We start from the raw sequence: 57,369 nt of genomic DNA on the forward strand, positions 1-57,369 counted from the left end.
TGGGGTTGGACAGACAGACAGACCATCACCCACCAGACCCCCTGCAGCATGCAAAACCCCGTAATTTTAGTGCTGTCGGGGGTAGCTGGGTGCCGACTGGTCCCCAAGAGGGGCTCAGCCCCCAGGAGAGCCCCGTGCCCGGGGGGGGTCACGAAGGGCCCTGCTCGCCGGGGAAGGAGCCCTCGCCTCCCGAAAGGAAGCAGCTCCTGCCAGGAATTCGAGGCATTACTCAGCCCAGCGGCCGCGGATCAGCTGTTTTGGCTGTGCAGAGCCTGTTTTTCATTAACAGCAGAGGTTTTAGCACCGTAAAGCTGCCTCCTCCCTCCCGCCTGCGGCTCCGGGATGGCCCCCGAGAGCCCGAGCCCTACCTGGGGGGACGGGATGCCGACGGCAGGTCGAGGGAAGCCGGCGGTGGTTTGGCCCTAATGAGCCTTGGCCATGAGAGCTCCCCGTGGCTCCGCGCCTGGATCCGGCCCTTTTCCCTTGCAGCCATGCATTTCGGGCGGCTGTTCGGAGGCATCGCGGTGCTTGGGGAGCTGCCAGTGCCGGGTGTGCCGATGCCACGGTACGCACGTGCTGCAAACCCACCCGCGCTGGCAGCCCTGCGCCCTGGCCCGAGTGGTTCATTTTGGGTTGAAAACAAGAGATTTGGACCCACTGCAATGGCTGGTGGGGGCGAAGGTGGCAATAAGGGGGTGAAGAGGAGTTTGAGGAGTGTTGCAAAAAGCTCTCCAGCCTCACACTTCTCCAGACAAACTGCACTTGGGAAGGGTCTGGAATCCACTCAGGTTTATTAAAAAGCATCTTTTGGGCTCTGGGAAACCAAATAAATGCATTACACCCACTCCAGTGTCCCTCTCGGTATCACGAGAAGGGACACAGCAGGACTGAGCACAACCAGCATCGTGCCGGCATCTCCCGGCGAAAAGCCACTAACTGGTGAGCACAGCCCCTTCCCACACCAACACTAAACCCAGCCTTTCCCACCTCCCTTGCAGCTGGACAAGGTGCTCCTGCCTCCATCCTGGCAGCCTCGGCTTCCCTCCCGGGGACATTTCCCATCCTGACACCTTCACCCTTTTCCCACTCCTCTTCCCCCGCACCCATCGCAACATCTGAGAACATCCCCATCCGAGAACAGAACCGAGCAGCCCCCGGCGATGGGGCGAACCAGCTCCAGCTGTTTGCGTGTGGTTGGAGACTCCAATTTTTGATGCATTTGCTGCTTTTTTCCAAGAAAACTAATGGTCCTTTCAGCAGGTGAACCGTTTCCCTGCTCGGGCATGGAGCAAACACCTCATCCCACTCCAGGAATCATCGGCCGTGCCACAGAAGCAAGGAGGGGATCGAGCAGAGCTGGAAAGTGGGGTGCTCATGCAGGCATGCAAAGCTGGTCAAAAATAGGGTCCCACAGCAGTTTTGGGGGGCTGTGGCTCACGCTTAGAGGAGTAGATGCTGCAGTATAGGCCAGATCACCGTCCTCCCCGGCCGATAGCACCGCGTGTGCCCGGCCGCCAGATCATGCACCTACGCCAAGAGCATTGTATCATCGCCGGGACAGCACAAACAACCTTCAGCCGCCACCAGAAAAACACAGGCTGATGCATCTTGGCATGCACTGCTGCGCCTCCGCCCATCTTCCCGCCTGACAGCCCTCCAGCCCGGGGGACCGCCGGCAAAAACGGCCCCACGGCCCCTTCGAAACCCCGTGGAGCAACACACTGTCGCAACAGGGTGGGCGGAAACGGTACCCGGCGAGGCTGAAGAGCGCGAAACCACAACAGAGAAGGTGTAAGGGCGCTTGTGGCCCTGGAGAGCGGGCGATGCTCGGGGGGGCCCCTCGCCTGGACCCCGAGTTTGGGTCATCTTCCATGTCCTTGTACGGGGAGGGTGCAGGATGGGGGCCAGGATGCTGAGTGCCTCCAAGTCATGGAGAGAGTCAGCAGCCCCCAAGCAATGGGATGCACCAAGGATCCACAGAGATCTTGGAAAAAGCTTAAATTTAGGGGCTGAGATGAGCCAGGCAAGTCCCAGCTCAACAAGGAGACCCAGGTGTGAGCCAGGACCCATCCGTCCCCAAACCTGCTCCTGGCCATGGGGAAGGGGCTCCACACCGCTCCCCCCAGCCCGGCGATGCCACCGGGGCCAGTCTGCTGCTTCCAACCCCCCCTCGGCACTTGTAATTAAATATAATCCAGTGGAATTTCATCCCGCGGCCACTGCTGTCGCATCTGGAGGCTGGTGTGGTCTGGTCTTAGCCGTGCTTCATTTCCAAACAACCACAAGAGTTTTCCATCCTCTTTTGATTAGCGTGCAGTTCCCACCCCAGAGCCCTCTGCCAGTTTGCCCCGAGCAGAGCCAGCAGCCCCACGCTCAGCTGGGGACCTCGGCCACAATGTCCCCAGGGGTCCCCAAGCGTCCCTGATCTGTTAAAATTCACGATGACCCCCCCCAGTATGGCTGTGCCATTGGCTGGGGAGGGAGCCCGGCTCCCAGCAGCTCTGCCAGGGAGGGTGGTGGCACGGCGATGGGGACCTGCCTCCTGCCAGCAAGCGATCCTGCTTCCCAGAAAAGAACCCAGGATCAGAAACAGCAGCTGATGAAAAGGGAGCTGCTCCACGGCCTCGCAAGCCAAGGGCTGCACGGCCAAGCTGGAGGCCGCGCCGGGCTCTTGTACGCAGCCAAAATATCGGGGCTTTGCTCGGCCCCATGCTGGTGGCACCGCTCCATAGCCCAGTGGCTGTTCCCAAGGGTGGGGGAGCCCCTGGGTGCCCCCGTCACCCTTCCCTGGGGAGCACCCAGCTGCAGAGGGGACGCTGTCCCCCTGCCCATGCTCCCTGATGGGTGGGATAAACCCCTCCAGGAGCTACGGGCTCCCAGGTCCCAGCCACCCAACAGGTCCCTTCTGCAGTCCCCATGTCCCCAAGCCCTCCCCGGGCCCCATCCCCGTTCATGGCATTGCAGCAGCGGCAGCCCAGCCACATCTGGGGCCGATTTTCCATGCAAAGCCGCATTCGCCTCTAGGACGCAGGAAGCCGCGCCGGGAAACCCCGCGGGAGCGAAGGAAACAACCCGAGGGCTGGCTCAGGATGTGGTCGCTTGACCAGGAGAAAAGTGGAGCTGGAGGGGCAGCGGGGGAGCGCTGCTGGATGGGGGCAGAGGCAGGAGAAAAACCTTTCCCCGCCGCTCGCCCAGACCCCGCCAAGAACAGTCTCGTAGCGGCCCTGGGGATGGGATTACGCCGAGCTGGAAGCATGTCCTTCTGCGAGCCCAGGCGCTCCATGACCTCACCACCACGTGCATCCGACAAGGAAGGAAAAGAGGAAACTTATCTCTTTTTTTTTTTTTTTTAAGAATAACCTTCGCCCAAGCTTTTTGTGGGGGAGAGAGTGTGACCCACAGCCAGCGCCACTCACCCTTTCCACGACAGCAAGCATCACCCCGGGGTGACAGCAAACCCTCCCAGCCCACGCGCTGCTCTGGCTCTGCCCCCGCATCCCCAGGCCACGGGGACAGACATGGGATCATCGCTCCCGGCCATGCTGGAGCTGCGATCCACCTCCCCAAACCCACCTCTGCCTTGTCCCAGGGGCACAGCCACCCCAGGCACTGGATGCGGTCAGCACCGTGCACCCATGGGTGCTGCATCCCCCCCACCCACCCATTGCACACCCTTGATGCACGTAGAGGTGAGCTTGAGCGGCTTTGCAACGCGGCGGGGCCAGCGTTAGGAAACGAGGCCAGGGGAAGTTGTGCCCAGGCTAATAAACACATCGAAACCGTTTGTGGTTTCCGCGTGGGTTGCGTCCTCCCTCTCCCACCCCCACGGTGATGTCCCCCAGGGAACATGGAAGGCAGAGCCGGCAGCTGAATTCCACCCCAGGGCTGGTGCTGGAGCCACCAGCAGGTGCAGGAAGGGAAATGCCAATTAAAAAAGAAGAAAAATATTAATTCCTCCCGGTGAAAATGGCACAGCGCTGGGATGGAGCCCACCTCCATCCCCAGGGCTGCCAAAATTACACCTGGCTGCAGCAGGGACCTGGGCAGGATTCGGAGCAGGGACCTCTCAGTTACCCCAAACTGCTGGAAACGCTCCGGAAAAGTGGGACATGAGCTGGGATCTGCTCCCTGGGAAAAGCCCAAATGATTTGGAGCTGCTAATTCCTCCTGCCCAGCGCCAGGTCTCTTGGCTGGGGTCCTGGGGTGGTTTGGCTTCACGTCAGCCCTTCCCCTCGCAGCTGAGGTTCAATGTCACCGTGAGGTAGCAGCACCTTTGCTTCAGCGGGGGGGGGAAAGGAGCCAAATCCCAGGAAAGCAGCTGGAGCCACGGCTGCCCCACAGCCCTCCCAGTATGGAAAAATGAAACTGGAGCCACTCATGGGCTGAAATCCCTTTTTCTTCTTGCAGAGGGGGGAAGGTTTACAGCAAGGGGAGCTGAGCAGCACATGGGGTGCTTCCCTGCACCCCCAGCCCCTGTCCCGGGGGGGGGATTTCACTTCACCCACCCCCCCAGGCCAAACATCCCAGGGTGCAGATGGAGCCTGAGCATCAACCCCCTCCTGAAACACCCCATGAGCCACCGTGGCACCAGCCATGTGGTGACAACGGGCGATCCCGGGGACTCAGCGGGAGGGAGCACGTGCCCCATCCCCACCTCAGGGCCCCCCCAGTGCCACCACGCTGCCCTGGCCCCAAACTCCCCTCCAGACCCCAGCCCGGGCGCTGCGAGGACAAACACAGCTCCAGGTGCGCCTGCCCTGTGCAGCACCCACAGCCACCCCCAGGGCCAGAGGATCCCCCACACCACCACCATTTCAAGGCAGGAGGCATTGGCAGCAGGATCACCTCCAGGCTGCGGATTTAAGAAGAAATAAAGCTTTATCCCTACTTACAACAGCGCGAACAAGCTGCCAGCTCCTCTTTGCACAGCGCCCAGCACCGGGAGCAAGCAGGACCTGAGCTGCTATTGCAATAGAGAAAAGACGGATTAGGATGGGGACAGGTTGGGATGAGAGCCCAACAGCCTCCTTCCATCCCTCCAAAACCCTTTCCTTGAGCCAGGGAGGCAGATTTATCCTCCCTGATATCAGGGCCAACACTCAGCAGCTGGTTGCTGTCAGCTCCCAGGGCTCACCTGGCCCAGGGCAGCCGTGCAGGATGCGGCCAAGCATCAGCCAAGCAGGTTTTTTTTCCCCTTGGAAAGGGAAAAGCAGATCCAGGTTTGCTGCGGGGCTGAGCAGGGGGGATTTCCTGAGGCGAAGCCCAGGAGCAGGGCAGGGGGATGAACTCAGCCTCCCCGGTGGCACCGCGGCTTCCACCGCCTTCCCGTGGGCTGGGAGACGGGGCTGTGCATGCAGCAGGATTGCTGCTGTCACGGGACAGGATACGTCCCCTGGAGGGGCTGGGGCGGGGAGCTGGGTTTGGGGGTGTCCGGGCAGATGTTTCGCATGCCAGAGTCACAACTCACCCCCCACACACATCCCCAGGGTGCTGCTTTTGGGTTGTTTTCACCCCCGATCTTCACACATTCCAGCCGGGTTCGGGTGCTGAGTCACGCTTGGCTGGCGGAGGAGCGAGGGACCTGCCGGGGGACAAGGGACCTTCCCACCGCCTGCCCCCCTCGCGAGGACAGACTCGTCAAAACCGCTCCAGGGAGGAGAAGCACCCAGCACCCTCAGCTCTTGGGTGTCCTCGTCTCCAGGGCACCCTCGTTAATGGGGCACCCATATAACTGGGGCACCCACATCACTGGGGCACCCACATTGCTGGGGCACCCTCATTAATGGGGCAGCCACGTTAATGGGAGACCCTCACCTCTAGGGTGTCCTCGTCTCCAGGGCACCCTAATTAATGGGGCACCCACATCACTGGGGCACCCACATCGCTGGGGCACCCTCATTAATGGGGCAGCCACACTAATGGGAGACCCTCACCTCTAGGGTGTCCTCGTCTCCAGGGCACCCTAATTCATGGGGCACCCTCATTAATGGGGCAGCCACGTTAATGGGAGACCCTCACCTCTAGGGTGTCCTCATCTCCAGGGCACCCTCATTAATGGGGCACCCTCGTTAATGGGGCAGCCACGTTAATGGGAGACCCTCACCTCTAGGGTGTCCTCATCTTCAGGGCACCCTAATTCATGGGGCACCCTCATTAATGGGGCAGCCTCGCCCCCCTGGCACCCTTAGTAATGGGGCACCCACATTAATAGGGCATCAGCATATCTGGGACACCCTCATTAATGGGGTACCCACCACCTCAGGGCACCCTTATTAACGGGACAGCCACATTAATGGGGCACCCTCACCTCTGGGGTGCCCTCATCTCCAAGACACCCTTACTAATGGGGCACCCTCATCTCTGGGGCACCCTGACCTCCGGGGCACCCTCATCTCCAGGGCACCCTTGCCTCCATGGCACCCTTAGTAATGTGGCACCCACATTAATGGGTGGCAGCATCTCTGGGACACCGTCACCTCAAGGGCACCCTCATCTCGGGGGCAGCGGCATCTCTGGGACACCCTTATTAACTGAGCACCCATCTTAAATGGGCAACCTCACCTCCCGGGCACCAGTATTAACCGGGCACCCTCATTACGTGACACCCTCCCCTCCAGGGCACCCACCCCTTCCATGGCATCCCCCTCACTCCCACCCATGCCCTGTTTCAGCAGCCCCAGGGGTGCTGCATCCCTGTGGAGCATCCCTTGGGCATCGGGGCTGGGCACCCCCGCGGGTACCCCGAAGGCAGCCGGAGGGTGCAGGGGCTGGGGAGCACCCACCACCTCTCTGCCCCCCCAGCATGTGAGCAGCTCCGGGCCTGGCTTTGTGCTTGCAGAGCAGGAAACCAGCTGTGGTTTGGAAAAAAAGAGGAAAATTTGAGTTTTCCTCCTCCGTAGGAATGAGACTGGGGGAAGGAGAAGTAGCTCTGGGTCCTGGGCGGCCCCGGCGAGCCGCTGCTTTACTTTCCTCCCTGTGTGTTTGGGGGAGGATTTTATTTAGCTGATATAAATGATATTTGGGGCACTTTTCATTCCGGTTTCCTCCTGGCAACAGTCTGAGATGAGTCAGAAATCAAAAATAAAGAAAAATAATTTTTTTTTAAAAAAAAAAAAGGAAGCAAAGGCGAAACTCCCACCCCTCTTGTAAATAAAAACAGTGCAGCTTTTGTACCGGAGCTGCCGGATGGAGCTGGGGTCAGCACAGGCACCCCGAGTGCTGAGCGGTGCTCCGGGGCCAGATCCTGTGGGATTTTGGTGTGCTGGCATCAGCCGGCCAAGGCCAGGTTATGCTGGGATGTATTCCCCACTCCGTGCTGCTCCGTGCCCCAGCACTGCCAGGCATCAAGCATCGCTCTTCGGGCAGAAAAACCCTGCGCTGGCCTTCAGCGCCAAGCAGGATTTTGGCAGGGTGCTGGGCTTACTCAGGCTGGAAAGGAGCCGGCCCTTCCCCGGAGCAGGGGAGGAGATTTAACCCTTCCAGCCACCTCCATCTCTGCGCTGGCCGGGGACCGGAGGTGACGCTGGCATCCCCCCTCCCAGCGCAATGGAACCAGCTGCTTTCCGGGCCCCCAAAATTGGGGGCCGGGCAGGTGGTCCATGTGGGCATTTGAAAATAGCCAGCATGGTTTGGCCAGACACACTGCCCGGCGCTGCTGTGGTGTTTCTCGTCCTCACCACGGCCGCAAATCCCCGCTGTCCTTCCAAGGGGTTTTGCCAAATATGACCCCAAAACGGCGGCGGGGACAAGGGCAGCTGCAGAGCCCCCCCAGTGCCTCCTCCACGGCTGGTTCCCACCCCAGCATCTGGGTAGCGCCTCTTGCCAGCTCTTAATTAACGAACGTTATCAAAACACCTTCTGGTTTGAGCGGTGCTGGCCCCGTGGGTCGTGCGGCACCATCAAGTAATGCTGTTTACAGCCGAAAAAACCCCACAACAGCCTTTGGCGCCGGGTTTTGGCAGGAGCAATGGGCTTACTCAGGCTGGAAAGGAGCCGGCTCTTCCCGGGAGCAGAGCTTTAACCCCTCCAGCGAGCCAGGCTCCATCTCAAATGCATCTTCCCGAGCCCCTTCCTCTTGGCATGGGGTCACCCCGGGTGCTGGTGGGTGCGGAGCCCCGCGCTGTGCACCCCAGTGAGTCCCCCGGGACCTGTAATCCCCATTTCTGCTCTTCTGCAAAGCGGCCACCACCTGCGTGCCGGGGCTGGGTGTATCTTGGTCCTCCCCGGGGCAGCGAGATGCTGCTCAAAAATTAAAAACAAAAGGGGAAAAGTTATAAATAACCAAAATAAACAGCCAAAAATACCTAGCTGCAAGGGCCACGGCGAGGACGGTGCCATATGGAGCGTGCCTTATGGGGTCGGAGCCGCCGCGGAGCTGGGCTTTCCTCTCCCTCTGCCCCAGACTGCCCATAGCCCCGGGACTTTGCAGTCTGCTCTTGATGTCTGGGTTTGCACCACCCTGAAAGCCAGAAGCATGCTGCTTTGTTATTTTATTTTATTTTATTTTATTTAAATGCAAGCTGACATTTTCAAGCAATTGCCTGATTTCAGCATCTGGAGCCAGAAGATCCCTTTGTATGGGCCGGGGTGTCTACGAGCCTGAACCGTCCCGGCTGCCGCCCCACGTTCAGCCCTTCGCCGTGGCCTCCTCTGAAGGACCCGATGAGCATCCTGCACCGCTGCTCCGGCCCTCACCTGGAGGCAGCTGAGCCCCAGCTCCTCCGTTGACTTCTCCATCTGCCAGACCCTGAGATGGCTCAGGGACTCTCGGCTCCCTCACGTCCCACAGACCAGCCTTGGCCAAGGTGTCTCCAGCCAGGCTAGCAAAGACTGGGGAGGTCTAAATCTGCAGGCACCAGCTCAGACCCACCACATCCCTCCAGGACCATCTACGTCCCGTATGAGCATGACGCAGTTTGCTCTGTGACCCCAGGAAGCTGCTGGAGGCATCTCAGGAGGCATCAGTCATCTCCCAGCTTCATGGACCTTGGCCCTTATCTCATGCCTGTCCCCTACAAGCTGCTTTGGAGGCTGAACTAAGCACTGGGAGATGCTCAGGTGGCAAAATCACCCTCAGGGGACGCAGAGCCGCTTGGCAGCTCCTCTCCCCAGCCCCGCTGGCTTCTCCAGCCCTTGCTGATGAGGGACCTGGGGACTCATAGGGATGAGTTATTTTCAAAACCATCGATGAATCACCTGGGGTTGCTACTCCCTTACCTTTGCCATATCCATTGGTGGCACGGCCATGGAACACCTTCCAAACCGGGAGAAAAAGGCTCTGGCTTTTGGCTGAATTCACGCTGAAGATGCCGCCTGGGGCTTGCAGGTAGGAAGAGACCAGAGGCATGCCAAAAAAAAAAAGAAAGAGTGAGCATCCAAGCCTTCGGGGATTTGGATACTCTTCTCCGCAAGCTTTCGCGGAGCAATTTTAGGACCTGATCAACCCTGTTCCAGCTGGCAAACAGTCTTGGACGCTCATGGCATTCAGGCACACGTCCCTCCTGGTGTCCAGCAGAAGCTGCACTGGGCTGAATAAGATGGGTTAGCCAATGGTTTCTCCTCCCCAGCCAGCTTCCCATGGGAGCCAAACAATAGGGAAGGTCAAACACTTTCCATTCCAATTATTTATAGATGGAATGACATTTTCTGGCAGACAACAGTTGCCTTTTGGCAGAAAAACCAGCCATTTGTGTCCCAGCAAGCCCTGACTATGTCCGTCTGGAAACAGCGCTGGGGGACTTGGGGCTCTCGTGGGACGGGGGAGCATGGACAAGTGTGGGAGATGCCGCCTGATGGCAGGAGCAGGAGTTGGGATTTTGCTTAAAACACCTCATAGTGCTCCTAATCCTGCTCCAGTTCCCCCTTTTCCAGCTCTGTGCCCATCTGCAACCACCTTTTACGCAGCTCCCACCTCCCAGGGTAGGAAGGACCCAAGACACTACACTGAGGATGTATCCGACAATGTGTGAGGAGAAACCCACCCCACCCAATGTCCTGGGAACCTCCTGCCATGGGCTTTTCCCCGCCCAGCTCACGCCGCGTCTCCCACTGCCCCACGCAGATAGCATCTGGTCGCCCTTTCACAATTTCCTCCGGAGCTTCTCCATCAAGCAAGACACCACAAACCCGTGCTCGGCGGCATGCTCCTCGCCTGGCCCCTGCCAGGGACCTCCCAGTTGGCTCCCAAACCAATCCCACCACCCACGAGGTCTCTTTGAGCGTTGACTCAGCAGCACATCACCTCAGGAAGGGAACCGCTCATCACAACCCACTGCTGCGTTGCCTGCTCGCAGCCTTTTTTGGCTGTGCCCTCTGCACCCTGACCAGCTCAGCATCATGTGCTGCCATCACCCATGTGTCACCTCATTCACCGCCTTCATCACCCTCCCTGGAAAGATGCTGGTGAAAATGTGTTTTCCCTGGAAACACCTTCGGTTGTGCCTCTTGACCCCGCCGTCCTCCTCCCCTTCGTGGCCTCAGGCTCGATGTCTAAAGACAAATCTCACAGCCAGGCTACATTGGTCAATGGTGATGGGTTTGGGTCCCCGACCGGCTCCAGCTGCTCCGTCCAGGCAAGAAACTCTGCTCATTTTCTTTGAGGGAAGAGATGGGGCTCCCGGGCTCTTTGCCGAGCTCCTTTTGCTGCTGTGCCGAGACCCAGCTGGGTCCCACAGCTTCCCAGGATGAGGGATTTGGTGGCTGAGCTCTGCTCACCCCTGAATTTGTGGGGTTTTAAGGGTGGAGGAAAGTTCCAAGGGCCAGATCCTGCTGCTAGAGAGGGTGCTGCTCTGGGAAGCTTTTGGGTTTAAGTCGACCCCTGGTTTGGGCAGCGATGATGAGGAGGGAAGGGGTGGGAAGCAGGATGGAGGGGCAGCACCGGGGCAATGGAGACACCAGCTCTTCCCACGGGGGAATTCATCCCAAATGCCAAAACCGGAGTGGAATAAACCCCTTCCCAAGCTCTCCTTGGGCTCACTGGGGTCCCCGGGCTGCACAGGCTTCCCCGCGCTCCGTGCATCAGGGACCCAATCCCCATCTCGGAGAGGGACGCGTCCACGGGCAGCGCTGACTTTGGCGGTCCGACCTCCCCGACCCACCTCCCCGCCCTCTCCCACCCCAGCCGCATCTCCCAGCCGGTGCTCACCCCAAAACCCATCCTTCCCCCGGCACCCAGGGCATGGGAAACACCGAGAAGCACCTCCAAAGCCTCCAGGGATTTGCAACAGCTCGGCCGCCCCCAAACGCGCCATAACCTGCTCGTTCGTGTGCCCTCGTCACCGCTAAGCAAAGCCTTTCGGCCCCCGTCACCTCTGGAAATCCCTGGGCCACGGCCGGGCTGCGCTGCCGGGATGAGAGATGTTGGGGAGCAAAGCAGGACGCGTCCCACGCATAGAGGGGTGGCCCTGGGAACACTGGTTTTCCCTCTTCATCCCAAAAGTAAGATGCATTTGCAGGTTTGGGGCCAAAGCCATGGGGCCGGCTGCTTCTCTGGAGGTAAAAAAGCTTTTTACGTAGCCATATGCGCCTTCAGGGCTCCTGCCCTGTCCGTGGGCTGGGATGATGGCTCAGGATTTGGGGGGGACCCAAGTGATGCTTGCATCCCTGATTCTCCGCAGCACCTGCAGCTCCCCCATTCCTCTTTTCCATTTCAGCCTCTTCAATGAAAAAAAAAACCCTCAAGATGTGAAGGTCAGCGGTCTCCAGCCAGGTCCCTGCAGCTCAGCCAGGAGCCACCGGCTGTGGGCATCCTCGGCTGAGCCGGGCATGGGTGCCTGCCGCCCTCGTAACCCCCGGTGCATCACCTGCTCGCCAGCAGCTTCTCCATCGTCCTCCAGAAATGAGAGAAAAAAAAAAAATCAGCAGCAGCAGGTTAAAAAGCAGAGGAGGATGGTGCTGCTTCTAGGGTGCTGCTTCTGAAAACCCTGCAAGGATGTTGCTGGAGGGATTTTTTGGAAAGCCGACGGACTAGAAAAGCGCCAGAGACCTCCTCCTGCTCCACCGAAGAGACAGAATTCAGCGGCACGCTGGCAAATCCGGGATAACGCAGAGCAACGAGGGCCAGGACGCCCCACAGCCGCGGAGCTCGGGGCGCTGGGCTTGGGGCTGGGACCCCAAGGGGCCTTTCCCTTTGGGTGACCCCAGGGATATTCCCGGGATAGCGAGGGGTTTGGTGGTGGTGCTGAGCACCCACCCGGGACTCCCCCTGCTCGGTGGAGAGGGGTCTGAAACCACGGGCAGGGACAAGGCAGCGGGGTGACCGTGGACAGGGACACGGCGAGCGGGATGCAGGGTGACAGCGGGGTGTCACCGAGCATCTCTCCATCTGTCCCCCCGCGTCACCCCAAAACAGTTTCCGAGCCTGGCTGCTGTGATGGTTGGGACGTCGGCTTGTCACCGTCACCACCAAAGAGACCCCAGGGAGGACAGAAGGATTTGTGGATTTGGGCATCGCTGAGAGGGACATCCTGGCCTTGGGGCTGTGCCATGCCATTCCTCCAGCCCGGGGAAGAACAATCCACCAGTTTCCCAGTCCCCAAGGGGTTAAACCATCCCCATGCGTCCCCCAAGTGACAGGGAGCAGCTGGTCCCCAGCAATTAGGTGGCAGGTCCGGGTACACCGCGGTCTGCCCCGCGCTTCGCCTCGGTGACGTGGGGATGGATCCCGGCTGGCCGGTGGTTTGTGCCGCTGGCCGGCACCCAGCAGCCGGGGCCACAGCTGCTTTCCGGCACCGTGGCCCCGGTGGCACCTGACCGGGAGAGATGTGTCACCGGTAATTCCAGGAATCGGCGGCCCTGTGGACCCCGCTCCGCCTGGGTACCCCCAAATCTGCACCGAGCCCCCGTGGGGCCCGTAGGGCCTGATCCTGCATCCCCAGTGGGGACAGGGTGGGTGGCCGATGGCTGGTGCGGGGCATCAGCCTGTGGCCCCAGGGTCCCCTTGGCAGGGGTGGGTGTCCCCCCCCACCCAGGAGCCTTCCAGGGCAGAAAAGGGGGTGCAGGATGGGGCCATTTTCCTCCCCAGAACAGCTGGATTTTGGGGGTCAACTCACGGATTTAGCACATTTTAACACCCGGGGTTTCCTAAACCTGAAATGGCAGAAGGCTTCGGCGTCACCCCGGGCCGGAGGGGTGGGAGAAGCCCCCGAGCCCCTCCCTGGCTCTTCCCAAGGGGGTTGGTGGCCCCTGGAGACTTCCCAAGCCTGGGGAAGGGTGAGGGGGGGGGCACGACAGGGCTGGGGGCTGCGTAGGGAGGTGTCGCCTCTGGTGGAAACAAAAAAAAAAAATTAAAAATGTTTTTCTAATCGTATTTCTGCAGCTGGCACCATTCCCAGCTTACCCAGTGGGGTGACTGGGAGGAGCTGGGAAGGGGCGGGGCGAGCACCCTGTCCCTGCGGAGGGGTGGACAGGGGTGGGCCACGGTCCTCCCCGTGCCGTGGGTGCTGCCGGCGGGGGGGGGGAATCAAGCCCACCCCGCACCCATGGGTGCCATAAAGAGCCGGGGAAGGAGCCGAATTCCTCCAGCCTGACGTAGCCCCTGCGCCGCGGCCGAGCCCGGAGAGGCAGCTGGATGCGGCTGGGGAAACTGAGGCACGGCCGAGCTGGCGTCAGGGCTGGGGAAGCGGTGGCGGGGTGCCTTGGTTCAGCCCCTGGGACGTGGTTTGGGTGCTGGGGGAGCTTGGGGTGGCTGGGGACACCCCAGGGTGCACGATTCGGGGCTGAGCCAGCATAATGAGCGCTGATGGGGTTTGTTGTCCTCGTCGCAGGGACTTTGCTTCCTCCTCGCAGCTCGTCACGCCTTCCAGGCCCCGGCGCTGGCCATCGGCACTGGGAAGGACCCAGGGATCCGGGAGCGCCGGGAGGTGCGGGAGCCAGCGGAGCTGGGGGTCCTGTGGCACCCGCTCCCCCCGCTGCACCCCGGTGTGGCCCAGCGCTGGCTGGGGGGGGGGGGGTACTGGGTGAACTGGGGAGCAGCGCAGGGACAAGCACGCTCCAGCCAGCACCCACGATCCTAAATGGATCCCAAACGCCATTTAAATCCCCCCCCCCCCCGAGCAGGACAGGGCCTTCGGGGGGGGGGGGCTTTTTGGCCCATATCCCAAGAGGCACCCCCCCCTTTGCTCCCCAAAGCGCTCCCCAAGCCCCCCCCCCTCCAGGCAGGGTGCCTGGTCCCTAAGGAGGAGGGGACAGGGGGACAATGTCAGGGACCGCCCCCCCCCCCCCCCCCCCGCCAATTCCCTTCCACAGCAGTAGATGTACTGGGGGGGGGGCTGGCTTACTGGGGGGCTGTCACCCCAAATCCCCACGGGGACCGTGATGCCGCAGAGCAGGCGGCTGCTTGTGCCCCCCCCCCCCCCCCTTGAGAAGTGTCACCCAAATGTCCCCAGCGCCAGGGACCCCAGTGGGGGCGGTGGTGCCAGCAGGACCTGGGGTGGCACCGGGCACATCTGGGACCCTGCACCTCTGGGGGCCTATATATGGGGCGGGGCGGCACATCTGGGGGGGGGGGGCACATGGAGGGGGCACATCTGGGGACAGGGGTGCTGTAGGGACCTACTGCCCCCTCGTGGCCGCAGGTGGGAACTGCACCCCCCCAAGTGGGGAAACTGAGGCACGGCCCCAACCCCTGCACCCCCTCCCTGCTCCCTGGGGCCATTCCCAGCCCCCCCTCAGCCTTGAACCCCTCGGTCCTGCTCGTACCTGTCCAGCGATGGTCCCCGAGCACCCCCAAAGGGGTGTCACTGCCTGCTCCGTGCCCTGGGGTGCAGGATGCCGGGGTCCCTCCGCTGTGGGGCCAGTTTGGCCCAAAAATCTGGAAAGCAAATGGAGAGGGGGAGAGGGTCAGCCGGGGTGTGACAGCCTGCGGGGCTGGGGGGGGCACAGATGGGACCCTGGGCACCCGGCGATGCCTCTGGGGACACTGTGGCCGCAGCCCAGCCCACCCATCACCCCTCCCCGGCTGCACCAGGACCAGCCCGGAGAAGCCAAAAGGCTCAAAATGCACCCAAAACCCACCTCGCTGCGCCGGGGGAAGGAGGGCCAGCGCCTAACCCCGGTCGCAGGGACACGACCCCCGCCAGCGTCAACCACGCCATGGCCACCCAGTGTCCCCCCGGCCAGAGCGGGGGGGACAAACTGGGTCCAGAGCTCTCCCCACAGCTCTTTGGGGTGCTAAGGGACCCCACAAAGGGGACCCTGCGGGATGGAGCGGGAATGGCGACCCAGGGGCAGGAGGGACACCCTGGGGACAGCGACCCTGCTGCCGCCAGCCGTAACCCAGGTCACGGACACGCACATGGGCTCCGGCCTCTTCCTTGGCACAAAGCACCCTGGACGGGCTTTCCCAGCAGTTTCAGGGCGAGCCCGGGGTTACCCGCCGGGCACGGCACAGAGGTCTGCGGGAGACAGGGTTGGGTGCTGCCGTGCCAGGCTGTCACCAAGGCTCAGCCCCGGGGCAGGGGGGGGCCAGGCTGGCCTTGGGGTGAGTGCCACCCTGCCCGCTCCCCGGGCTGCAGTCCCACCTGGGTGCCCCCGATGCGAGCAAGCCCTGCGGCAGGGTGGGCAGCCCCGGGGTGAGCGGGGAGGGTGGTGGCGGCTGTGCCACCCCCTTCCCCGTGTGTGTGTGTGCGCGTCCCCCCCCCCGCCTCGCCTTGAAGCAGACGCCATGGGGCAAAGAGCAGGCGGGTGCGGTGCCGACGTCAAGCCCTTGCCCCCGCCCGTGCCACCCTCCGCTGCGCACTTCCAGCCTGGGCAGCCGAGCCAGCGGCAGCGGGATTGGGGTGAGTGGGCCCACCCCGGGTGCCCCCCAGGACAGGGGGACAGGGACCCCGTCTAGTGACACAGTGTGGGGGGGGGGGGGTTGGCTCCAGCCACTGGGTGAACCCCATGGGGCTGGGATGGGGCAGGATGGCTGGGGATGGGGGGGCAGGGGGGGTCCTGCTGGGGAGCAAGGGGATGCCACCCTCCTGGGGGGGTGGGTGGCATGGGAGGGGCCCCAGGTGGTTGGGGACACGCTGCGGGGGACACAGGGACCGTGCTCAGCCCAGGACCCTGTAGCAGGATCAAGCTGCCCCCGGCAAGATGGGAGACCCCTTCGGCCGCTGGAGCAACGCCCCGTCCCGGTGAGTACCCCCGGGGTGGGGTGTCCCCTCCTTGAGGACCCCCAAGGGCTGGGTGGGGAGAGGGGATCATGCTGCAGGGCACAAAGGTCCGAGTCCGTCTTTCCATCCAGGAGTGAGTATGACGACAGCTCCGCGCTCCGACGGTCCAACAGCTTCGCCCGCCCCAGCGGGAAAAGCATCTACAGTGAGTGAGGGCTGCACCCCAAAACCCCCTCTGCTCCCGTCCCCAACCTGTCCCCGTCCCCTCACCCCGCACGTCCCCGCAGACCAGCGCAAGGACTACGGCCAGACCCTGCTCAAGCCCCAGAGCGATGTCCAGTACCATGTTGAGGTAAGACACCCCCAAACCCCCCAGCTTTGCCAGGGTGCCCCCGGTTTGCAGGCGGTGGGGTGGGCACAGGGCACCCGGTGACGCCCGGTGACACCCGGCGCTGTGTCCCCCGCCAGCACCTGCTCACCGTGCGCCTGGAGAGGGACATCCGCGGCACCGACGACTGCCTGGCGCACCTGAAGGCACTGGAGGCCCAGGGTCGGGTCTGGGGGCAGGATCTCATCCTGCAAGTCAAGGATCAGGAACTGGTGCTGAGGGATGTGGAGAGCAAGGTACCCCCCCCCCATAGCACCCCCCGAAGCCTGGTACCCCCCCTGGCCGTGGCACCCAGCTTGGCCATGGCACCCACTCTGGACCCAGCACCCTGTAAATCTGGCGTTCCCCCAGCTGTGGCACCCGCTGCAGCTCTGGCACCCCCATAACCCTGGCACCCCCACCCCCCCAACTGGCCCTTGCACCCCGCCTTGGCCCCAACACCCGCTCCAGCCGTGGCACCCCGTTAATCCTGGTACCCCCCTTCACCCCAGCCTCATCAGCCTGTCAACACCCCCCAGCCCTGGCAGCCCCCCTGCACCCCTCGCCCTAGCACCCAACTGGCCGTAGCATCCACCTTGGCCATGACACCCCCCCGGACCAAAACCCCCACAAATCCAGTGTTCCCCCAGCTACGGCACCCCCGTAACCCTGGTACTCCCCAACCCCTGCACCCCCCAACCCCTGCACCCCCATAAACCTGGCACCCCCCAACCCTTGCACCCCCCAACCCCTGCACCCCCGTAACCCTGCTACCCCCCAACCCTTGCACCCCTGTAACCCTGCTACCCCCCAACCCTTGCACCCCCCAACCCCTGCACCCCTCTAACCCTGCTACCCCCCAACCCTTGCACCCCCTATAACCCTGGCACCCCCCAACCCTGGCACCCCCTATAACCCTGGCACCCCCTATAACCCTGGCACCCCCAACCCTACCCCATGCCACCCCCCCCAGACTCAGCACCCCCAAAAACCCGGCATTCCCCTGCCTATGCCACCCATAACCCCACCACCCCCCATTAACCCTTACCCCCCCTCAACCCTGCAAGCCCCCCATGCCCTAACACCCCTATAACCCTTGCAGACCCTCCTAGCCATTTGGGGGGGGCTGAGCACCCTGTTATCCATTCTGGGGGGGCTGAGCACCCCATTAGCCATTCGGGGTGGGTCTGAGCACCCCGTTAGCTATTTGGGGTGGGGCTGAGCACCCCATTAGCCATTCGGGGGGGGGGCTGAGCACCCAGTTAGCCATTCTGGGGTGGGGCTGAGCACCCTGTTATCCATTCAGGGTGGGGCTGAGCACCCCGTTAGCCATTCTGGGGTGGGGCTGAACACCCCGTTAGCCATTCAGGGTGGGGCTGAGCACCCCGTTAGCCATTCTGGGGGGGCTGAGCACCCCGTTTCCCCCCCCCTGGCTAGGAGGAGCTGGAGGTTTACCCCACTGAGCAGCGTGCAGGGGTGCTCGGCCGCGCTGGACGTCTGCAGCTACAACTCGGTGTTGGCCATCAGCGTGCAGGAGCAGAGCCCCCCAGGGACCAGCGTCCTGCTCTTCCAGTGCCAGCAACTGGGGGTGAGCCCTGAGGGTGGGCGGGGGGTGGGGGGGCAGCACCCCGAGCTGGGGGGGTTGATGGTGGTGGGTCTGTGCCAGGCAGAGGCGGTGAAGAGTGGCCTGAACAAGCTGGTGAAGCAGTGGAAGGAGGAGCAGAGGAGTCAGTATGGGTACAGGTAAGGGGCTACGTGGTGGTTCTGCCCCTCACCCCCCCAGGGACAGCCAGGCCTGGGCCCGCAAGTCTGCTCCCCCCCCCCAAGTTGTGGGGGGGGTCTCCCCATGGGTGGGGGATAAGCCCACGCTGCCCTCACGTCCCCCAAAGAGTCCCTCCCGTGGGTGCATACCCCCTTCTGCCCTCCTGCCTCTTGGCAGAGACCCCCCCTCACCCTCCTGGGGGGGTGGACCCCCCCTTTTTGCCCCAGTACCCCAGCTCCTAGCTCAGACCCCCTCCTACCCCATCCCCATGGGCACAGACCCCCCCCATACCCCCTCCCACACCTGTACCCCATCCCCGGGCTCAGCCTCCCCGCATCCCCATGGGCACTGTCGTGTCCCCCCCCCCGTCCCCTGTCCCCAGGCTCAGCCCCCACCCCATACCCACGGGCACAGACCCCCATACCCCATCCCCAGGCTCAGCCCCCCCCCCACTATATCCACAGGCACAGACCCCCATACCCCATCCTCGGGCTCAGCCCCCCACCTGCTACCCCCCCCACCCCATATCCACAGGCGCAGACCCCCATACCCCATCCCCAGGATCAACTCCCCCCTCCTACCTGTCCCCCACACCCACTGCCACAGCCCCCCCGTATCCCATCCCCAGGCTCAGCCCCCCCCCCTACCCCCACCACCCCACACCCACTGCCACAGCCCCCCCGTACCCCATCCCCAGGCTCAGCCCCCCCCTCCTACCCCCACCACCCCACACCCACTGCCACAGCCCCCCCCGTACCCCATCCCCAGGCTCAGCCCCCCCCACCTACCCCCACCACCCCACACCCACTGCCACAGCCCCCCCGTACCCCATCCCCAGGCTCAGCCCCCCCCTCCTACCCCCACCACCCCACACCCACTGCCACAGCCCCCCCGTACCCCATCCCCAGGCTCAGCCCCCCCCTCCTACCCCCACCACCCCACACCCACTGCCACAGCCCCCCCGTACCCCATCCCCAGGCTCAGCCCCCCCCACCTACCCCCACCACCCCACACCCACTGCCACAGCCCCCCCGTACCCCATCCCCAGGCTCAGCCCCCCCCTCCTACCCCCACCACCCCACACCCACTGCCACAGCCCCCCCGTACCCCATCCCCAGGCTCAGCCCCCCCCTCCTACCCCCACCACCCCACACCCACTGCCACAGCCCCCCCGTACCCCATCCCCAGGCTCAGCCCCCCCCTCCTACCCCCACCACCCCACACCCACTGCCACAGCCCCCCCGTACCCCATCCCCAGGCTCAGCCCCCCCCCTCCTACCCCCACCACCCCACACCCACTGCCACAGCCCCCCCGTACCCCATCCCCAGGCTCAGCCCCCCCCTCCTACCCCCACCACCCCACACCCACTGCCACAGCCCCCCCGTACCCCATCCCCAGGCTCAGCCCCCCCCACCTACCCCCACCACCCCACACCCACTGCCACAGCCCCCCCGTACCCCATCCCCAGGCTCAGCCCCCCCTCAGCCCCCCCCAATCCCTCCTTCCCCAGGAGCAGCCTGGACGCGCCGCCGAGCCCGGCCCCCCCGTACAGGCAGGGTCCCTACGCGGTCCCGGAGCGGTGGGCAGAGACCCCCGAGCCCGACTTCCGCAGGCCCCCGCAGCGTGGGCTGCCCCCCTCGGACTACAGTGAGCCTTGGGTGGGGTGGGGGGGGGCGCAGCGTGCCTCAGTTTCCCCAGCAGCAAGGGGTGGGGTGAGGGGGTGCAGAGCTGGGACCCCTCTGCTCTCACCAGGCTTGCAGGACACCCAGCAGATGCCGTGGACCAACCCTCCGGGCCAGGTCAAGTCCGGAGTGGACCGTGACATTGTAAGTCCCATCCCACCTTCACCCCACCTCAAATGGGGACCCCCCCCGCCCTCCCCACCAGCACCCACCGGCTCCCATCCTGCTCCCGCAGGAGGTCCTCAACCACGTCCTGGGCGACTTGGACTTCTTCATGGTCCAGCTGAAGACAGCCCTGGGCTTGGTCAGCACCGCCAACATGAAGAAGAGGAAGAAGATGAAGAGTAAAGGTGGTGAAGGAGGGCTGTGCCCCGGGGGGACCTGGCGGGGGTCCAGGGGGGACCACCCCGGTGCCAGCCCCCCCTCTTTGCCCCTCCAGCTCTGCCCTCCAAGGACGACTACGTGGACTTCTACCAGAAGGTGAAATACGCCCTCAACCTCGTGGTAGGTCCCGTTGGGCTGGATGCGACCCCCATGGCTCGTGGGCATCCCTGGCCGGGCTGGGGGGCTGCGTGGGGATGGGGGGCTGTGTGAGGATGGGGGGGCTGCGTGGGGATGGGGGGGGGCTGTTTGGGGACACCCTTTCCCCCCTTCACGCAGGGAAGGACCCACCAGTACGTGCGGGAGCCGGACCCCTCCGATCTGCTGCACCTCATCTTCACAGCCCTCTCCTTCGTGAGTGTCCCCAAAAGCGGGTCCCAGCCCCCCACCCAGGGGTGAGCGGTGGCCCTCCCCCCCGCCCCCCCAAACCTGGGGGGGCAGCTGTGGGGGTGCTGCTCCATCACCGCCCGCCCCGAGCAGGTCCTGGGCCACTGCCCCAACCCCAGCCTGGCCCCGGCAGTGGTGGCACCGCTGCTGGTGCCGGAGGCGGTGGAGCTGCTGGAGCAGACCCTGCACCAGGATGACTACAACACCTGGAAGACCCTCGGCATGGCCTGGAACAAGACCAGGTGGGGTCCAGACCCCCCTCCCAGCACCAAGAAGGGGGGACGGGGGTCCAGCCTGGGGTGTTGGGGGGGGTCACACCACCCACCTTGGCTTTCTCCCCGCCCGTTGCAGGGCAGAGTACCCCAACAGCGAGCTGGTGCCCGGCTACATCCCCGTCTTCTCGGACGGGTGGCTGCCCCCGCCCTTGGAGGAGGTCCCGCACAGAGGGGACCAGGGGGTCCTGCCGCCTGCCTCAGTTTCCCCAGCTCGTCCTCAAAACCTGACCTTCTCTCCGCTCCCCCCACGATCACCAACCACCGGCTGGAGGGACAACCACGGCCACGTGTAAGTGCTGCCGGGGCGGACGCTGAGGGCCGGGGCAGGATTTGGCCCCCGGCTGGGTGCTCAGGTACCCCCCCCTCCACCATCTCCAGGGCCCCCCTCCCTGCGGAGCGGCTGGCGCAGGCCCTGTACGAGTTTCAGGGCAGGAACCCCCAGGAGCTGAGCGTCAGGATGGGGGACACGCTGCAGGTAAAACCGGGGGGTCCCCCCCACCATGGGTGCTCCCGGGGAGGATGGAGAGGGGACCCTCACCGGGGTCCCCCCCCCACCCCCATGGGTGCTCCTGCGGAGGATGGAGAGGGGACCCTCACCGGGCCCCCCCCCCCACCATGGGTGCTCCTGGGGAGGATAGAGAGGGGACCCCCACCAGGGTCGTCCCCCTCCCTATGGGTGCTCCTGGGGATGATGGAGAGGGGACCCTCACCGGGGTCGTCCCCCCCACCATGGGTGCTCCTGGGGAGGATGGAGAGGGGACCCTCACCGGGGTCGTCCCCCCCCCCAGGGGTGCTCCTGGGGAGGATGAAGAGGGGACCCTCACCGGTGTCCCCCCCACCATGGGTGCTCCTGCGGAGGATGGACAGGGGACCCCCACCAGGGTCATCCCCCCCCCATGGGTGCTCCTGGGGATGATGGAGAGGGGACCCTCACCGGGGTCCTCCCCCACCCCCATGGGTGCTCCTGCGGAGGATGGAGAGGGGACCCTGGTGAGGGGTCCCCCCCCCCATGGGTGCTCCTGGGGAGGATGAAGAGGGGACCCTCACCGGTGTCCCCCCCACCATGGGTGCTCCTGGGGAGGATGGAGAGGGGACCCCCACCGGGGTCCCCCCCCCCATTGGGTGCTGCTGGGGAGGATGGAGAAGGGACCCTCACCGGGGTCCCCCCCTCATTGGGTGCTCCCGGGGAGGATGGAGAGGGGACCCTCACCGGGGTCCCCGTCCCCCACCGTGGGTGCTCCTGGGGAGGATAGAGAGGGTACCCTCACCGGGGTCCCCCCCCCATGGGTGATCCTGGGGACGATGGACCCCCAGCCTGCCTTGCTGGGGGGGTCCTGGGAGGGGGTGACAGCAGGATGCTGTCCCCCGCCCTGTCACCGCGCACCTTAGGTCCTGGACCAGCGGAATAAGTGGTGGCTGGTGCAGGACGGCCAGGGGCAGAAGGGCTACGTCCCCAGCAACATCCTGGAGCCCCTGGGGTACGGCAGCGGGGGGCACAGCCAGGTGGGTGTCCCCTCTCCCCCTCGCTGCACCCCCCCCCAGCACCAGGAGGGGCTGGCAGGGGGGGTCACCCCGCTGTCCCCTCCCCTCGTCCCCCCGCTCCAGGCCAGCCCCCCCAACCTGCACCCCAACTCCTCGCCGGCGGAGGTGACGGCCTGGCTGAAGGACAAGGGCTTCTCGCGGATGTAGGTGGACCCTTGAGCCCCCCAACCCGTGTGGCTTCATTTTGGGGGGGGGGGAAGCCCTGCTCACCCTGTCTGTCTGTCCATCCGTCCATCCGCAGCACGGTGCGGTGCCTGGGGGTGCTGTCGGGGCACCAGCTGCTGCAGATGAGCCCGGAGGAGCTGCAAGCCATCTGCCCCGAGGAATGGCGGCGAATCCTCTTCAAGCTCTCCTCCGTCAAAACATCCCTGGGGGTGAGGGACCCCCAGCCTGCGCCCCCTCCCCACCCCGGGGCTCCCCCACACCCCCCAACCCTTCTCCCTTCCCCTTCTCTGCAGCTGAGCCCCAGGGACTGAGCCACCGTCCCCGCGTCCCCCACTGTCCCCACCACACACGTCCCGGACGGAGCACCCCAAGGCACTGCAGGACTGGGGAGGGGGCTCAGAACCCCGCGCCCCCCATCCCGCCTGGCCCCCCAGGATGGAGAGCCCCTCCTTGGGGGTTGGGGGACACAGCCCCCCCGAAAGCCACCAGTGATGCTCCTCAGGGGTTAGGGGGCCACAGCCCAAAGCCACTGGTGACGCAAGGCTGCTGGGACCCCGCCACCGCACCTCAGGACATTTGGGGAACCCCCCCTCGGGGGGATGCGCTGCCGGACCCCCCCATGGCGAAGTGGGGGGCAGGCAGCCCCCCCCGGGGGGGTGTGAAACGTGTGCGCACCTCTCCAAATGTAAAGCGATTGCTGTGGAAAATAAAGAGTGACAGCAGCAGGATCTGGGGGGGCACACCGGTCCCCATGTCACCCGTGGGCCACCCCGGCGGGGCAGGGAGGGGGACAGGGCAGGGGGGGAGACACGGAGAGCCCCCCCTCACCCCGCACCCACCAGCCCCCCACATTTGGGGGTGGGGGGGGAAAGCCCAAGGCACCCTCAGCCACCCTCTCCAACACCGCAGCACTCGGCGGGGGGCTCATCTAAAGCACTTTATTGTTTTGGGGGGCTTCACGCCAGCGGTACCCACCCCACCCCACAATGGAGGGTGCTGGGGGGGGGGGTCAGGTCAGGACCCCCCCCAGCTCCCCTCGCCCCACACTGGGCCCCTACTCCTTCTTGTTGCCCCACTTGGCCATCTTGTTGTTGATGGGCATCTTCAAGAAGCAGCTGGACTTCATGTAGGCAGCCACCTTCTCCAGGGCCTGCGGGGGCAAGGGGAGCGTCAGGGACCCGTCCCACCAGGCCGCCCCCCACCCTTGGGTGCCCTCAGGGACCGGGCTCCTTCTCCAGGTAGGGGAGGGCAATGCCCGGGGTGGCCCAGCTCACCCCAAAGCGGTCCATGAAGTCCTTGAGGTTCTTGAAGGGCTCCAGGCACTTGGGCTCGAAGATGCGGTTCTGCTCCAGCACGTCGAACATGAGGAAGTCCACGAAGGTGAGCTGGGGACAGCGGGGGGACACGGTGAGGACCAGCGTGGGGACAAGCCCCCTCCCCAGCCCCCCCCCACCCTCCTCCAGGGTCCCAGTGGTACCTTCTCCCCCGCAAACCACTTTCTGTCCCCCAAGAAGTTGGAGAAGAGCTTCAGCTTCCCCGGGAGCTGCTCCAGGTAGCCCGGCTTGAGCTTCTCCTGCAGGAGGAAGGGGTGGAGGGGTGAGGCTGGGCACCCTGGTCCCCCCCACCCCAGGGGACAGCACCTTCTCCATGTAGGGTCCCCGATGTTGATGCAACCCAAGGCATGGCCAGGGAGGACCCCGGCACAGGCACGGTCACCAAACCCCACAGCACAGGGGCACTCACGAAGTCGGGGTTGTAGCAGACCATCACCAGGCTCATGCGGAAATCCATGATCTGGTTCTCCAGCATGTCCACGCGGAGGATCTCCTCCTCCGTCTCACCGCCTGCGGGGTGGGGAGATGTCAGCGCTGAGGGGGTGCCCCCCAACCCAACCCCAACCCCAACCCAAGCCTAACTCGGCTCCAAGCCCAAGCCCAACTTCAACCCCAAGCCCAACTCTATTCCAAACCCAATCCCAACTCCAGGCCCAACCCCAAGCTCAACTCCAAGCCCAAGCCCAAGCCCAAACCCAAATAACTCCAAGCCCAACACAACTCTAATCCCAATCTCAATCTCAAATAACTCCAAGCCCAAACCCAACCCAACTCCAGTCCCAAGCCCAAATAACTCCAGTCCCAAGCCCAAACCCAAACCCAATCCCAATCCCAACTCCAAGCCCAAGCCCAAACCCAAATAACTCCAAGCCCAAACCCAATCCCAACCCCAAGCCCAAGCCCAAACCCAAATAACTCCAAGCCCAAACCCAATCCCAACCCCAAATAACTCCAAGCCCAACACAACTCTAATCCCAATCTCAATCCCAAATAACTCCAAGCCCAAACCCAACTCCAGTCCCAAGCCCAAATAACCCCAGTCCCAAACCCAAATAACCCCAGTCCCAAGACCAATCCCAAATAACTCCAAGCCCAAGCCCAAATAACTCCAAGCCCAAGCCCAAATAACTCCAAACCCAAGCCCAAATAACTCCAAACCCAAGCCCAACTCCAATCCCAATCCCAACTCCAAGCCCAACCCCAAGCCCAAACCCAATCCCAACCCCAAATAACTCCAAGCCCAAGCCCAACGCCAAGCCCACCCCAGCACTCACACATCTTGTGCTTGCGAGCGATGTAGCGCATGATAGCATTGCTCTGCGTCAGCTTGGTGGTGCCATCGATGAAGTAAGGGAGCTGGAGGGGACATCAAGGCATGGGGCCACCTGGGCATGGGGCCACGGGGCACCCCCACCATAATCACCCCCCAGCTCGAGACCACCTACATTGGGGAAGTCCAGCCCCAGCTTCTCCTTCTCGTTGATCCACTGGCTCTTGTCGTAGTCGGGAGCTGGAAGGAGGGAGGGGGGGCGTGTTGGGTGACAGCAGGTGACACCCCCCCCCAAAAACCCAGAGAGCTTGAGGGTGGCGTGGGCCCCCCCCGGCACCCCCCTCACCTTCCCCGCAGCTGTAGAGCTTGTCCTCGTAGGGCGTCTCGGTGTACTCCAGGAGCAGGCGGATGGCATGGGCGAGCTGGGGGGGGCGGGCAGGGATCAGTGAGCCCCCCCCAAAATTCCCCCCCAGCCCTGCCATGGGGAAACTGAGGCACAGAGGAGGGCGAGCCACCCACCCCGCAGCACCCCCAGCCACACCCCCCCCCCCCCGCAGGCACGGGGGGTCCCACCACCCTATTGGGTGCCCCCAAAAGTAACAGGGGCACCCCCAGTCCCCCCCCATGTGCAAGGGGACCCCCGCAGCCCCCACAAAAGATCAAGGGGACACCTGCAACCCCCCCCACGTGCAAGGGGACCCCTGCAGCCCCCCCCAAGACCAAGGGGACACCCCCTCCAGCCCCCCCAAAAGACCAAAAGGGACCCCCACAACCCCCCCAAGAACAGGGGACCCCTGCAGCCCCCCCCCGCAAGACCAACGGGACCCCCCCCCAGACCAAGGGGACCCCCGCAGCCCCCCCCCAGGAGCAGGGGGACCCCCGCAGTCCCCCCCAAAAGACCAAGGGGACCCCCGCAGCCGCCCCCCCAGGAGCAGGGGGACCCCCGCAGTCCCCCCCAAAAGACCAAGGGGACCCCCGCAACGCCCCCTACATGCAAGGGGACACCCGCAGCCCCCCCCCAAGAGCAGGGGGACTCCCGCAGGCCCCCCAAAAGACCAAAGGGACCCCCTCAACCCACCCCACATGCAAGGGGACCCCCGCAGCCCCCCCCCAAGAGCAGGGGGACTCCTGCAGCCCCCCCAAAAGACCAAAGGGACCCCCTCAACCCACCCCACGTGCAACGGGACCCCCGCAGCCCCCCTCCTAAGAGCAGGGGGACCCCCGCAGCCCCCCCAAAAGACCAAGGAGACCCCCACAACCCCCTCCACGTGCAAGGGGACCCCCGCAGCCCCCACAAAAGATCAAGGGACACCTGCAACCCCCCCCACGTGCAAGGGGACCCCCGCAGCCCCCCCCAAGACCAAGGGGACACCCCCTCCAGCCCCCCCAAAAGACCAAAAGGGACCCCTGCAACCCCCCCCAAGAACAGGGGACCCCCGCAGCCCCCCCGCAAGACCAAGGGGACCCCCGCAGCCCCCCCCCCCCAAGAGCAGGGGGACTCCCGCAGGCCCCCCAAAAGACCAAAGGGACCCCCTCAACCCACCCCACATACAAGGGGACCCCCGCAGCCCCCCCTCCTAAGAGCAGGGGGACCCCCGCAGCCCCCCCAAAAGACCAAGGGGACCCCCGCAACCCCCTCCACGTGCAAGGGGACCCCCGCAGCCCCCACAAAAGACCAAGGGGACCCCCGCAATCCCCCCCACGTGCAAGGGGACCCCCGCAGCCCCCCCCAAGAGCAGGGGGACCCCCGCAGCCCCCCCGCAAGACCAAGGGGACCCCCGCAGCCCCCCCTCCAAGAGCAGGGGGCCCCCTTGCAGAGCGGGGGGGGTTGGGGGGGGTCAGGCCGCTGCACCCCCCGGAGAAGGCCCCCCCGGGCGGGGGTGCAGCCCCCCCCAGCCCACGCACGCCGCGAATGTCCCAGTAGCCCAAGACCGCCATGGCCGCTCGCGCCGACGGCTGGGGGCCCCCCCTGCGCGTGACGCGCCCCCCCCCGCCCGCGGCTTCGCCCCGCCCCTTCCCCGGGGGCGGGGCTTAATGCGGGGGGGGGTTTAAAGGGACACGGGTCTGGATGCGGCTGGGGAAGAGGGGTATTCCCTCCTCCCCCCCCCCCGTGGGGTTATGGGGCTCAGGGGTCCCCCTTATCCTGGGGGCTCGCGGGTGCCCACCCCTTGCACCCCCCAAGCTCCATGGGGGTCCCCCTTATCCTGGGGGCTCGCGGGTGTCCCCCCTTGCACCCCCCAAGCTCCATGGGGGTCCCCCTTAACCTGGGGGCTCATGGGTGTCCCCCCTTGCACCCCCCAAGCTACATGGGGGTCCCCCTTATCCTGCGGGCTCATGGGTGCCCCCCCTTGCATCCCCCAAGCTCCATGGGGGTCCCCCTTATCCTGCGGACTCATGGGTGCCCCCCCAAGCTCCATGGGGGTCCCCCTTATCCTGCGGGCTCATGGGTGCCCCCCCTTGCACTCCCCCCAAGCTACATGGGGGTCCCCCTTATCCTGCGGGCTCATGGGTGCCCCCCCTTGCACCCCCCAAGCTCCATGGGGGTCCCCCTTATCCTGCGGGCTCATGGGTGCCCCCCCTTGCATCCCCCAAGCTCCATGGGGGTCCCCCTTATCCTGCGGGCTCATGGGTGTCCCCCCTTGCACTCCCCCCAAGCTCCATGGGGGTCCCCCTTAACCTGGGGGCTCGCGGGTGTCCCCCCTTGCACCCCCCAAGCTACATGGGGGTTCCCTTTATCCTGCGGGCTCACAGGTGCCCTCTTGCACCCCCCCAAGCTCCACGGGGGTCCCCCTTATCCTGGAGGCTCACGGGTGCCCCCCCTTGCATCCCCCCAAGCTCCATGGGGACCCCCCTTATCCTGGGGGTCACAGGGCCTCCTTTGCACCCCCCAAGCTTCACCTAGCTCCCTTTATCTTGGGGGGTTGAGTTCTCCCTTGCAGCCCCCCCCAGACTGCATGAGGGTCCCCCTGGTTTTGGGGAGCACAGGTCCACCACTCTGCGTAGGGACCCCCTTATCCGGGGTCTCATTACCCTGGGGGGGCAGGGGGCCCCATTTGGACCCTGCAGTCTGCATGGGGGGTCCTCCTTATCCTGGGGGGGGGGACCAGCACCCCTTGGTGCTGGTCCAATAGCCCCTTCCTTGTTACCCCCCTGCAGGAACTGCCCCCCAAAACTGGGGGGTCCCCATAGCCCCCCGCCTTCCCAGCACCCCGCAGTCCCACAGCAGCTCAATGCACCCCATGCTGGACAGGGGGGCAGCCCCCCCGGTTTATTCTGCAGGGGAGGGGGCTGGGGGCGAGGCTGGGGGGGGACACACAGGGACCCCCCTCACTCCTTGGTGTTGCACCACTGCGCCGTGCGCCAGAAAATGGGGGTCTTCATGAAGCGCCCCGACTGCATGTAGGAGGAGATCTTCTCCAGAGCCTGCAGAGAGGAGACGGGGTGGGGATGGGGACACCGGGGTGTCAGGGATGGGGACAGGGACAGGGACACCAGGGTGTCAGGGACGGGGACAGCGGGGTGTCAGGGATGGGGATGGGGACACCAAGGTGTCAGGGATGGGGCTGGGGACACCGGGGTGTCAGGGATGGGGACAGCGGGGTGTCAGGGATGGGGATGGGGACACAGACAGGGACACTGGGGTGTCAGGGATGGGGATGGGGACACCGGGGTGTCAGGGATGGGGACAGCGGGGTGTCAGGGATGGGGCTGGGGACACCGGGGTGTCAGGGATGGGGACAGGGACAGGGACACCAGGGTGTCAGGGATGGGGACAGCGGGGTGTCAGGGATGGGGACAGGGACAGCGGGGTGTCGGGGATGGGGACAGCAGGGTGTCAGGGATGGGGCTGGGGACACCGGGGTATCAGGGATGGGGCTGGGGACACCAAGGTGTCAGGGATGGGGACAGCGGGGTGTCAGGGATGGGGATGGGGACACAGACAGGGACACTGGGGTGTCAGGGATGGGGATGGGGACACCGGGGTGTCAGGGATGGGGACAGCGGGGTGTCAGGGATGGGGATGGGGACACAGACAGGGACACTGGGGTGTCAAGGATGGGGACAGGGGCACCAAGGTGTCAGGGATGGGGCTGGGGACAATGAGGTGTCAGGGATGGGGCTGGGGACACCGGGGGTACTGAGGATGGAGCTGGGGACACCAGGGTGTTGGGGACGGGGATACCAGGGATTCAAGGATGAGGATGGGGACAGGGACACTGGGGTGTGAGGGATGGGGATGGGGACACCAGGGCGTAGGGTATGGGGCCAGGGGCACCAAGGTGTGAGGAATGGGGCTGGGGACACTGGGGTACTGAGGATGGGGCTGGGGACACCAGGGTGTAGGGGATGGGGACAGGGACACCAAGGTGTCAGGGATGGGGCTGGGGACAATGAGGTGTCAGGGATGGGGCTGGGGACTGGGGATGGGGATGGGGACACCAGGGTGTAGGGAATGGGGACAGCAGGGATTCAAGGATGAGGATGGGGACAGGGACACTGGGGTGTCAAGGATGGGGACAGGGACACTGGGGTGTCGGGGATGGGGCTGGGGACAGCAAGGTGTCAGGGATGGGGACAGGGACACTGGGGTGTCGGGGATGGGGCTGGGGACACTGGGGTGTCAAGGATGGGGACACTGGGGTGTCAAGGATGGGGACAGGGACACAGGTGTTGGGGATGGGGCTGGGGACACTGGGGTGTCAGGGATGGGGACACGCACACCGGGGCGTTGGGGACAGGGTGGGTGACACCGGCTGTCCCCATGCGGCCCTGCTCACCTCGAAGCGCTGCAGGAACCGGCCCAGGTTGCCCTGCAGCTCGGGGCACTCGGGGACGAACATGCGGTGCTGGTCCAGCACGTCGTACGCCACGAAGTCCACGAAGGTGAGCTTTGGGGGGGGGGGTGTGGGGTGACAGGGGGGGTCAGCCCTCCCCAGGACCCCCCCCAAAACCCCCAGCACCCCCCACCTACCTTCTCCCCTGCAAACCATGGCCGGGAACCCAGGAACTGCGACAGCTCCCGCAGCTTCCCCGGCAGCTGCTCCAGGTACGCCAGCTTCAGCTTCGCCTACACCGGGGCGGGGGGGCAGAGCTGGGGTGGGGGCTGCCCCCCCCAAACCCCCCCCAGCACCCAGGGGTGTCACCCCCTGCCTGCAGCCAGGCAAAGGGTGCACCCCAACGCACCCCCGGTGCTGGCCGTGGCTCGATTCCCCCGTGTCCCCATGTCCCCAGTGGGGTTGGGGACAGGACCCCCCGGGGGGGGAGGTGTCCGTCCCCCTGTGCCCCCCCATAGGGGTACTCACGAAGTCGGGGTCGTAGCAGAGCCGGGCGAAGCTCATCCTCAAATCCATGATCTGGTTCTCCAGCACGTCCACGCGGAGCATCTCCTCCTCCGTCTCAGGCCCTGCGGGACAGGCAGACGTCAGCATCCCCCCCACCAGGGACCACCCCCCCTTGGTGCTGGGCCCCCCCCCTTGATGCTGGGACACCCCCCCCTTGATGCTGGGACACCCCCCCCTTGGTGCTGGGACCCCCCCCTTGGTGCTGGGCTCCCCCTCTTTTGGTGCTGGGCTCCCCCTCCTTGGTGCTGGGACCCCCCCCGTTGGTGCTGGCCCCCCTCCCTTGGTGCTGGGACCCTCCCCATTTAGTGCTAGGACCTCCCCTTTATGCTGGGTCCCCTCCTTTGGTGCTGGGATCCCCCCCTTGGTGCTGAGACCCCTCCCCCTTGGTGTTGGGACCCCTCCTTTGGTGCTGGGACCCCCCCCGTGGTGCTAGGACACCCCCCCCCCTTGCTGCTGGGTCCCCCTTCCTTGCTGCTGGGTCCCCCCACTTTGGTGCTGGGTCCCCCCCCGTTGGTGCTGGGACCCCCCCCCGTTGGTGCTGCCCCCCCCCCCCCTTGGTGCTGGGACCCCCTCCTTGGTGCTGGGACACCCCGCGTTGTTGCTGGCCCCCCTGTTGGTGCTGGGACAACCCCCTTGGTGCTGGGACCCCCCCCCCTTGGTGCTGGGACCCCCCCCCCTTGGTGCTGGGCCCCCCCTTGGTGCTGGGACCCCCTTCCTTGGTGCTGGCCCCCCCCCCTTGGCGCTGGGACCCCCCCTTGGTGCTGAGACACCCTGCGTTGTTGCTGGCCCCCCCGTTGGTGCTGGGACAACCCCCTTGGTGCTGGCCCCCCCCCCCCTTGGTGCTGGGACCCCCCCCCTTGGTGCTGGGCCCCCCCCTTGGTGCTGGGCCCCCCCTTGGTGCTGGGACAACCCCTTGGTGCTGGGACCCCCTTCCTTGGTGCTGGCCCCCCCCCTTGGTGCTGGGACCCCCCCCTTTGGTCCTGGCCCCCCCCCTTTGGTCCTGGCCCCCCCCCTTGCTGCTGGGCCCCCCCCCTTGCTGCTGGCCCCCCCTTACTTGCTGCTGGGCCCCCCCTTGGTGCTGGCCCCCCCCTTGGTGCTGGCCCCCCCCCCTTGGTGCTGGGCCCCCCCTTGATGCTGCCCCCCCCCCCCCCTTGGTGCTGCCCCCCCCCTTGATGCTGCCCCCCCCCTTGGTGCTGCCCCCCCCCCCCCTTGGTGCTGGGCCCCCCCTTGGTGCTGGGCCCCCCCTTGATGCTGGCCCCCCCCCTTGATGCTGGCCCCCCCCCTTGGTGCTGGGCCCCCCCTTGATGCTGCCCCCCCCCCTTGGTGCTGGCCCCCCCGCTCACCCAGGCCGTGCTTGCGGGCGAGGTAGCGCAGGATGGCGTTGCTCTGCGTCAGCTTGGTGGGGCCGTCGATGAGATAGGGCAGCTTTGGGGGGCGGGGGGGGGTGCCATGGGGGGGGGGTGTCAGCCCCACTGCCCCCCAGCCCCCTCCCCACGCCCCCCCCATTCCCCACCCGCCACCTACGTTGGGGAAGTCGAGGCCCAGTTTCTCCTTCTCGCTGGTCCAGTCGCTGGGGTCAAAGTCAGGGGCTGGGGGGGGGGGCAGAGAGATTGGGGGGGCTCCCCCAGACACCCCCCCCCCCACTCATCAGACCCACAGCAAATTCATGGAGGGGGTCAGGGTGCAGGGGGGGGGGTCCCCGCTCCGCCCCAGCAGCACCCACATGTGCCCCCCCCCCAGCACCCTCCCTGGGCAGATAAAGGAGGACATTGCGCGGGGCCAAGGTCCAGAGCGGGGGGGGGGCAGAGGTGCCCCCCCAGACCTGGCGGGGGGCGGGGGTGGGGGGTGCAAGAGGGCAGGCTGCGCTTTCGCCCACGGCGCCTTTCCGCTCCTTCAGCCGATTTGTGACGCAGCATGAAGCGGGGTGACGAGAGCCCCCCGGGGGGCGGGGGGGGGGGGCACGCAGAGATTGGGGGGGCCACCCCGCTTGCCCCCCCCTCACCTGGGCCGGGCCGGTACCGCCGCTCCTGGTAGGGGGTCTCCGTGTACTCCAGCAGCAGGCGGATGGCGTGGGCCAGCTGGGGGGGCACAGCACCCACATTTTGGCACCCACCACCACCCCCCCTGCGCTCCCCACCCACCCAGGACCCCCCCCACCCACTCACCCCCCCCAGAGAGGCATTGCCACCTCCCCACCTCCACTCACCCCACGGATGTCCCAGTACCCCAGCGTCACCACCATGGTGGCACCCAGCTCCGGCTCTGCGGGGACACGGATGGGGACAGGGACGGAGGGGCTGGCACCCCCCCACCCCCCCAGCACCCTCCCCTTTCCCCTCCCCGCTCGCGTCACCGGGCGCAGGCAGGGTGCCAGGGCGTCCCGCCGGCCGCGGGGCCAGCGCGGGGGCTGCCACCCGCGCCCCCCTCACTTTAGGGACCCCCAAGCCATGGGGAGGGGGGGGACCCCCCTATGGTGGCAGCCTGTGGGGCCACCCTCTTGCTGCCTCAGTTTCCCCCCGCAGCTGCGATACCTCCCCTGCCGCCACACTTAAATATTTTACTTAAATACTTTATTTTTTCATGCTTGCTTGGGTTTTTTTTTTGGTTTTTTTTTTGGTTTTTTTTTGTAGTCGCCATCACATTTTCCTGGGAGCGGTGGCCACCGGCTCCGGACGGCGGCGGGAGGCAGGACCGGGGTGGGGGGGACGCAGGGACGGGGTAATGCCCACCGGGAATGGAGAAGCCCAGTCTGACCCGATCCGGGCCACAAACAGCTCCTGGGAGCATGGGGGACGGGGACACGCGTCACCCCGGCCCCTTGGCCTTCCTCCCTGCCACGACGAAGAGGATGGAGCACCCTCCACCCCGCCCTGCTCCCTTGCATTACGCCCTGCGGCATCCTCCAGCCAGCACCATCCCCTCCAGCCAGCACCCCGTGTCCCCTCAGCCACCGGGTCCCCACCGACGCGGTGTCGCAATGGGGGGGTGCAGGGAGCCCCGGCTGGGGTCCCTGGGGCGCTGCTTGGTCCCCGCGGGGCGAGAAAGCGGACGGAGAGAGGGGCAGGCAATTAAAAAACATCAGGACCTGGGCCCTGCTGCTGGGCTGGGTCCCCCCACAATGTCCCCACGCCCCGCACCGATGTCCCCCAACCTGGCACCGTGTCCCGAGCCCAGGAGGTGAAGCCGGGACCCCCCCCGGCGGTGCCTGCACCCATGTCACCTCCCGTAGCCTCGTTGCCCATGCCACCAAGCCCCGAAGGGACCGACCCAGCTGGGAGACACCAGTTTAAAAAAAAAAACCAAACAACAAAAAAAAGACAAAAAAAACTGAAAAAAACCCCAAGAAACGGAGAGAAACAGCAGACCCCGACCCGCCGCGGTGGCACCAGCGGGGCGCTGGGGACAGCAGCGGGGAGCGTCCCCTTCCCAGGGCGGGAGGTAGCAGGAGGGGGACGGCAGCGAAGCCCTGGAGGGATGCGGGGTGGTGACAGAGGGGTCCCCGCGGGAGCTGGGGACAAGAGCCCGTGGCGGGGGCTGGGGGGGGGGAGTCAGTGGGTGCCCAGGGTGGAGGTGATGGTGAGAGCGTCCTCCTCCTGGATGGTCTCCAGCTCCTCGGTCTGCACCGCCTGCGTGATGAGGGTCAGCTCCTGGCACAGCGTCTCGAAGCGGTAGCTCACGCGGATGTCGGGGACGTTGGTGCGACGGATGTCGTTGCCCTCCGGCCCCTCCTTCAGGTAGTGGGGACCCAGCCAGTAGCTCTTCACCTGGGGAGAAGAGCCAGGAGAAGCTCCCACAGCCGCCTTGCACCCTTGGGTGCTGCCGGCGGGACCGGGCACTCGGGGGTCCGGGTGGGAACGGGGGCACCTTACCTTGTGGGAGAAGCCGCTCATGAGGACGCTGTTGCGGGCCAGCTCGCACATGTCGCAGGAGCTGAGCTTCCAGACCTGGGTGGCAATGCTGTACTCCTCCATCAGCGGCTCCTGCGGTGGGGAGGGGACACAGCCTCAGCACCCACCCATGGGCCACCCCCCTGGAGAGGATGGGGGTCCCCAGCTTCTCCCACCCTCTCTGGACCGTCAGCTTCCTCCGGAGCCCGTTGGCATCGCCCTGCTCCCGGCCACCACCGACCCCGTGCCATCACCGTGACTTGGCCGGTGGCCACCCCATAGATGTTTTTGGGGGGGTCGGTGGCCCGTGACACCCCCCCCCCCGCCCCCCCCCAAGCACTCACCTTGGTGAAGTGGAACTGGAGGGGGTCGTCGGTGGAGAGGGAGACCATGAGCCCCCCGCGAGAGGTACTCGGGCAGGGGGTTGCGGTGGTAGCTGAGGAAGAGGCTGTTGTTGCTCAGCGGGGACATGGCGATGCCGATCTGCGCCAGGTAGTAGAGGTACTGCAGGACGGGGGCCTGGGGGCGGGGACAGCAGGGTGAGGGGGGGGGGTCCCAGCCACACACCCGGCCCCCACGGGCACCCCCATCCCCGCTCACCTTGCGGAGCAGCAAGCCATGGGAGATGTTCTCCGAGACCATGAAGCCCGAGACGAGGTGGTGGATGGGGCCGGCCTCGCCACAGTGCGGGCGCAGGACGAAGGTGTGGAAGCCTCGCTTCCTGCAAGACGGGGCCGCCCATCACCAGCTGACCCCCCCCGAGACTCCCCCCAGGACAGGCGGAGGTGCCGGGGACCCCAAGGTGTCCTTACCGTCGGAGGTGGTTGAGCACCGTCATGTTGGCGTACATGTAGTACAGGTAGTAGGAGTAGGGGGGATTGTCCTCTTCCACCCAGTTGCCCGGCAAGGGGCTGTCCAGGTTGAAGATGTGATGCTCTGGTTTGGATTCATCATCCACGCTGTCGAAGCCATCCACCTGCAGGAGAGACAACCCCGGGGTGGGATGGGCAACCCCGCCACCAGATCTGCCCCAGCCCTCAAACCGGGGGGGGGGGGGGGTGTTGCGGGTGTCACCGGTGTCCCCCGTTCCCCCCGCCGGGAGAAGGACGTGGTGCTCACGTGCTCCAGGAAGAGGTGCAGCTCTGGGTGTTGGGCAGGGTGGATGGTGGCCTCGTAGAGGGGCAGGAAGATGTTCTCCAGCATCTCCTGGAAGTTGGCCAACTGCTTCTTCGTCCGGTAGACGTCACTACAGAGGGACGGACCCTGCTCAGAGACGGGTGTCCCATCCCACCCCCACCCCAGCCATCAGTGGGGTGTCCTTTGTCTCCCCACCCAGGACACGGCCCCGGTTGAGGGTATCTGCCCCCCCATTACTCACAAGAGCCGGGGCACCTGCACGAGCCAGCGGACGTTGTTGGAGTGGACGCGGTGGTTGACGGCCCAGCGGGCCAGCTTGTCCCACTCATCCCGGGAGCGGCCGTAGATGGAGAGCCGCAGCTCGGCGTTTTGGTACTTGCTCTCCTCCAGGTCGGACATCACCTCCTGCCGGGGAGGGGCCAGTGTCACCCCTCAGCCACCGAGAAGGGGGATGTGGGTGGCATGGCCACCACGGGCATCGGAGGGAGGGAGATGCGGAGGGTCACCCGTCAGGGCCGCTCACCTTGATGATGTGGGCAAAGTACTTCCCCGAGACGCGGTTGTCCGTCTTGATGAAGATCTCCCGCAGGATGGACTCGCCGATGGGGTTGTACTTGGCGTTGAACTTGTCGAAGCGGTGGAAGGTGTTGCGGTCCTGGCAGGGGGACACAGATGTGAGCTGAGACCCCTTGTCACCCAGAGCCACCGCGACATCCCTATCCAGAGCCCCCGGCAATCCCCCACCCTGGGACAACCCTTGGGAGAAGATCCCCCACCCCGGCCAGAGATGGGCTGGGGGCCCTGCCCAGCTCCAGGACTTGGGGGTGTCCCCCGTACCGCGTGGACATCCAGCGTGTCCACGCTCAGGTCGTAGGCGGTGAGGTTCATCGTCTCGAAGACCTCCTTGAGCGTCTGCTCCTTGCCCTTCTCCACGTGGACGATTTCATCCAGGTGCTTCTTCATGGCCCGCTTGATGAAGCGCAGGAGATGCTTCTGGTTCATGCAGGACGAGGCGTGGATGTGGGTGTCCACCTGCGCGGCCGGAGGCGATGCTCAGCCCTGGGAGCCTCCAAGTGCTCCCCGGTCAAGCCAGGACCCCCTCCACGAGCCGGTGGGTACCTTGCGGATGTTGTAGAAGTCACGGTGGGGCACCTTCTTCTGGGCCGCCAGCTCCTTCATCTCGTTGAGCAGCACATGCATCTGGAACTTGGAGCTCAGGTACTGCAGCCGGCGGTAGCAGAAGGATTTGCTGCCCGAGGTGGGGAAGGGGCGTCAGTTTTCGGGGAGAGGAGGGAGAACATCCAGCCCCGAAAGGCTGGTGCCCACCAGGATGAGGGGACACGGCTCTGGGCTCTTGGACCACCCTCCCTGTGCACGGTGACCAAGGGCGGACGCACGGACATGGGAGCTGCACCGGTACCACGTGTCATGGCCAGCACCATGTCCTCTGGTGCTGTCCCCAAGGTTGTGTCCCCCCCCCGAGACACTCCCATGGTGGGAACCCCCCAGGACACCCCCATGGTGGGACCCTTCTCCTTACATGGGCCCGTTGATGATCAAAGCCATGAGGAAATTCATGTCGGCGATGAACTCCTGCAGGTCGGGGTACGGCAGGTCCAACTCCGTGCTCCTGGGGGGTGGACAGAGGTGGGTCACATGCGGGGACAGGGTCCAGCAGGCTCCCCTTGTCCCCCACGCCACCCACTGCAGCCCCCCACCAAACTCATCACACCAGTGAGTGACTGCCCCCCCGGCCCCACGACTCACTTGTCGGTGAGGTCCTGCTTGGTGTAGACGTGCACCACACCGTCCACCATCTTCAGCCCAAAGCCCAGATCAGCTGGCATGGTCTGGGGGTCCCACGTCTCGTAGGGGTGCTGCTCCGCGAACGGGGGGTGCACGGGGGCATCTGCGGCCGGGAGACACCCAACGAGACACGCGTCATCGGATGGCTCCCCCAAAGCCCTCCAGCACCCCGTCCCAGCGTGAGGACCCCGCCACCCCACGCTCACCGGCGGCCACGGGGGTCTCGGGCACCTCCTCGTAGCCACGGGTCTCCAGGGGTTTCTCGGAGAGCTCCTGCAGGTACCGGGCGGTGGTTTTGCAAAAGCTCTGCAGCGACAACCCCATGTACTTCTCCCGTAGGAACAACGCCTTCACCACGCTCTTGGCCGCGTCCAGAAGGTCCGTGAAGGGCACCTGGGCAGAGGGACACCAAAAGAAACCAAGGCCAAGGGTGGGGGGTGACAGCCTGCAGACCCTGACCCAGCCCCGGCGGGCGCGGGGGGACGCTCACCCCGCATTTCTCCTCGCCGGAGATGGTGACCCGCTGGAACTCCCGCTCCAGCAGCGCCTCCCGCTCCTTGGGGACGTGGTCCACCAGGTCCTCGTTCTGCTCCTTGAAGAGCCTGCGGGCGCAGACGGTGGCCGCTGAGCCGAGGACACGGCTCGTCCCCGTGTCCCCCCCGGCCCCCCCGGCAGCAGCACCAGCACCGCCCCGGGGGCTGCAGCCAGCCCGGGGCTGGCAGGAGGGTGACCTTGTCCCCAGCGATGCCACCGCCAGGTTTGGGCAGCTGGGTACCGCCCACGTCCCCGCTGGCGGTGGCATCGTGCCCCCCCCGTACCCCAGACACATCCCCCGACCCCACACGAGCACAACGAAAAGTTGGGGGGGGGGGGGGGGGGGACAGAGGACGAAATAACTCGTGACAGAGACAACTCCCAAGCGGAGACAGGAGGGAGGAGGACACGCAGCATCGGCACCCCCCATCCGGGGGGGTGACAGGGCCAGGATGGGACCCTGTGCCACCAGCGGGGCCGGGACCCCCCCAAACCCCCCACCCTAAACCCCCCTTGGGTGCCTTAACCCCTTCAGTGCCAGGGAGAGCGGCCAGGCTGGGCCCTTTCAGCTCTGTTTTGGGGGGGGGGGCTGTGGAGGGCGGGGGGAGGCTGGGTGAGAGCGGGGCTCAGGGGGGGTCCCCGATACCCCGCCCCGTGTCCCCGGCCGGTGGCACCGAGCCGGACACTCACTGTAAGTCCGCGGCACTGTCAATTTTCAAGAAGTCCTGTTTGGCTCTGAGCAAAATGTCGGGCTCAAGTCTGGGGACAAGCAGGCAGCGGCGGGGTGCAGGGGGGGGGGGACACACAGCCGGGACGAGGGTGGGGGAGAGAGGGGCCGGGGAGAGAAAACACCCCGTTAATGCCGGAAACAACCACACACACGGAGAAACCAGAAAAAAAAAAAAAAAAAAAATTAAAAAGGGGACACCAAGCGCAACACCCACGGGAGAGAGGACACAGAGCTGGCACAGAGGACCGACAGCCCCCCGCCGGGGTGGGTGGGGGTCGCCCGTCCCCAACGCGGGGACCCCGTCCCATGGCGGGGGGACACAACACCCCCCCCGCTCCCGGCTTACTTGACGTCCTGGCTGATCTGGCGTTCGAGGCGCTGCCGCCGCTCCTCCAGCTGCTCGATGGGACTCTCCTCCGGGAACTCGTAGGGCGCCGTCCGCATCTCGCTCTCGGCCAGCGAGCGGCAGAACAGCTCCTGCCCGGATCATCCCTGTCACGAGCTGTGCCCGGCCTCAGCCCGCAGGGCCGGGAGGGGGGTGGCCGTGGGGGTTCCCTCCCTAGCTGAGCTGGAAAGGCGGGCGGGAGGAGGGTTTGGGGGTGGTGGGAGAGGATGGGAGGGGGAAGGATGGAGGGGAGACACCCCCCCCCCCCCGCTGAGACCTGGCGAACTCGGTGCACAGGACCCACCTCCGCGATCTCCTTGTATTTGCCGTCCATGGAGGTGCGCAGGTCGACGGGGAAATGCTTCAGGCAATGGGGGGTCCCGGGCAGGGAACGCGCCGACTGCAGGGGCCGGGACCCCAGCCCACCCCGCAACTCTGCAGACACCGGTACGGCGTGAGCTGGGGAGGGGGCTGACCCCCTGCCTGGGCAGGGAGGGGTTAACCAGCCCCTCCCCAGCCCCGTCCCCCCCGGAATTGGGATCCCGGTCCCCACAGTGGTGATGGGGAAACTGAGGCAGCTCAAGCGCAGGAGGGACCCCCCCCCCCCCCCCCCACGCTGAGGGGGGCTGTAAGAGCCAGCAGCGTTAGCGAGCAGGGGGCTCGGGGTGGGGGGCAGGACCCACCCGGCATTGGGGGGGGGCAGGACACTGGGGTCCCCCCCACCACCCCCCCCTTCTTACAGCCAGGCTGCTCCACCCACCCCCCATCCGTCTGTCCCCCCCCAACGCCAGCACTGCCCCCCCCGCCCCGTCCATCCTCCGGCCCCCCCAATCCAGCAGGAAAAGAACCATGGGGGGGGCACCCCCAAACTGGGGGGGGGGGGAAACACCCCTCCCCAGCAAACAAACCCCATCGCCCCGACACCCCCCCACAGCACCCCCAGCTCCCACCAGTGCCGCCGGGCCGGGGGGGCTGCCCGTGCCAAGCCTGGCCCCCCCCCAGCACCCCCCCGGCGTCAGGGGACCCCCCCCCGGGTGCCAGCACCCTCCTCTGCACCCCCCGCGCCCCCCACCCTCATTGCCAAACCCCACCATGGGCCCGGCTGGGGGGGGGGCACTGGAAATCAGGCCCCACTGGTTAAACTGGGGCCACCAGTAAGAGCCCCCCACCCGCCCAGCGCAGCTTGGGGGGGTGTCCCACCCCCCCCCCGAGCACCCCACCCCATTGGCATCACCCAAAGGGGAACAGGGGGGCCGGGGAGCAGCCCCCCCACCCTGCTCGTTGCTGAGAGCTGGGGTGGGGAAACTGAGGCACGACCCAGCGGGAAGGGGGTGCCCCACGGCCCGGCACCCCCCGCGCACACGCGCGTGCCAAGGCCTTTCAGCCGGAGCCGCCCTGCCTCAGTTTCCCCGCCGCGGAGGTACCTGTGGGTGCCCACCCTCGCCGGGCAGCGGTGACAGCCGGTGGCACCCCGGCAGGGCCGGTGCCTGTGTCACCCAGGGCGGGGGGGGCACCGGTGGCACCCGGGTTGTGCCCGGCAGCGCGTCAGCCAGGGCACGGCTGAGGCACAGTGACGGCCAGGGTGCCCTGTGCCACCGGGACGTGCCCTGTGCCACCCCGTGCCACCCAGGGTGCCCTGTGCCACCGGGACATGCCTGTGTCACCCTGTGCCACCCCGTGACACCCAGAGTGCCCTGTGACACCCAGGGTGCCCTGTGACAGCCAGGGTGCCCTGTGCCACTGGGACGTGCCTGCGTCACCCCGTGCCACCCAGGGTGCCCTGCGTCACCCTGTGCCACCCCGTGCCACCCAGAGTGCCCTGTGACAACCAGGGTGCCCTGTGACACCCAGGGTGCCCTGTGCTACCGGGACGTGCCTGCGTCACCCTGTGCCACCCAGGGTGCCCTGCGTCACCCTGTGCCACCCCGTGACACCCAGGGTGCCCTGTGACACCCAGGGTGCCCTGTGCCACCGGGACGTGCCTGCGTCACCCTGTGCCACCCCGTGACACCCAGGGTGCCCTGTGACACCCAGGGTGCCCTGTGCCACCGGGACGTGCCTGCGTCACCCTGTGCCACCCCGTGACACCCAGGGTGCCCTGTGACACCCAGGGTGCCCTGTGCCACCGGGACGTGCCTGCGTCACCCTGTGCCACCCCGTGCCACCCAGGGTGCCCTGTGACACCCAGGGTGCCCTGTGACACCCAGGGTGCCCTGTGCCACCGGGACGTGCCTGCGTCACCCCGTGCCACCCAGGGTGCCCTGCATCACCCTGTGCCACCCCGTGCCACCCAGAGTGCCCTGTGACACCCAGGGTGCCCTGTGCCACCGGGATGTGCCTGCGTCACCCTGTGCCACCCCGTGCCACCCAGGGTGCCCTGTGACAAGCAGGGTGCCCTGTGCCACCGGGACATGCCTGTGTCACCCTGTGCCACCCCGTGCCACCCAGAGTGCCCTGTGACACCCAGGGTGCCCTGTGACAGCCAGGGTGCCCTGTGCCACCGGGACGTGCCTGCGTCACCCTGTGCCACCCAGGGTGCCCTGCGTCACCCTGTGCCACCCCGTGCCACCCAGAGTGCCCTGTGACAACCAGGGTGCCCTGTGACACCCAGGGTGCCCTGTGCTACCGGGACGTGCCTGCGTCACCCTGTGCCACCCCGTGACACCCAGGGTGCCCTGTGACACCCAGGGTGCCCTGTGCCACCAGGATGTGCCTGCGTCACCCTGTGCCACCCCGTGCCACCCAGGGTGCCCTGTGACAACCAGGGTGCCCTGTGACACCGGGACGTGCCTGTGTCACCCTGTGCCACCCCGTGACACCCAGGGTGCCCTGTGACAACCAGGGTGCCCTGTGACAGCCAGGGTGTCCTGTGCCACCGGGATGTGCCCTGTGCCACCCCATGCCACCCAGGATGCCCTGTGCCGCCGGGATGTGCCTGCATCACCCTGTGGCACCCCGTGCCACCCAGGGTGCCCTGTGCCACCGGGACGTGCCTGCGTCACCCTGTGCCACCCCGTGACACCCAGGGTGCCCTGTGCCACTGGGACGTGCCCTGTGCCCCTGTGTGCCACCCAGCATGCCCCATGCCACCAGGACATGCCCAGTGCCACCCCGTGAGACCCAGGGTGCCCTGTGTCACCAGGACATGCCCAGTGTCACCCTGTGAGACCCAGCGTGCCCCATGCCACCAGGACGTGCCCTGTGCCACCCAGGGTGCTCTGTGTCACTGGCACATGCCCTGTGCCACCCCGTGCCACCCAGGGTGCTCTGTGGCACCCAGCATGCCCTGTGCCACCCAGGGTACCCCGTGCCACCGGGACATGCCCTGTGCCACCCTGTGAGACCCAGGGTGCCCTGTGTCACCAGGACATGCCCAGTGCCACCCAGGGTGCCCTGTACCACTGGGACGTGCCCTGTGTCACCCTGTGCTACTCAGGGTGCCCTGTGCCACCAGGACATGCTGTATGCCATCCTGTGACATCCAGTGCGCCCCATGCCACCGGCATGTGCCCTGTGCCACCCTGTGCTACTCAGGGTGCCCTGTACCACCAGGATGCGCCCTGTGCCACCCTGTGCCACCCAGGGTGCCCCGTGCTACACCTACCACCCTGTGCCACCCATGGCTGACAGCACCCCGGGCCCCCCACTGGCAGCAGCGCCAGCCGGGTGCCAACGGCAAGGTGCCGCATCGCCCACCCTGTGCCACCACCACCCCGTGTCACCACCACCCCGTGCCACCATCAATCACCCTGTGCCACCATCAATCACACCGTGCCACCACCACCCTGTGCCACCATCAATCATCCCGTGCCACCATCAATCACCCTGTGCCACCACCACCCCGTGCCACCACCACCCTGTGCCACCACCACCCCGTGCCACCATCAATCACCCCGTGCCACCACCACCCCCCCGTGCCACCATCAATCATCCCGTGCCACCACCACACCGTGCCACCACCACACCGTGCCACCGTCAATCACCCTGTGCCACCATCAATCACGCCGTGCCACCACCACCCCGTGCCACCATCACCCTGTGCCACCACCACCCCGTGCCACCATCAATCATCGTGTGCCACCATCACCCCGTGCCACCACCACCCCGTGCCACCATCAATCACCCCGTGCCACCATCAATCACCCTGTGCCACCACCACCCTGTGCCACCATCACCCCGTGCCACCACCACCCCGTGCCACCATCACCCTGTGCCACCACCACCCCGTGCCACCATCAATCACCGTGTGCCACCATCACCCCGTGCCACCACCACCCTGTGCCACCACCACCCCGTGCCACCATCAATCACTCTGTGCCACCATCAATCACGCCGTGCCACCACCACCCTGTGCCACCATCACCCCGTGCCACCACCACCCCGTGCCACCATCAATCATCCCGTGCCACCATCAATCATCGTGTGCCACCATCAATCATCGTGTGCCACCATCACCCTGTGCCACCACCAACCCGTGCCACCATCAATCACCCCGTGCCACCATCAATCACCCCGTGCCACCATCAATCATCGTGTGCCACCATCAATCACCCTGTGCCACCACAACCCCGTGCCACCCCTACCCCATGCCACCACCACCCCATGCCACCACCACCCCGTGCCACCCCCACCCCGTGCCACCAGACCCCCAACGAGCACCCAGCCCCACGCGACCCCCAGCCACGGCGCCAGCCGAGACCACCCATGGGGCGACACGCGAAGCCCCCCCCCTCCCCAAACACCAGCACCCCGCCCCCTCCGCGGGGGTCCCAGCACCCGCACCCCCCGCCCCGCTCCTCCCCCCGCCCACGCACCGCCCGCTGCGCCACGGCTCCGCCGCAGAGGCCCCCCCCGCACCCCACGCTGCTGGGTGGGGGGCACCCCCGCGACACCCCCGGGACACCCCGGCACCCTTCGACCCTCGGCAGCAGGAGGGGCCGGCTGAGCCGCCCAGCGCCGCGGTGATGGGCGCGCCGTCCCGAAACACCCCCAAGCAGCCACCCAGCACTCCCCCCCCCACCAAAAAGACACAGCCCCCCCCTTGTAGCACCCACAGCAGGCCCCACGCCCCCCCCCGCAGCATCGCGGCCCGGAGCACCCCGAGGTGGGGTGGGGGGCGGGGGTCAGCCGCAGGGGGGGCGGCCGGAGGGGGGGGCGGCCGGAGGGGGGGGCGGCCGGAGGGGGCTCACCTGCGGGGCTGGGGGCCTGCAGGCTGCCCCGCTTCTTGAAGGGGTGCTTGGCCGGGGCGGCCGAGGACATGGCGGCTCCCGGGGCGGCGGCGGCGGCGGGGCTGGCGATGGTGGCGATGGGGCTGGCGATGGTGGCGATGGGGCTGGCGATGGGGCTGGCGATGGGGCTGGCGGTGGGGCTGGCGGTGGTGGCGATGGGGCTGGCGGTGGTGGCGATGGGGCTGGCGATGCTTGCCGGGGCTGGGCGGTGGGGACGGCAGCGGGGGGCGGGGGGCGGCGGGGGTCCCCGGGGGGGACTCTTACGGCGGCAGGGCGGCCCGGGCGGGCGATGGCCGCCGCTCCCTCCCCGGGTTGATGATTGATGCAGGAAACCCGGGGCTGGACCAAAGTCCCCGGCGGAGCCAGGCCGGAAGCCGGGCTGAGGAAGAGGATGGGGCGGGAGGAGGATGTGGCCGAGGAGGAGGAGGAGGAAGGTTGTCGGAGCAACCAGCCCTGCTGCGGCGCTGGGGGGGGGGGGGGGGGGCTCCGCCCGGGACGGGTGCTGTGCGCCCCGGGGATGCGGTGCTGAGCCCCTCCCCCCCCCCCCACCCCGGACAACTGGGTGTCCCCCCCGCCCAGGCAGGCATGGTGCCCAAGAGGGGTGTCAGCCCCCCGAGGAGGGTGTCGGACCCCTCCAAAATGGCAGCGGCACCGCCAGCAGCTGGGTGCCGCCCCCCCGAGATGGGCATTGTGCCCCCCCGAGACAGGGTGCTACCCCCGAGATGGGCATTGTGCCCCCCCCCCGAGACAGGGTGCCCCCCCGAGACAGGGTGCCCCCCCGAGATGGGCATTGTGCCCCCCCGAGACAGGCATTGCCCCCCCAAGACGGGGTACGCCCCCCCGAGACAGGGTGCTACCCCCGAGATGGGCATTGTGCCCCCCCGAGACAGGCATTGCCCCCCCAAGACGGGGTACGCCCCCCCGAGACAGGGTGCTACCCCCGAGATGGGCATTGTGCCCCCCCGAGACAGTCATTGCCCCCCCAAGACGGGGTACGCCCCCCCGAGACAGGGTGCTACCCCCGAGATGGGCATTGTGCCCCCCCGAGACAAAGTGCTCCCCCCCCCAAGACAGGGTGCCACTCCCCTGAGGTGGGCATTGTGCCCCCCAGAGACAGGCATTGCCCCCCCAAGACGGGGTACGCCCCCCCAAGATGGGCATTGCCCCCCCAGAGACAGGGTGCCCCCCCGAGACAGGGTGCTACCCCCAAGACAGGGTGCTACACCCCGAGACAGGGTGCCGCCCCCCAGAGATGGGCATTGTGCCCCCCCAGAGACAGGGTGCCCCCCCGAGACAGGGTGCTACCCCCCCCAAGACAGGGTGCCGCCCCCCCGAGGTGGGCATTGTGCCCCCCCGAGACAGGCATTGCTCCCCCAAGACAGAGTACCCCCCCCAAGATGGGCATTGTGCCCCCCCGAGACAGGCATTGCCCCCCAAAACAGGGTACCCCCCCCCCCCGAGATGGGCATTGTGCCCACCCCCAAGACAGGGTGCCCCCCCCCGAGATGGGCATTGTGCCCACCCCAAGACAGGGTGCCCCCCGCCCCGAGGTGGGCATCCCCCCTGTCAGAGCCGGGGCACCGCACCCCCCGACGGGCACCGCACCCCCCGATGGGCACCCTCGCCCCCGGGACGGGTGTCCCTGCCCCCCAGGGTGGGCACTGCGCCCCTCGACATGGGCCATCACCCCCCTACACCGAGACATTGGACCCCCCCCCAAAAAGACCGAGTACCCCCAAAATGGGGCATCACCTCCTCCAAGATGTGCCTGCCCCCGCCCAGAGGGGTACTGCACCCCAAAAGAGGGGACTCACACCCCCCCACACCCCGCCCCCAGACCACGCGAGGGGGGGCTGGGTGCCCTCAGCACCCACAGGGGAGGTCCCCATGGGGTAACAGCACAGGGCATGACCCCCCCAGCCCCCCCAAACCCCCCCTTTGCCCCCAGCCGAGCCGGGGCCACCATCACACAGGGGGGGGACCCCCCCCCAGAAGCAGGACCCAGCTCAGGGTCTGGGGGTGCCCCCCCCCGATCCCCCCTGTCCCTACCTGCGCCGGTGGCTCCCGGTGACACGGTCTCGAGTGCCGGGAGGCGTTTGGGGGGTGCCGGGTTGTCCCCCCCCCCGAGCCCCCCACCCCAGGCCCCTAATCCGGCACCGGAGCGGGGGGGGGGGGGGGGTATTTTTAGCAGCTGCCAGAGTGCAGGGAATGCCCCCCCCAGGGCCCATCCCCCCGCCGTGTCCCCCACCCCATCCTGCTGTCACATGGAGGGGGAGAGGGGACAGCGAGGTGACACCACCCCCAGGGCCACCTCTGTGCCAGGGGGGCGACAAGAGCCATTGGGAAGGTGGGGGGGGCAGTGGGGACCCCCAGCCTGAGCTGTGGGCGAAAGCCATGTGTCCCCCCCCCCGCACCGTCCATCCCCACCCTGTGACATTAATTGGAGCCCCTTCATCGTCCCCACCCTGTGACACCGGGTTGGGGGGCGGATGTATTTTAATTGGACCCCCTTCATTAGCGCCAAGTTCATTAGAGGCTCAGAAGGGCCTTTGTGTCCGCGGGGACAGCAGGGACAGGCTGTCCCCATGCCACCAAGGCTGGCAGGCCTGGGGGGGGGACACATGCCAGGCGGCATACGGGGACGGCAGTAAGGGGACATAAAGACCCCCGCGACCCTGCGGGGCGCAGGGATTTAGGGGACCTTAACCCCAAATGCTGGCCACCTACAGCACCTTTGGGGGGGACCCGACACCCCAGCCTGGGGCTGCCTGTGGGTGCCCCCCCCCAATGCCACCCCTGCACCCAAAATCAGCCCTGGCAGGACAGGGTGGGGGCACCCAGCTGCCCCCCGGGGGGGGTTGGAGGGGATCCCTGTGGTCCTGCCGGCCTGGGGGGACGGGTGCTGGGCTGGGGAGGGGTTGCTGAGCCCAGCAGGAGGAGGAGGAGGAGGAAGGCTGAGCGCAGGATCCCATTAAAGAGCTTAGGCGGCAGGAGGGCGAGGGGCGGCACCCAGCAGGGCAGGATTAGGGGGGGTCGGTACCCACCCGGGGTAATGAGCTCCCTTTCCCCCGCAGGAGGAACCCCCCCAGCGCCGCCGTCCCCCACCACCACCCCCGCAGCACCCGGGGACCCCGCGGCTCCCGGGGGGACACCCGCGCGAGCAGGGGGCTGCCCCCATCCCCAGTGCCAACCCAGCACATGGGGGGCACCCAGCCCACGGGCACGGGGGGAGCCCCAAACCCACAGCCCCTCCCCGAGCCATCCCGGGGGACGCAGGGGGTCCCCGTCCCCCGCGGGCAGGGGGTGGCACGCCGCCTGCCCCCTTACGTAAAGCCCCGTGCCCACCTCCCCGAGATGCTCCGTCTTTTTTTTTTTTTTTTTTTTTTTTTTCTCCTGAGCCCTAATCTTTGCCATCTTGGGCTAATTGGATTTCTTAGGTCACATGGCAAGATAAAAAGTCCCCAAATCCCACAGTCAAAAAAAATCAGGTTTTCCATGGGGAATTAAGGGAGAGAGCGGGGGGCAGCCGGCCCGTGAGGACCCAACGAGCTCTGCCTGCTGCGGGGCACCCCGGCATCGGGGCGGCGGGTACCCGGCTTGGCCTTTCGGGGCTCTTCTTTCTCCCCTGATCGCCCACCGCCCGCCCCCGGGGTGCGCGCGCTGTTCCCCGCGGAGAGCTGGAAGAGCCCGGGGACCTAGAGGAGCTCAAGGTGTTCGAGGAGGAAGACGAGGCCATGGGGAGCGGGGCCAGCGCGGAGGACAAGGAGATGGCCAAGAGGTCCAAGGAGCTGGAGAAGAAGCTCCAGGAGGATGCGGATAAGGAGGCCAAGACGGTCAAGTTGCTCTTGCTTGGTAAGGGCGGAGGGGACGTCCCCGGGAGGGCGCGGGAGATGTCCCCTGGTCCCCACCTGGCACGAGGGACCCCGCTGATGCCGGGGGGCTGCGGCTGCTGGGCAGGGGGCAAAAGCGACCAGGGAGAGGGGATGGGGACAGGGATAGGGATAGGGATGGGGATAGGGATGGGGACGGGGATGGGGATGGGGATGGGGACGGGGACGGGGACGGGGACAGGGTGTCCCCAACCCCATCAGCTCCTCGTGCTCTGCCTTTCTTCATCGCAAGGAGAGCCCCTTCCCTGCAGCTCATTAGCCCTCGTTAGCCTGATGAGTTGCCATTAGCCGGCTGAGGTGGTCCCCCCAGCTGGACGTCCCCCAGGGTTGCGCCTGGGAAGAGCCCGGGGTGGCATCAGCTTTTGGTGGCGACCAGAGGGGTGGCGGGGACGAAGGGGACAGCGTGGGGACGCGGAAGGGACCAGGACGCCGGGTCCCACCTGGGCCAGGCTGCAGCTCAGCCCAGGGGGGTCAGCGAGACCCTGAGGAGCTCCTGCCACCAGCACCCCCAAACCCTGCCGCAGGGTGCAGGGCGGGAGGGGACAGTCCCTCGGGGGACCCCCCGCACCCCGCTCGGGCAGCGGGGTGACCCCACAGGGCGGCTTCGGGGCCGCGCGGAGCAGGGACCGGCAGTGGGGGCTTAGCCAGGTGGGGGGGGCCGGGGTCAAGGCGATTAGCACCCTAATTCTAAGCAGCTTCCTGTGCTGCCCTAAGCTGCTTACAGCACCGAAGCCATCGCCGGTGGCGGGCGGGAGGCGTGGGACCCCGGGCAGCAGCAGCCCCGTGGGTCCCCACCACCCCTGGGGGTCCCCGAGCTGTGGCCCGGCTCTGGGAGCGAGGGGTGACAGGAGGTGGCAGTGGGGACGATGACACCGGCGGGGGGAGGACGCCGGTCTGGGTGTCCGTCCCGGGGAGAGCGGAGCAGGGGGGAAAGCGGCTCCAGTCCGCGCGCGGTGCCCGTCACCGTGGCGTCAGGCCGGCGCTCTGCCCTGCCCCGGCCGGCGCTAAGGTGTCCTCCCACCCTTTTCCAGGGGCTGGAGAGTCGGGCAAGAGCACCATCGTGAAGCAGATGAAGTGAGTACGGCCCAAGGACGAGGCACCCAGGTTTGGGGGGGTCACCGGGATGAGCCCCAGGGTTGGACAGCCCCAGCCAGGGCCCCCGTCACCCCCCCCACGTCACGCCGGGGGTGGCACCCTGCTGATTCCCAGGGTGGGGTGATGCTGGGGGAGGGGGGTGCGCACCCCAGGGTGCCACAGCTCGGGGCTGAGGCCGCTGTGCCCCCCGCCCAGGATCATCCACCAGGACGGCTACACAGCCGAGGAGTGCATGGAGTTCAAGGCCATCATCTACGGCAACATCCTGCAGTCCATCCTGGCCATCATCCGCGCCATGTCCACGCTGGGCATCGACTACGCCGAGTCGTCCCGCGCGGTCAGTTGGGGCGGTCGTCCCCGTCCCCCCCAAAACCTGCTGCGCCCGCCGAGGGGACGTGGGGCCGGGGACCCCCCGGAGCCGGCATCCGTAGCGGCCCCGTGCTGCACCCCCCAGCTCCTTGCCCAGCCCCGGGGGCTTTTTGGGGGACAGGGGCCACAGGTGGGACGGTGGCGAAGGGTCCCTCTTGCAGGACGACGGCCGGCAGCTCTTCAACCTGGCCGACTCCATCGAGGAGGGCACCATGCCCCCCGAGCTGGTCGACTGCATCAAGAAGCTGTGGAAGGACGCGGGGGTCCAGGCTTGCTTCGACCGAGCCGCCGAGTACCAGCTCAACGACTCGGCCGCATAGTGAGTGGGGTCACCAACTGGGGGGGGGACAAGGACGTGCCTGGGGACACCCCCGGTTGCTGAGTGCCATTTCCCACCCAGCCTGGCAAAATCAATCCCTTCCCCGATCCTGGGAATACCCTGAGGCTGCCATCCTCCATCCCACGGGGTCCGTCCTCCATCCCACAGGGTCCATCCTCCATCCCACGGGGTCCGTCCCCCATCCCGCGGGGTCCGTCCCCCATCCCGCGGGGTCCGTCCCCCATCCCACGGGGTCCATCCTCCATCCCACAGGGTCCATCCTCCATCCCACGGGGTCCGTCCCCCATCCCATAGGGTCCGTCCCCCATCCCACGGGGTCCATCCGCCATCCCGCGGGGTCCGTCCCCCATCCCACAGGGTCCATCCTCCATCCCACAGGGTCCATCCTCCATCCCGCCAGTGCCAGTGGGCTGCAGCCCCCCCCCCCCCATCAGACCTCCCAATGTCCCTGCAGGCCCACAGCCCCCCCATGACGGCGCTGCCTTGGAATCCCATGTTTGGCAGAACTTAGCCCCCCAGCCATCCCCAAAAAGCTTTTGGGATGCAGGCAGCCCCTCAGCAGCGGGTCGCAGCCCCTCAGCAGCGGGTCGCAGCCCCTCCTGTTGTCCCCCCCCAGTTATCTGAACCAGCTGGACCGGATCACGGCCCCCGGCTACCTCCCCAACGAGCAGGACGTGCTGCGATCCCGAGTGAAGACCACGGGCATCATTGAGACCAAGTTCTCCGTCAAAGACCTGAATTTCAGGTGGGTGGGTGGCCCCTCCATGACCCCCCCCCACACCTCAGCCCCAAAATGGGGAGGGGATTTGGGGTGAACCTGATGCTTCCGGGGACCACCAACCCCGCCTGGCCTAGGGACGGTCCATCACCGCATCCCTGACACCACGAGGACAGGGTGCTGGGACCATCGTGGGGGGGGTGGCAGGAGCAGATGTGTCACCCCCCCCGCCCCGTCCTTGTCCCCTCCCCAGGATGTTCGATGTGGGAGGGCAGAGATCGGAGCGCAAGAAGTGGATCCACTGCTTCGAGGGGGTGACCTGCATCATCTTCTGCGGGGCGCTGAGCGCCTACGACATGGTGCTGGTGGAGGACGACGAAGTGGTGGGTCGGGGGCCGGGGAGGTGACTGGGAATGGCTCCGCAGCCGCGGGGGAGAGGAGCCGGGTGCTCTGCGGGGGGGTTACAGAGGGAGGGGGGCCAACACCCTGTGCTGGTTGATGGTTTGGGTGATGCAGGGAAGGCGGGGGGAGATGCGGGATGGAGCTGGCTCCCACCCAGTGCCACCCAGTGAACGTGTGGGCGCTTACTCCGGCGCACAAGCAGCCCGACCAAGCTGAAACGCAGGTCATGGGGCCGCGGGTCTGCCCTCCCCGCTGCCCACGAGGAAACCCCCATCCTTCACCCCCCGTCCTTCACCCCCCGTCCTTCACCCCCCATCCTTCCAAGCAGCCACGGGCAAAGCAGCTCCCAAAGCCAACCTCCTCCGGAGAGCCACCGTCCCACCGGGGAACACTCCTGGATGCAGGAAAACCACCTGGGGAACACTCCCAGATGCAGGAAAACCACCCAGGCAAACACAAAGGAGCCGGCCCCGGCGCAGGAGGAGAGGAAGAGATGCGAACGGGTCTCGCTGAAGGAAAATCTCGCCCAGAGGCACCTCCTGCCTCGCCGTGCCCTCCAAGCGGGGCAGAAAAGCAGCGCTAAGGGGCAGCTTTCACCCTCCCGGCAAGCGGCAGCGGGGGGAAGGACGGCGCAAGGTCATTAAGCAAAGCCCTCGGGTGCCCGGCGAGGGATGCTCCAGCAGAGCCGCTGCTCCGGCACTGGGGGAAAGCAGCTTCGAGGGCGGAGGTCTGGAGAGGAGGAATGCGACAGCCCCAAACCGGGTCATTTCTCGGGAGAAATAAGGGGTGAAGACGAGCAGAGCAGGACAAGCAGGCTGCCTTCTCCCCGGCCCAGGGGACAGGGGCAAAGCATCCTTGCTGGCATCTCCCACCACGGCCGGTCCCGCCGATGCTCCCTGCTGCTCTGGGGTCCAAACGCCTTCGCCGGGAGCCGGGCCGGGGCCGGGTTCTGCTGCCCGCGGGGCTCGCCAAGGCCGGGCGGGAGCACGCAGCCCTTCCTCCGCCGGGAAGCAGCAGCGCGTGAGGCACGCGGGGCAAGGAGAGAGCATCCTTCCCATCAAAGCCCTCCAGAGAGGCTGTAACGCTTCCCCTACGCAGGACGGGGCAGGATTTGGCCAAAGCTGGCCCTGCAGGTGCCCTGCTCGCCGAGGCCTTACCGAAAAGCTGCTGCAACGGGGATCTGGACAGGACATTCCCATCATCCCCAAAGAACCTGCCCGCTGCCACACAAAGGCGAAGGAGATCCGCTTTCCCTCAGCAGGGCAGCAAAAACCCTGGGTCGGACTTAGCTCCAGCTGGATGGAGCCTTGTCCTCCCGAGGATGCCCCTGCAGCAAACTAGAAATGGCACGTCTGCTCTAAAACCAGAGCTTTTCCTTTTCCCCGCTCCTTTCCGAAGCTGCAGCCAGGGGCTGCGGTCCAGCAAGAGCATCCCGCAGCACGGCCGGGGTGAGGGGGACGGCAGCTCCATGCCCTCACCGAGCGCCTTCCAGCAGCTGTGCCGCAGGGCTGCGAGGTTTCCCCGGATAATTTCCCACCGTAAGCCCTCATTTCTGAACATCCCAGAAGCTGCCAGGAGGGAACAGAGCATTGCGCTGCCCGGAGCTGCTTAACACCACCCTGAGCAGCAGCTGGATTTAGCCGGGTTGCTCGCACCGTGGCACGGGGGCTTTTCAGAGGGGCAAGAGGGACTCTGGGTGCAGGCAGGGGACAGGCAGCAGAGCCATTTGCTGCTCCGGAGGACGGGAGCATCCCCGGCAGCCCAGGGAAAAGCTCTCATCTCGGGAATGGGGGGTTTGGGGAGCTGCAATGGCCAAAAGGGCTTTCTAAATAAGCGCTGGCGCTTGGTGCCAACGAGCCTTGTTTGCTTGCAGAACCGCATGCACGAATCCCTGCACCTATTCAACAGTATATGCAACCACAAGTTCTTTGCCGCCACGTCCATCATCCTCTTCCTCAACAAGAAGGACCTTTTCGAGGAAAAGATCAAGAAAGTCCATCTCAGCATTTGCTTCCCAGATTACGACGGTGAGTCGGTTCGATCCCCCGCCTCGAGACCCCCCCCCCCCCAACCCACGGTCTCCGGTGGGGAGTCGCGTGGTCCCAGCGCAGACGCAGCGCCTCGGGTTTGAGTTGCGCTGGGATCAAGTCCCTGGAGGTAGGAGCAGAGGAGAGGACAGCTGTGGCCTGGGGAAGGCGTTTGGAAGGATGGGAATGGGATAAAATGGCTTTTTTTAAGATTGCTTTGCTAGGTGCAGTTGCCACCCAGCCCTCCTCCTCCTCCTCCTCCTCCTCTGGAGGCAGATTTCAGATCTCGCTCTTCAAAACAAGCCTTAAGCATCCCCTGGTCCTCGCCCAGCTCCGATGGCCATCTCCCGTGGGAGCAGCTCAGCAGCAGCGTTTCCGTCCCTCCGCAGGTCCCAACACGTTTGAAGACGCAGGAAATTACATCAAGACCCAATTCCTTGATCTCAACATGCGAAAGGACGTGAAGGAGATCTACAGCCACATGACCTGTGCCACAGACACGCAGAACGTCAAATTCGTCTTTGACGCCGTCACGGATGTCATCATCAAAGAGAACCTCAAGGACTGCGGCCTCTTCTGAGCCCTTGGGTGGCAGGTAGGCGCCGGCAGGCTTCGGTTACGAGCAAACGGTGATTTAAGCGCAAAAAAGTGGCCGGGGAAGGGGAGGGGATGAGGATGCGGCAGAGCCCGCTGCATCCCGCTCCATCCAGCTGCATCCCGCTCCATCTCGCTGCATCCTGCTCCATCCCGCTGCATCCCGCTCCGCAGGGCGGCGGGACGTGGGTGACCCCCGGCTTTGCCATCAAGCGCGGTCAATCTGGAAATCTCTGCCCGCGGAGCAGGGGAGGGGGGGACGCGCTGGGACCGCCAGGCCCGGGGGGCTTTGGGGTCCCGCCGGCCTTCGGTGCCCTCCCGCGGCGGGGCGGGCTCGGCCCGGTTACTGTTTGACCTGGTTTTGTCAGGCGGCTTCGCACCCTCGCACGCGGAGAGAGGTGAAACCAGCAGATTAGCGCCCGAATTACGCGCCTGAGCGAGATCAAGCCGCTTGATCTCAGGGCCTCCGGTTGCCACGCCGCGGTTTGCAGCCGGGCTGGGAGGCCGTCGCCCAGCCTCGGCGCGCGGGAGTAGCCCCAGCGGCACCCAAGCGCAGCGGGGAGCGGGCGCGGGGATCCCGTGCCACGCTCGGCTTCACCGGGCCTTTTAGCTCGTCGCCGTGAAGGTTCACAGAATCACAGAATTGTTGAGGTTGGAGAAGACCTTTAAGATCATCCAGTCCAACCATTAACCTAACACTGCCAAGTCCACCACTAAACCAATTAAGGCCTGCTACTAGGAAGAAAATTAACTCTATCCCAGCCGAAACCAGGACAAATAATAATTAATTTCATGTTTCCTGGCTTGGTGGCTGGATTATTTTTGAATGAAAGTAAAACTAGGAATCATTAAGGTTGGAAAAAATCTCTAAGGTCATCAGCCCAACCATCAACCCAACACCCCCATGCCCACTAAACCACGTCCCAAAGTGCCACATCTACCCGTTTTTTGAACCCCTCCAGGGATGGGGACTCCACCACCTCTCTGGGCAGCCTGGTCCAATGCTTGGCCTCTCTTTCCGTAAAGAAATTGTCCCTAATCATAGAATCATCAAATCGTTGAGGTTGGAAAAGCCCTTTAAGATCATCCAGTCCAACCATTAACCTAACACTACCAAGTCCACCACTAAACCAGTTAAGGGCACAGTAGCAATTTCATGTTTCCTGGCTTGGTGTCTGGATTATTTTTAATCAAAGTAAAAACTAGGAATCATTAAGGTTGGAAAGGATCTCTAAGATCATCAGCCCAACCATCAACCCAACACCCCCCATGCCCACTAAACCATGTCCCAAAGTGCCACCTCTGCCCGTTTTTTGAACCCCTCCAGGGATGGGGACTCAACCACCTCTCTGGGCAGCCTCTTCCAATGCTTGACCACCCTTTCCGTAAAGAAATTTTTCCTAATATCCAACCTAAACCTCCCCTGGCACAGCTTGAGCCCATTTCCTCTCATCCTACTGCTAACTTATTGGGAGAAGAGCCCAACACCCCCCTCCCTGCCCCCTCCTGCCAGGAGCTGCAGAGCGATCAGGTCTCCCCTCAGCCTCCTCTTCTCCAGGCTGAACACCCCCAGCTCCCTCAGCCGCTCCCCACCAGCCCTGTGCTCCAGACTTAATTAGTGTTTATGAGCCTCATCCTTTGCTCTCCAGCCTGAGCAGCGGTAGGAGTTTCTTCCCCGCTTTCCGAGCAGCTCCCAGCCACCGGCTTCAACCGCTTTGGTTTTTTCAGGGCACCTCCAGCCCTTCCCTTGTCGCTGAACATTAAATAGAGAAGCAAGAAAAAAAAATAAAGCGGGCAGGCAGCTTCCCCGCAGGCCGAGGCAGGCTGCGGCAGGACGGGGGGCACAGCCCTCGGCCGCATTGTGCTCTGAACAAAGCTGCTTTCTAAGCTTTCGACTGAGAACCCGCTTCTGGCACCAAGGAAAATACAAATACGGCGCCAAGGCAGCGGGCAGGGAGGCCCTGCCTTCTCCCGAGGCTGCAGGCAGCAGCAAAATCAGCGAGGGCAGATTAGGTGTAGCGCTCGGGGTTTTTTGTCACCGCCTGGGGCCAGAGCATTTAAACCGATGCGTTTTTTCCGTCACCGAGCGTGGTGCAACGAAAAGTTGCTTCCCTAAAGCCAGCCTTCCCACGCGTTGCACCGTTACAACCTTCCCGTTGCTGCTGGAAAGCGTTTAACCCCCTCTTCTTTCTTCCCTCCTGCTAGAAGAGGAAAGGACTTCAATTTCATCGCCGTTCTGCTGAGCAGAGCCAAAAGGATTAACCAAAAAAAAAAAAAAATACAAGTTACTCGGAGCCCACTTTTTCTATGACCTGCCCAACCAAGCCACCTACTTTCAAAGCCCAAAATAGGAAGGGGCTGAAGCTGAACTTCCTGCTCCCTTTCGTGGCCATTTCCTCTTTTTTTTTTTTTTTTTAATTTAAAAAAGAAAAAGAAAGAAACCCCTGCTCTCTGCAGTGCATGAAACACAGCGTTTATAAATGAGATGTGGAGTGGTTTGATACCAAAGAGCATACGGTCCCCGGTACACCAGCCAGAAAAATTAACATCGAGCCATGGTACTTGCACCCTGCTGCAGCCGGGCAGCGCAGCGTGCTCTGGCAGAGCCAGCAGCATCGTCCCGTCCTGCTGCCGCTGGCTGCTTCCCTTTTATCATAGCTGAATTAATCAAACCAGGAGTTTCCAGGGAAGGTGGAGGCTGGGTTACCTACGAGTCACTGCTGGGAACCTGAGAAATTAGGGGGGTTTTTTGTGCCCTGAGGCTTGAATGCATTTCTCGCCAGAGCACTGGGTCAGGTTGTAGCTGACGGCAGGCAAGCCAAGGCAGGAGCAGGCAGGAGCACGTGCGTTAGGGTCTGGGGAAGGTAATCACGCCTACAGAAGAGGAATGGGCAGGGTGAAGAGGAAATGGTTACTTGAAAGATTTTTCATTCTGCTAGTTAGAGCTGTATTTGCTCTTTACTGTTTGTAAATAAATCTACGCTGGTACTGTAGACAAGTCCTGTATCCTCTCGGTGTTTACTGCAGAGCTCACATATACAGCTTCATTTAACTGTAGGAAAAACAAAATAAAGAAATATGCACAACATGGATGTCTCTCATTTCTCCCACTTCGACTTCTCTCTGATGACTGTTCCCAAGCCCCCTTCCTGCGTCCAGGAGCTGGGATTGAGGAACATTTTATATTCTTTGCCCTCATTCCGCACTCGGATCCCCCGCCGAGATCAACCGGTGGCCCCCGTGCAGCAGAGCGGGGCCATCACCGTCCTCCCGGGTGGGATGGAGGAACAGGAGCCGGGTGCCACCAGGCCACCACCAACCAAAAAAACCTTCCCAGGCAAAGCACCCTCCTCCCACCCGGGCGAGATAAAGCGTGTACTTGGACCCTTGCAGGGCTGGGCCTCTAGCACAGCTCCGGCATGCTGTCCAATTACCGGGAAGGTTTGCACCAATTTGTTCAAAAGGCAAGGCGAGCCACCCTGCACGTTACCATGAAGCTGCAGTACAGCTCCAGGCTGGCTAGAAGGGAATTGTCAGGCAGTCAGAGCTCAAGGCAGCTCGGGAAAAAGAGTTTTCAGACCATAAATACCCTCTTCGCAGCTGCTGGGCAGCGCTGCGTGTC

General features: G+C 65.5%; 5 protein-coding genes across 5 annotated transcripts; 2 read left to right on the plus strand and 3 right to left on the minus strand.

Annotated features, from left to right (window-relative positions):
* The first annotated feature begins 16,077 nt into the window (after window positions 1–16,077).
* EPS8L3 (EPS8 signaling adaptor L3) lies at window positions 16,078–22,970 on the plus strand. Its single transcript, XM_075722344.1, is given in 20 exon segments — window positions 16,078–16,118; window positions 16,229–16,302; window positions 16,385–16,449; window positions 16,566–16,721; window positions 17,902–17,919; window positions 17,921–18,052; window positions 18,131–18,219; window positions 19,738–19,906; window positions 19,909–19,962; window positions 19,964–20,053; window positions 20,145–20,253; window positions 20,349–20,413; window positions 20,570–20,644; window positions 20,771–20,919; window positions 21,029–21,241; window positions 21,331–21,427; window positions 22,342–22,461; window positions 22,558–22,637; window positions 22,736–22,868; window positions 22,953–22,970. Coding segments are annotated over 20 exon segments (1,947 nt in total).
* A 743-nt stretch (window positions 22,971–23,713) lies between these two features.
* On the minus strand, window positions 23,714–27,201 carry LOC104024098 (glutathione S-transferase Mu 1). Its single transcript, XM_075722348.1, has 8 exons — window positions 27,169–27,201; window positions 25,610–25,685; window positions 25,439–25,503; window positions 25,268–25,349; window positions 24,403–24,503; window positions 24,137–24,232; window positions 23,934–24,044; window positions 23,714–23,809 (listed from the first exon to the last, which is right to left on the minus strand). Exons 1-8 carry the CDS (start codon window positions 27,199–27,201, stop codon window positions 23,714–23,716), a joined length of 660 nt encoding a protein of 219 aa, XP_075578463.1.
* A 1,389-nt stretch (window positions 27,202–28,590) lies between these two features.
* LOC142595083 (glutathione S-transferase 2-like) lies at window positions 28,591–32,853 on the minus strand. The gene is made up of 8 exons (XM_075722352.1): window positions 32,812–32,853; window positions 32,608–32,683; window positions 32,130–32,194; window positions 31,949–32,030; window positions 30,567–30,667; window positions 30,236–30,331; window positions 30,042–30,152; window positions 28,591–28,686 (listed from the first exon to the last, which is right to left on the minus strand). The coding sequence occupies exons 1-8, from the start codon at window positions 32,845–32,847 to the stop codon at window positions 28,591–28,593; spliced, it is 663 nt and encodes a 220-aa protein (XP_075578467.1). The 5' UTR covers window positions 32,848–32,853.
* Window positions 32,854–34,153: 1,300 nt separating this feature from the next.
* AMPD2 (adenosine monophosphate deaminase 2) lies at window positions 34,154–39,433 on the minus strand. The gene is given in 18 exon segments (XM_075722337.1): window positions 34,154–34,369; window positions 34,475–34,585; window positions 34,837–34,890; window positions 34,892–35,011; window positions 35,093–35,213; window positions 35,305–35,468; window positions 35,612–35,738; window positions 35,871–36,034; window positions 36,153–36,284; window positions 36,467–36,661; window positions 36,749–36,878; window positions 37,170–37,259; window positions 37,397–37,538; window positions 37,642–37,828; window positions 37,926–38,037; window positions 38,660–38,728; window positions 39,046–39,176; window positions 39,389–39,433. Coding segments are annotated over 18 exon segments (2,295 nt in total). The 5' UTR covers window positions 39,419–39,433.
* An 8,613-nt stretch (window positions 39,434–48,046) lies between these two features.
* Window positions 48,047–53,733, plus strand: GNAT2 (G protein subunit alpha transducin 2). Its single transcript, XM_075722346.1, has 8 exons — window positions 48,047–48,164; window positions 49,234–49,276; window positions 49,493–49,634; window positions 49,828–49,985; window positions 50,623–50,751; window positions 50,978–51,107; window positions 53,000–53,153; window positions 53,543–53,733. Exons 1-8 carry the CDS (start codon window positions 48,047–48,049, stop codon window positions 53,731–53,733), a joined length of 1,065 nt encoding a protein of 354 aa, XP_075578461.1.
* Window positions 53,734–57,369: the final 3,636 nt, after the last annotated feature.

The sequence above is a fragment of the Pelecanus crispus genome, chromosome 17 (assembly GCF_030463565.1).
Source record: "Pelecanus crispus isolate bPelCri1 chromosome 17, bPelCri1.pri, whole genome shotgun sequence".
Taxonomy (NCBI): Eukaryota; Metazoa; Chordata; class Aves; order Pelecaniformes; family Pelecanidae; genus Pelecanus; species Pelecanus crispus.

Coding starts and splice junctions, on each gene's coding strand:
- LOC104024098 (XM_075722348.1), bottom strand. CDS start 27,201: ATGGCGGTCTTGGGCTACTGGGACATTCGCGGC. Junction 25,686..27,168: donor GCTACTGGGACATTCGCGGC/GTGCGTGGGCTG, acceptor CGCCCCCCCCAG/CTCGCCCATGCCATCCGCCT. Junction 23,810..23,933: donor ACTTCATGGACCGCTTTGGG/GTGAGCTGGGCC, acceptor TTGCCCCCGCAG/GCCCTGGAGAAGGTGGCTGC.
- GNAT2 (XM_075722346.1), top strand. CDS start 48,047: ATGGGGAGCGGGGCCAGCGCGGAGGACAAGGAGATGGCCAAGAGGTCC. Junction 49,277..49,492: donor ACCATCGTGAAGCAGATGAA/GTGAGTACGGCC, acceptor CCCCCCGCCCAG/GATCATCCACCAGGACGGCT. Junction 53,154..53,542: donor TTGCTTCCCAGATTACGACG/GTGAGTCGGTTC, acceptor GTCCCTCCGCAG/GTCCCAACACGTTTGAAGAC.
- LOC142595083 (XM_075722352.1), bottom strand. CDS start 32,847: ATGGTGGTGACGCTGGGGTACTGGGACATCCGTGGG. Junction 32,195..32,607: donor GCGGTACCGGCCCGGCCCAG/GTGAGGGGGGGG, acceptor CCCCCCCCCCAG/CCCCTGACTTTGACCCCAGC. Junction 28,687..30,041: donor GGTTCCTGCAGCGCTTCGAG/GTGAGCAGGGCC, acceptor TCCTCTCTGCAG/GCTCTGGAGAAGATCTCCTC.